At 39.6% G+C, this 66,829-nt stretch overlaps 1 protein-coding gene across 1 annotated transcript; it reads left to right on the top strand.

The window, feature by feature from the left end:
- The first annotated feature begins 6,296 nt into the window (after positions 1 to 6,296).
- DIRAS2 (DIRAS family GTPase 2) lies at positions 6,297 to 37,047 on the top strand. Its single transcript, XM_024731946.1, has 2 exons — positions 6,297 to 6,443; positions 34,909 to 37,047. The coding sequence occupies exon 2, from the start codon at positions 34,945 to 34,947 to the stop codon at positions 35,542 to 35,544; it is 600 nt and encodes a 199-aa protein (XP_024587714.1). The 5' UTR covers positions 6,297 to 6,443; positions 34,909 to 34,944; the 3' UTR covers positions 35,545 to 37,047.
- Positions 37,048 to 66,829: the final 29,782 nt, after the last annotated feature.

The raw sequence follows: 66,829 nt of genomic DNA, 5'->3' as shown, positions 1-66,829 counted from the left end.
TTTTCTCAATTTTTTTTTTTTTTTTTTTTTTTTTTTTTGCGGTACACAGGCCTCTCACTGTTGTGGCCTCTCCCGTTGCGGAGTACAGGCTCCGGATGTGCAGGCTCAGCGGCCATGGCTCACGGGCCCAGCCGCTCCGTGGCATGTGGGATCCTCCCGGACCGGGGCACGAACCCGCGTCCCCTGCATCGGCAGGCAGACTCTCAACCACTGCGCCACCAGGGAAGCCCTTGCTCAAGTTTTTTGACCCCTGTATATTCTTAATTGATTTAGATCTTGGGTGGGGAGTGCATGGTGTTTATGTACTTCACCCTCAAATTTCTTCAACCCAACATACTGAGACAGTGATGAATGAGGCATTCATGGTGTCCACATTCATTTAGCTTACAGTCAAAAGGGGAAGACAAAATAAATAAGTATAAACAGCTAATAAATAAACAAATAGAAGATGTAAATTAATCACGATCTAGACTCTAAAGGAAGCAGAATCTAGGGACTGAGTGATGGGTGGTATATTAGTTTGCTGGGGTTGCTGCAACAAAGTACCACATACTGAGAGACTTAAAGAAACAGAAATTTGTTGTCTCACAGTTCTGGAGGCTGGAAGACTGGAAGCTACAGTTTACAGTTCAAGAGGCTTCAAGTTGTTCTCAGGGCCAGATTCCCTCTGAAACACAGGGAGAATCTTTCCTTGCCTCTTCTAGCATCTGGTGTTTTCTGGTAATCCTTGGCTTTCCTTGACTTGTAGATACATCACTCCAATCTCTGCCTCCATCATCAGATAGCTGCCTTTTCCCTGTGTATCTCTTCTCCTCTTCTTAGAAGGATGCCAACCATATTAAAGTAAGGGCCACTGTACACTAGCATGACCTCATTTTAACTTAACCAGTTACTGTGGCCACAAACCTATTTCCAAATAAAGTCACGTATTGAGTTACTAGTAATTAGAACTTCACATATTTTTTTTTGGGGGGTGGCACAATTCAGCCCACAGCAGGAGGTGATGCAAGTTTAAACAGGGCAGTCAAGGAAGGTCTCTCTCCAGGCAATGCATTTAGGAATAGATTTGAGGCAAAGAATGTAGTGGAATGACCATGGCAAAATATGCTCACAGAGCTGAGATGCAGAGCATGTGCAACAGCCTTGATGGGAGGAAAGCCTTGGTGCATTTGGGGAATTGAAAGAAGGCCAGTTGGGCTGGCACTTGAGAGCAGCAGGACGTAGGGCATGAAATGAAATTGGAGAAGCAGCAAGCCACTGGATCATGAGAGCCTTGGGAGCCAACATAAATGTTGGGCTTGATTTTAAAAACTCTGGGATTCTCCTCCAGGCTTCACTCCTCCTCACTGCTTGGGGAGCAGACAGGAGATCCCAAGCATAGATGAGGGGAGAGAGCTTAGAAGCTCAGACTCATCCGATGATACCGTCAGTCTTTTTGGTTCTTCAAAGGGGACAAGAGTGAGAGGGACAGAAGACTTGTTTCTGCTACATATTTTACAGATAGAAAAGGGAGAAATGATGATGTGGAAGAGACAAATGCTTAGAATGAAGGTAATCCTGAGCACAGTGGAGAAACTGTCCTGCTAAGGAGGAGGAGTGGCTGTGTGAGTGGCTAGAAAGGGGGATGCTTGAAACCAATGTTCCATTGTCCTGTAATGTTTACATAATGATGCCAGGGAGCAGGATGTGGCCATCAGTGGTGATGGCTGGGGTATGGTGGGGGAAAAAGTCACTGGAAACAAGGAGATAATGGAAAGAAGAGAGCAGAGCGTGGGATGAATCTGTTAGGTGGTACTGGATCCAGGTAGAGAGAAAGACCACCAGACCCAAAGCATGGCAAGATGAATGGAAGAAGTTGTCACAGTGTAAAAGCAGGCAGTATTTTGCAGCCAGACAGGGAGATATGGCTCAGAAGATACAATGAATTGAGACCAAGGAGGTAATGGAGCAGAGAGAAAATACAATCTCTATTTGAGATGCTACAGGAAAAGTGGGGACTGGAGAACAATCAGCTTTTTTTTTTTTTTTAAACATCTTTATTGGGGTATAATTGCTTTACAATGGTGTGTTAGTTTCTGCTTTATAACAAAGTGAATCAGTTATACATATACATATGTTCCCATATGTCTTCCCTCTTGCGTCTCCCTCCCTTCCACTCTCCCTATCCCACCCCTCCAGGCAATCAGCTTTTAATTAGGGCAAAGGGGTGGCAGACTCTCCCACAAAGCAGTGTAGGATTTAGAGGAACTTGATGAATAAGGCACAAGTGTTCCATTGGCTAGAATGGAAGGTTAGGGGAAAAGGGAAGGCAAGGGGTTTGATGGGCTGGATCTGGGGATGTGCAGAGCAGTGCACAGGGTTGCATTTTATGGATAGAATCATCTGTATGTATTCACAAATATTTTAGTAGACCAAGAGAACTAGGTCAACCTTAGATAAGGCAGGGATGAGAAACTCTCTGAGATTACAGAAAACAGATGTCAGCTTTAGTATCTGTGTAGCTCGGGTAAGCTGAAAAGATTAATAACAGATAGCAAGCATGGTGCTTTGTCCTTCTTGGGCTGAATATAGTATGGAGGGAGGCAAGGAAGGAGAGACGCAAAACCACCTTAGACTTAAAAGCATCTGGTACATTTGTACAGAGCCCGAAAGGATGATTAAAAATACAGAAGCAGAATGAAAACTAATGGAATAATATAGAACTTTTATTCTCTGTAAAAAGATCTGCCTCTGAAATTCTTTATTCATAACAAATTGATGCTATTTTCTACAAGTCACCCTTGGCTTCTAAAGAGGGTGCTGCCACCCACCACCACCATCACCCCTCAGGACTGAAGCCTCATTGCCCCAGTAGCTGGAGTGTTGCTGTTGAAGGCTGTCAGCTGATTTCCTTCCTGGGACTTGCCCTCAAAAGGGCCTAGAGGGAGAATAGCATACATACAATGACTAATCCAGGGGTGGTTCTCAATGTGGGACATCTTTGAAGGGCCAACCCAACTTCAGAGGTCTTGTTTTGGGGCCAGGGAACTTGTGGACAAAAATCAATGAAAATTTTATTTTCTTCTTCTCTTATGTTCATGGGCCTGGGTTTCTTTTCTCCACATAGATGTGAAAACCTTTTTGCATTTCAGGGCTGAGATCTTACTTTGGAGGATCTGGCCTATACAGGGGTTAGGCTGGAGTGACTCCATGGGGACGGAGATAGAGGTAGGAGTTTGAGCAGAAGAGAGCCACTCCCGGAGGTGGACATCCTGACTGCTCACAAGATTGCTGGGAAATGGGGTGGTCTTCTGGGCAGTGGAGTCCTGCACCCCACCCTTATGTGGTAGAAACTTAGAAGGGATGGCTGCACAGCCAGTGCTGGGGAAATCTGAAGGACAAGAAACATCTGGGAAGGGGGTGTATTTTTCCAGAGCACATTCAATCCAGATGATACCCTTTCAACAATTTGTAAGGAGATACGTTGACATAGCATTTGTTAAAAATATAATTAAAAAACAAACTTTAGTGCAATGTGTTTCAAACTCTACTCTGCATCATCGCAATTACCTGATCACCTGGATTGTTTGCTAAAATGCAGATGGCTGTGCACCACTTTCAGAGTGGGGCTAAAATGTCCATTTCTAAAAATTTCCCAGATGATGCTGATACTGCTGGTGCCCAGAACCACTGTTCTAGAGAAAACAGGATGAAAGTGAGACAACGAGACACATAAAGAACACAGCCCAAAGGTATATCTTTTCACTATGTGCTTGCTTGCTCAGCAGCAAACTAGAGCACATCGTGCCTTATCCCTCAGCTCGTGACCCCGTTGTTAGAATGTGGCTCTACCTCTCCCTGGATGGTGCCTGGCACTCTGTGGATCTGTAGACCCAGGTCCTCAATGGAACTGCCAGCCCTCACCTGGACTATGCTGCCCCGGAGGAGGAGCAGAGTTGATGTGTTTCGTTGTGCGGTTTGCATGATGTACAAAGGTGACCAGCTGAGGGCGAGAGGGGTGCTGGGGTTCAGCAGGTGCCCCACTCACCCAGCTGGGGACCTGGCGTGGGCTACACCTGCCCCAGGCAGGTTCTCTGCACAAAGGGTCCTCTGTCCCTTAAGCCATGTGCTGTCTTGGGGATGAGGTGAGGACAGATTGTGTGCACCTAGAGCAGGGTCCTTTTTCTAACATGCACAGAGGCTGTGTACCCATGTAGAGTCTTAAGTCGAAGGGCAAAGTGAGAATGCAGCTGGGGAACTTCTTTTTTACAAACACCCCTCAAAAGGTCCTGGGACACATGTATGAGTCTGGAGAAGCACGGGGCTTGCTCCGAACGGGGGACACTGGGTTGACTGAGCCAGTTTCAATGTGCTTTAGAAAATAGAGGAATGTTATGCTTCTCGTACCTGAGCACATTACCACTTGTTATCAGTGTCTTCATTACCTGGGTGGCTGAGCTCAGTGGGTCCCAGCTGCAAGCAGCCTCAGCGTGACCAGGGAACTTGTTACAATCACACATTTTGGGACCCGCCCCAGCTGTGCTGAATCAAAAAACCTGGGATGTGGCCCAGCTGGCTGTTTAGCAAGCTCCCTCCCCCCCAGGTGATTCTGATGCAAGTTAGAGTTTGAGAGACACTGGCATCCCACCTCCAACAAGCCTAGAAATCTGAGGATCTTATTACATCAGATCCTGAGACTGTAGCCTTGGGAGCAATCTGTTCCTTCTGGCTGATGAAAAGTCAGGGCTTGTGGAGAGTGACAAGAGACACTGGGGCCATCGTTTGAAGTATTTTGTTCCTTGTTTAAATGTGCCCTCTGGGACCCTTGCTTCATATTCTCAGAACAAAAAATGATTATATGTGGCAAAATGCAGAATTCCACTGCAGTGTGGAGTTTGCAGAATCAAACTGGCTTCCTTCACCACCTCCATATTCTTGCTCCCTACTAATTTGGTGCCAGAATTTGCTTTTTACCTTTAATATGTTTACCTCTTTAAATCTTTCACCCTTCTCTATTCAGTCCTCAACTTCCATTTTATCATTTAACCTGATAACATACGTTTTGGCATTGTCATGGGAAACACCTCGATTTGATGGTTCTTTCAGATTGAAGAAATGGAGGCAGACACCGAGGGTCTGTGTCTCTGAGACCTCCTTTGGGACAGCTTTCCTAATGGCCATCCACTCCTTTGTAATGAAGAGAAGACTGGGAAGAGAGTGATACCCTGTTTTCAGGCGTCATTAAAATAGTAGATTTGCTGATGGTAGCCTTAAATGACAAAAATGGTTTTTTATTCATATTCCAATGGCCATAGCTCCAAGGTCAGAATTAGGGTGAATGAGTGAGCAAAATAAATTTTCTTGATTACATACATACTAAAGTAAGATTAAAAACAACAACAACACATATTTCCTGTGAATAGCAGGGCAGAAATTTACTTTGGAAATGAACATCAAAGGACAATGCTAACTGAAATTGTAAATTGGAAACAGTCTTAGAACTGACAAATGCAATTCTTTAAGCAAAATCAAATTTAAAGAACAAAAAAAATTGCCCAATTCTTTTAGAAAATTTGGTATTAAAAAAAGAATGAGTTATAATAGGGAGAAGAAATCTTCCTCAAGTGTAGTTTGAATATGGATCAGTGTTATAGGAAAGCATTTTCTTTAAGTGTCGGCACAGAATTGTTAGCCATGAACCTAATTCTTGCTGATTTACCTGTTTTTGGTCAATGCTTCTTTGACAACATGTTTTATCAGTGTCAGAAAATATACCTGGTTATTTCCCTGAAATACTGATGTGAAACTACTCAGTGTAAAAGCAGTTTTAGCTCCAGATTGTTACAGGAGCCTATTAAATTAGAATGTATTAATCTGCAATGTGTGGTTGGCTGTTCATCATGGCCCGATTTCATCTGCCTTATAAATGAGGTTTTTAATTTAGTAGCTGGACACTGAAAGAGAGCCTTACGCGTTTAGTAGTAATTATAGCTGGTAATGTGAACAACTAAAACAAAAGAATCTGGTGCACTTTCAATGAAATTATTTTAACTCATTGAATTCGCTGAGAATTCCAGTCTTGACCATCTATTCCAGGAGCACGCAGTAGGTGGCACCTAAAAGCTCTTTGGAGGCGAGCAGACGCCATTTAAGCAGGAGCATCTGCCGCTGCAGCAGCTGGCACAGCTGAGAAGTCCGAGATTGAAGGGGGAAGAAGGAGGGGGAGCTGGAGGACTGTAGGGCGGCTGTGACCACCCCGGGCCCGCCCGGGCTGGGCGGCGCAGGTGCGCGGGGGCGCGGGGCGCACGGGCGGGCGAGCAGCTGACAGCATCGTCACGGCGGCGCGAGGGAGCGCGCGCCCCGCCTGCCTGCGGGAGGAGCCCTCATCCTCACAGCTTGCGCTGCCCTGTCCTATGCGAGGCGAGCTCGGAAGAATCCCTGAGCAGAGTTGTGTTCATCCTCAGGTAACCGATTTCTCTTCCTTTGCTGTGGCTTCGCTGCTTCTTCACTGGGGCACCGACGGCTTTGGCATCCTTGTTTGCCAGCCCCTGAGAAGGGACGCTATCTGGGAGGGCGAGTCAGCAATATAAGGGGAAAAAGCTGCATTTCTGTATCCTTGTCAGGGAGGGTGAGCATGTTGGTACACTTTTCTAAAACATGTCCTTAAAAATAAATCTGCATCTTACACATTAGTTGGGACTCCTTCCAAAGCAGGAGTTCGTGTTTTAGAAAATTCTACAATGCAGGTGTTTCTATTAATGTGGAAGTTGATTTAATGGATTTAGGAAAGTCCTGAAAAGATGTGGTCCAAAGTGAGTGAAATGCGAGGCACGTTAGGGGCTGCTGTTTTGTTTCAGCGTGTTTTCCTACTAGACCGGAGCCCTTCGCGGGCTTGGCTGAGACTTGGCTAAATATTTTAATTCTCCTTTTAAAGAATGTGTTTCATGACGTTACAAGTGTTTTTTTCCTGTTTCGTTGTTGTAAGAACAGAAGATGGGAAAGGCGCCGCATCCCATCTTTAGTTGTAAGATTGTGGTTCCCATTAAGATGACAATGACTGCTGACAGCTCCCGGGGTCGCCTGCAAAGCATTGCTGGCTTCTCACCATGTGGGAACCTGCCTCAGTCTTCCGTCCTGAAAAATGCTGTTTTCCTCCTTTAAAACTCGTATTCACGTTCTATGAGGGTTTGAGAGACTTTTAAAACTAGAAGCTCTGTGAATCATGTTACATTCATTGAATGGTGAAATACACCGTTGTGGTGGAATTGTTTCTTCCCACTGTGCAGTGACACAGCTTGCCTTCCTTAGGAATTTATTCTACATATTTGCCCACGTTGTTTTTTGAATGACCCCCTAACATGTGAGAAGCCAGTCTTAGCATAGGGGACCTTTTTTGCTTTGAACTAAAAACTTAAAATATATATATATTGTTTTTAAGGAAGATTTTCTAGGTAACAGTAAAAGGCTGGAGAATTTTACATTCCAAATCAGTCCAAATGCACTTCTTTTCCAGTGGCATTTGGATTCGAAGAGGTGGAGTGGGAGGGAGAGAAAAGAGGAGGATAAAATTAGAATAAATTTAACAAATTTGTGGGGGAATACTATTTTTTTAGTTGTTGCTTGAAATTGCAAATTGTCAAGAATTCTATCTCTGGAAATGCAGGAGATCCTATGGGCTGAGGTAAATGAAAATCCATAGTTCATTTTATAGAAACAGAAGACACAAAGCAGGGAAGCATTTTCATCCCATTTAACACATGGCATTTAGTTTGGTAATTGGGACCATGGTGCCTGGTGAACACAGGAAGGAAGGGGAGAGAGAGGTGATTGTCTCCACCATCGCACGGTATTCTCTGCAAGATGGCAAATATATGTGCACGGTTATTGCAGAAACCTCCAGAATCTTTTCTTGTTACATCTTTAATAGAGTTGTTCCAAAGAAGACTCAGAAAACACCTGAATTGAATTCCAAGTTGTGGAAGTCCCTTTTCAGCTTGTGTCTAGCAAGCTAGCATTCTCAGCAATCAGCAGTTCCATCTCACCATGAGAACAGAGAAGGCTTTATTCATTTTATGCTGTGCATCTCCTAGAAACCACACCAGACTTTATTAGAAATGTATTATTTCAGGAGTAAATACTGTCTCGAATCTAATACCTGCATATCTTATTGAAAAACTAAAACCTTTGAAAAATAACAGGGTTCTTTTTTTCAAAAGAGTGTAGCTGTGATATTAAACATATGTTCATTTTTCTAATTTTGTGGCCATAGTTGATATATATTAGTATATTGGAAAATAACATTAATTTAGACAAAATCATTATTTTCCCCCAAGATAAAGGGAGTCAATTTTTGCAGTAGAGAATTTCTTTGTTACAAAGAGGAACATTTGCCTGTCTGGGTGAGGAGGTTGCCTGCCAGCTGTTTTAAGTTAAAATGGGCTCAGTGCTGACCTGTAACATTCAGTTCAGATGACCATGGTGCCCCATTCCCGCTTATATGGTGAATTGAGTCTATCTGTCTGTCTTGTCTGTCTATCATCTGTTTATCATCCAGATATTAATCATTTATTTTTGTACTTGGTATGGATGTTTATAATGGACAGCTGTCTTTTTAAAGTCAGAGCTGATTTCTAGGACACTGGTTTTGGTTCTGATTTTTCTAGGAAAATAGCTGCTCTTAAAAGGGGAGGTGGTGATTGTCATGTTGTCACAATTGCTAACATTCTTTTACAAGTAAAATTGACACATGCATGCACATTTAAGGATTAGTGTAAAAATTATTTGATTTCAAATTATGTTTTAGTTTTTATTTTTATTATGTGGCTTGCAAGTCTGTCTTCCTTGACCAGGTAAGTACTTTTTAAAGTACTCGGAACAAATGCCGTCTCATCCTCTCCTCCTTTGCTCTTGTCACTAGCAAATTCAGGAAAGGAAGATTGCTGTAGCTCTCTCCTTAGTGCAGTTTTTTCCCATAAATCAGTACCGTCCAATAGAAATAAAGTGTTTGAGCCACATGCATAATTTAACGTGTCTTAGTAGTCACAATAGAAAAGTAAATATAAACAGGTGAAATTAATTTTAATAATATACTTTCTTTAACCCAGTATATAAAAAAATGACCATTTAAAGTTGTAGTCAATACAAAATACTAATATTTTACATTTTTTATGTTAAGTGTTACACTTACAGAGCATCTCAATTCCGATTAGCCATGTTTCCAGAGGTCAATAGCCCATGTTGCTAGAGGCTGTTTTATTGGCCAGCACAACTATAGAACGTTAACCTTTTGACAAAACAATTTAAAAGCTGAAATATTAAATTAAACTGGTTACACACTATCAAAAATAAATATATAAATGATCTCAAATTGCTATAAGACCTGTGTCCTACCCTGCCCTGCGATTAAGTAGTTGTGCAGTCTTGAACCTATTTTTACTACTTTATCAGTAAAACAAGAGGATTGGGTCAAATACTCCCCCTGGTTTTATAAAAAATAACCAGTAGATGTGAATTCAACCTGCAGGCAGCCTAGAGATCTACTGTAGCAGAAAAAAAGGGAACGGACTTAGTGGTGGGCATTTCCATTTTGCACCAAATTTGCTTTGATCCAGTCCCTGAGGTCCCATGCCTCATTGGAGATCATTCAATTTTCATATTTAAATTACTTTACTGGGCAAGTGGCAGCAAACCTACTGTAAAATCAATAGATAACTAGTGAGCTAGTATTTAGATCTTTTAATATTATCCTTCACTAGCATGCATATCTTTGTTCGTATCTATCTATTTCAACACCATTAAACAAAGTTTGGTGAAAGGTAATGCTTTATAATTGACTGATCCATGAGTACTGACTTCCTGAAACACAGAAATCAATACCTTAATGAAAAGATGTCAGTTTCTTCACCCAGTCTCTGGATAGCTTGTGTGATCAATGAGTGCTGGGTACCATTTCCATTGCATGGCTTTCTGCCCTGGAAATCATAACAGGACCTTTAAAGAGAGCTTTTTTTTCTGTATGAAAGGAGTTTATGCACTGTTTTTCTAAAACTAATTAATGTCTGGAAAGTGACATTTTTCTGAGGAAATAAGAGAACAGATGAGGAAATAAGAGAACAGAGGAACACTCCATTAGGCCTCCCTGTAGTAATTTGTGTCTTTCTCTGTGTGTCTCTGTCTGTCTCTCTGTGTGTCTTTCTCTCTCCCTCATCCCTCTTCCCCCCACACCCCTTAACTTCTGAAGCTGGGCTCCAGAAGAGTACAGATATTCATCAGCATTTAGACAGAGAAGGCTTTGCAGGGGTAACTTATGTCCTCTTTACATTCAGAGGTGTTTTATTGGAGCACCTCTGTGACTTCTGACTTTGGAGTTTATCTTCAGATGATGCTGAGCAAAGAGGAAAAATGATCAGTATCCAGGACTCTGCATCCAGAGCAAAGTCAGGAGTTCTCTCAGGTCTCTGTTACATTAAAAATCCAGCTCAAAGGCATTTTTCTTTTGGTATAAACTTGAACTTATCTCCCCAACACCACCACCCAGCTGCCACCCCTCCCCCCTCCACTTACATATACACCCATAAGAGCAACGGGTTATATCAATGCCTTCTTGAAATAGTCCCCTGAGATTTAAAGAAACGTGTTTGTGGAATAGTCCCCTACACTTAAAGAAGAATTGTGCTTCTCTTTTGAGGCCCCTTTGGTCTACATTGTGTTCTTGACCACAGAGTAGTGGGAGGGCATCACAAAATGTAAAACTGACCTTACTGTTTTTGTGAGGTGTATGTAAGTGTACATCTATGTAAGGTCTGTGTAAGTTCTATGCAAGGAAAAAAGAGCCTGGAAATGTTGAATGATAGAAATGACTGGGTGACCTAGATTTTGAAAAGAATCTAAATTTTCCAGGATATCATGACAACCACATGTTTATATATTTTTGATTATTCCAAGTAGATTTACAGATGGCACTCTGGGCACCTCTTCTTTGTTCTGCCCTTCTTTTAAAGGTTAATTTAAATTCCTCTAAATATACCATCAATTTCAAGATGCAGAAATAAATCAGATTGTTGGAGCAACTATTTAAACATAAAGAATGAAAATGTAGATATAGAGAATGTTTAATGATCTCAGAGTAGGGAAGAATTTTCTAAGGATGATACCAAACTGGGATTCTAAAGAGGAAAAGCTTGTTAAATTTGGCTTCTCAGAAATTTAAAATTTCTGTCCAGGAAAAAGAAACAATATCGAAGGACAAATGGCAGCTGGGAATAAACATTTTCAACTTATTTAAGATGAGGTCTAATTTCCTTAAGACAGTAGGTCTCAGATTTTGAGCATTCAAATCACCTGATGGGGTGGTTAAACCTGAGATTGCTGGGTTCAACCCAAGAGACTCTGATTCAGTGGGGCAATGGCAGTTGGAGCGTGGTCCCAGGTGAGGGGGACAATGCTGGTCTGCTGAACACAGCTTGAGAATGACCGCCTTGAAATAGGACAGATACGATCATTGCAAACTAATAGGAAACTGAGCAGAGCACAGGATCATGCAGGTCTCAAAGATACAAATTACTTTTAACATATGAAGAAATACTCAGTCTCACACAAATTAAATAAATGCAATTTAAACAGTCATGAGAAACAGCCTTCTTGTTACGTTGGGGAGGATCCAGGCCCACGGGGCTATGCCAGGTGTGAGGAACTAGCACTGTCACACACCATTAGGGGCAAATTGGTGGTAATTTTGGAGAGCAACTGGCAATCTCTACCACATTTAAAATGCACATACACTTTGATCCAGTAGTTCCATTTATAGGAGGTTAGTCTACATGTAGACTCAAAAACGTGATGAGATAATTATATGTTTGTTGAGCAAAGAAAGTAGTCAGTGAGAAACTGGTTGATAAATGATGGACCATCTCAGGAGTTCTATGCAGCTGGTAAAAAGCACAATATGGCTCCGTATGTACTAATATGGATCTGCATGAACACTGGGTACCACACTTGCATTTGTGTGTGCGTGCTTCTGTCACTAATGAGCTGTCAGTTGATATCTATCCCTCTTTGCCTAGATACCATTTTGTTAACACCTGATACCACTAAACTTGTAACACATACTAAATGTTTCAGTACAAACCCTCCTTTCCCATTTGATTTGTGCTCTTGACTATTTCTGGTGATTGAAACAGAGATCATGTTGTATAAGATGCCTCTGTGAGTTAATGTGAAAAAACGAGCCTGATCAAGTTAATGCATTGGAAATGGATATGACACACACACACACACACACACACACACACACACACACACACACATGTGGGCATTTCCATTTTGCACCAAATTTGCTTTGATCCAGTCCCTGAGGTCCCATGCCTCATTGGAGATCATTCAATTTTCATATTTAAATTACTTTACTGGGCAAGTGGCAGCAAACCTACTGTAAAATCAATAGATAACTAGTGAGCTAGTATTTAGATCTTTTAATATTATCCTTCACTAGCATGCATATCTTTGTTCGTATCTATCTATTTCAACACCATTAAACAAAGTTTGGTGAAAGGTAATGCTTTATAATTGACTGATCCATGAGTACTGACTTCCTGAAACACAGAAATCAATACCTTAATGAAAAGATGTCAGTTTCTTCACCCAGTCTCTGGATAGCTTGTGTGATCAATGAGTGCTGGGTACCATTTCCATTGCATGGCTTTCTGCCCTGGAAATCATAACAGGACCTTTAAAGAGAGCTTTTTTTTCTGTATGAAAGGAGTTTATGCACTGTTTTTCTAAAACTAATTAATGTCTGGAAAGTGACATTTTTCTGAGGAAATAAGAGAACAGATGAGGAAATAAGAGAACAGAGGAACACTCCATTAGGCCTCCCTGTAGTAATTTGTGTCTTTCTCTGTGTGTCTCTGTCTGTCTCTCTGTGTGTCTTTCTCTCTCCCTCATCCCTCTTCCCCCCACACCCCTTAACTTCTGAAGCTGGGCTCCAGAAGAGTACAGATATTCATCAGCATTTAGACAGAGAAGGCTTTGCAGGGGTAACTTATGTCCTCTTTACATTCAGAGGTGTTTTATTGGAGCACCTCTGTGACTTCTGACTTTGGAGTTTATCTTCAGATGATGCTGAGCAAAGAGGAAAAATGATCAGTATCCAGGACTCTGCATCCAGAGCAAAGTCAGGAGTTCTCTCAGGTCTCTGTTACATTAAAAATCCAGCTCAAAGGCATTTTTCTTTTGGTATAAACTTGAACTTATCTCCCCAACACCACCACCCAGCTGCCACCCCTCCCCCCTCCACTTACATATACACCCATAAGAGCAACGGGTTATATCAATGCCTTCTTGAAATAGTCCCCTGAGATTTAAAGAAACGTGTTTGTGGAATAGTCCCCTACACTTAAAGAAGAATTGTGCTTCTCTTTTGAGGCCCCTTTGGTCTACATTGTGTTCTTGACCACAGAGTAGTGGGAGGGCATCACAAAATGTAAAACTGACCTTACTGTTTTTGTGAGGTGTATGTAAGTGTACATCTATGTAAGGTCTGTGTAAGTTCTATGCAAGGAAAAAAGAGCCTGGAAATGTTGAATGATAGAAATGACTGGGTGACCTAGATTTTGAAAAGAATCTAAATTTTCCAGGATATCATGACAACCACATGTTTATATATTTTTGATTATTCCAAGTAGATTTACAGATGGCACTCTGGGCACCTCTTCTTTGTTCTGCCCTTCTTTTAAAGGTTAATTTAAATTCCTCTAAATATACCATCAATTTCAAGATGCAGAAATAAATCAGATTGTTGGAGCAACTATTTAAACATAAAGAATGAAAATGTAGATATAGAGAATGTTTAATGATCTCAGAGTAGGGAAGAATTTTCTAAGGATGATACCAAACTGGGATTCTAAAGAGGAAAAGCTTGTTAAATTTGGCTTCTCAGAAATTTAAAATTTCTGTCCAGGAAAAAGAAACAATATCGAAGGACAAATGGCAGCTGGGAATAAACATTTTCAACTTATTTAAGATGAGGTCTAATTTCCTTAAGACAGTAGGTCTCAGATTTTGAGCATTCAAATCACCTGATGGGGTGGTTAAACCTGAGATTGCTGGGTTCAACCCAAGAGACTCTGATTCAGTGGGGCAATGGCAGTTGGAGCGTGGTCCCAGGTGAGGGGGACAATGCTGGTCTGCTGAACACAGCTTGAGAATGACCGCCTTGAAATAGGACAGATACGATCATTGCAAACTAATAGGAAACTGAGCAGAGCACAGGATCATGCAGGTCTCAAAGATACAAATTACTTTTAACATATGAAGAAATACTCAGTCTCACACAAATTAAATAAATGCAATTTAAACAGTCATGAGAAACAGCCTTCTTGTTACGTTGGGGAGGATCCAGGCCCACGGGGCTATGCCAGGTGTGAGGAACTAGCACTGTCACACACCATTAGGGGCAAATTGGTGGTAATTTTGGAGAGCAACTGGCAATCTCTACCACATTTAAAATGCACATACACTTTGATCCAGTAGTTCCATTTATAGGAGGTTAGTCTACATGTAGACTCAAAAACGTGATGAGATAATTATATGTTTGTTGAGCAAAGAAAGTAGTCAGTGAGAAACTGGTTGATAAATGATGGACCATCTCAGGAGTTCTATGCAGCTGGTAAAAAGCACAATATGGCTCCGTATGTACTAATATGGATCTGCATGAACACTGGGTACCACACTTGCATTTGTGTGTGCGTGCTTCTGTCACTAATGAGCTGTCAGTTGATATCTATCCCTCTTTGCCTAGATACCATTTTGTTAACACCTGATACCACTAAACTTGTAACACATACTAAATGTTTCAGTACAAACCCTCCTTTCCCATTTGATTTGTGCTCTTGACTATTTCTGGTGATTGAAACAGAGATCATGTTGTATAAGATGCCTCTGTGAGTTAATGTGAAAAAACGAGCCTGATCAAGTTAATGCATTGGAAATGGATATGACACACACACACACACACACACACACACACACACACACACACACATATATATATAAAATCTCATTTCCAAACATGACATATTGGGTTTTTTTTACACTGATTATTATTTTATACCATTTTCATTCTTACATGGACATTCTGAGAATTTTCTCTCTGTCCTTTAGGACAATTCCAGGTTCCATTGAAGCTGTTCTGTTTCCATTATGGAAACACAAGCCAGGTTTGGGGCCCATCATATATATATAAAATCTCATTTCCAAACATGACATATTGGGTTTTTTTTACACTGATTATTATTTTATACCATTTTCATTCTTACATGGACATTCTGAGAATTTTCTCTCTGTCCTTTAGGACAATTCCAGGTTCCATTGAAGCTGTTCTGTTTCCATTATGGAAACACAAGCCAGGTTTGGGGCCCAGGGATCTTGGTCTACAACCCTGAGATGACCAGTGTGACCCAAACCTTAATTGCAGGGCTTGTACTAATTAGGAACTGTGAGTCTTTAACTCAGCATTGAAAGGCATGTGAGTCATAAACATTTTTGTATCATCTCATTGCCTTTTCCTAAGGCCTGTGAAGACCAGCAAAATCGGAATTCCTACTCTGACTACAGTCTCATGTGGCCTGGCCCTTCACTGGTCAGCCTTATCAGGACACTTTTGCTCCTGGCATTGGGACTATGCTAAAATACTGATTCAAATATCCATGACGTAAGTATAACCCATGTTTTCCTACAAGCGGGTGTTATATTAGCCACCTGGTATCATTGCTCAGAGTTCAGCTTTTGATGTGGACCTTTTATAAGGCATCTCTAACCTTTTTGATGAATCAGGAAACATCACAGTCATCCATTATTCCCTGCCTAACATCATTGTTACATTTTTAAAAATAAATACGAGATGTTCTGAAAATGGCTTGGCAATATTCCATGTTAGTGTAAAAAATCTTCCTCCAACATTTCATAATCCAGAGCTCCTTGTTCAGTTGTTTTCTAATTTGGATTGGCCTGAATGTCTTATTGGGTTTGCTAAACCTGAGTTGAATGCAGGTTCTGCCACTTACTAGCTGTGCATCAGTGCACTGTTACTTTAACCACCTAGGTTCTCACTTCCCTTACCTGTGAAATGGGGCTGCTGATACCCAAATCAGAGACATTTTAAAGATCAAGCTTGTCTGGGACCTCTCAACACTGGCTAGATGGTCAGGACTCCTGGGCTGTGTTGGTGGTTGCTATTACAACCTGGCATGAAGCCCATTGTCTCATAGCTGCACTTTACTTCTGGATGGAATTCTGGCCTTTAGTTTTAGCTTTTCCTAATTTACCTAGTATGTACACTCTCCAATTCATCTAAAAATATTGACTTTTTTCTTTACATCTTTGTCTTTAAGCCAGACTTACAGGACTCCCTATTTTGTATCTGGTTAAATCCATGTTCCCTCCTTCAGGAGCACTCTTTTCCTCTGGTCTTTGACTGAGCTCATCTCCCCTCAGGCAGTCCTGACTCTGTAACTGAACTCACAGTTCTGAGTATGCAAGAATATCCCTGCTTGATAGTTTTGTCATTCTGGTCTTGAGCTATTTATCTATGTAATGACTTCAGGGGTCCTGGCCTTGAAGCCTGCTAAGGACTGGTGGTGCTAAGGGCTGGTGGTTCTACGGCCTGTGTTATGCTGTCTGTCATTGGATTCTAGACACATCAGGAGCTATAGCCTTTTACAGTGAATTTTGCTGACCTGCCTAGTAACCAGAGAACAGACACAAGTATGTATTCACTGATTAATGGTTCCCAATTCCCGACTGTATGCCCTTGCCTTTTCTCATTCCATCAGCTTTGGAACTCCTGGATATTCTACACTCACCAAGGGCATTGCCCTCTGGTTTAGTCTTCTCACTCACCTTATGTTCAAATGTCATCCAAGTGACTTCAGTATTTTCCCTCCACCCCTCTTAAGCTCCACACCCACAGTCACAGGGGATCTCATCAGTGCTGGAGGCTCTCCCACTTCCAGAGAGAATCTTCTCTCTGACCACAGCAATCTGATTCTGCAGCATCCTTGCTCAACTTCTCCTTGAGCCTCTCCCAGAACTTACACTTTATCTTGCTAATATATTGTTACCTTCCCATTAACATTTAAACATGTTCATGTCTCTATATTTAATCAAAACTGGGTACCACTCAGCCACCAATTCACAACCAGTCTCAGGAAATATTTCCAAGCTGCCTGTATCAATGTCTGCATCTCATGATCACTCCTCAACCTATGGCAATCTAGCTTCCGCCCAGGGTGCTTTCGGAGCATCTCTTGCTAGTGTCACCAGTGACCTTCATTGCTTCTCAACCAGCAGGTGCTTTTGTGTTCTCACTGTACTTTACGTCTTCCTACCAGTTTACATGGTCGAGCCCTCTTCTTTTTTGAAGTCCTCCCTTTCATTGGCTTCCACAAAATGCCCTTCAGTGCAGTTGCTTTTGTTTCTACTATTTGTTCACTCCTTCTCTTAATTCTTTGCAGATCCACTGCCTTTTCAAACAGTACAGTTTGGAGTCTCCTGAGGCTGTCTCTAAGTCCTGTTGTTTTTTTCTCTGTTCCTACAAGCCATGTGATCCATAGACTTGGCATCAATCCCTACCTCGGCACAGATGACTCCCACCTGTGTATTCCAACCCCTGATGCTAGAGTTGCCCTGAATGCATTTCCACTTGCCCACTTGATGTGAGCCCTTGACTGTCCCAAAGACACTTGGTGCTCTGTCTGCTGAAAACCAAGCTCATGATTTTCCCCTAAAACCTGGCCTTTGATCTTATCCCAGCTCTCCAGTTCCACCAGTTGGAATCCTTAGGAGTTTTCCTTGACACTTCATTCTCTCTTACTCCACGTCTTAACTCTTTCCCCCACCAGCCATCACTCATTGCTGTTGATGTCACTTTAACTGTTTTCTGTCTTTCCTGCTAGTTTAAACTGTCTGTTTTGGGCCCTTTTTATTTTATTTTATTTTATTCATCCACTTTAAAAAAATTTATTGGAGTATAGTTGATTTACAATGTTGTGTTAGTTTCAGGTGTACAGCAAAGTGAATCAGTTATACGGATACATATATCCACTCTTTTTTTTTTTAGATTCTTTTCCCATATAGGCCATTACAGAGTACTGAGTAGAGTTCCCTGTGCTATACAGCAGGTTCTTATTAATCATCTATTTAATGTATAGTAGTGTGTGTATGTCAATCCCAATGGGCCCAATTTATTATAATAGACTTCTTGTCCTCTTTATATGGTAAAGCCAGACCCCTTCAATGGCTGTGGGTTGCCCCCTGAAAGCCCATATGATCTTGGCCATGCCTCCCTTCTACTAGCTTCACCTCATATCACTTTCCTCTTGCTGACAGTGATGTTCATGCCACCCTCCTTAGAATGTTTGGAGGGCTCTGTCCCCACAGGGCCCTCACATGGTCTTTGTCCAGCTTTGTTAATACACTCCTGTAGCAGAGGGCCGTGGACGAGACCTCTCCAGTGGCAGAACTGCCCTGCCATTGATATAGTGGTAGGGTCCACACTAGTCGTCTGTCATTGTAGCCTGGAAGCCACGTCTGAGATCCCGTCCAGCCTGCCACCAAAGCAGGGGTAACTACCGCAGGTGCATGCCAGGTAGAGATGAAGCCCAAGGCCTCTGCTCACGTTGCTCTCGCCTGAGGCGCGTGGCCTGGCCTTCCCAGTTTGTTCACTAGGAGTAAAGCGCAGATCCATTCACACACTGAACGTATTCTTATTGTGCACTTTTTATGGGCCAGGCGGTGTTCAAGCACTGGGGCGACCGCAGTGAATGAGACAGATAAAACCCCTCATGGAGCGTATAATGTAGTGGAAATAAACACAGTTTTAAAAAGGCAAATTGCAAAGCGTGTCAGAAAGGGATATGTGCTATGGAAAAAAAATAAAGCAGGAAGAGGCTAAAGACTGCCAGGGTTGAGGCTAGAACTGTAAATTCAGATGAGGTGGTCAGGGAAGTTCTCACTGAGAAAGCGACATGTGAACATAGGTGTGTGGGAGGTAATGGGGGAAGAGTGCTCCAGGTAGAGAGAACAAGTGCAAAGGCCCTGAGGCAGGAGCATGGCAGGCATGTCCAAGTAGCAATGAGGAGACAAATGTGGCTGGAATGAAGTGAGCTGGGGAGGCAAAATAGTAGGAAGTGAGAATACGGGTGGGGGCAGAGCCCTTCACCTGTTACTCTCAGGGAGACAGGGCAGCCAGTGGGTTTTAATCACAGGAACGATGTAATCTGGTGTCTGGGTGGGGAGCTGATTGAAGTGGCTCAAGGCCTGAAGCAATGACCACTTAGGAGGCTGCGGCAGTGATCCAAGTAAGAGGTGACGGTTGCTTCGAGAGTGTGAGGGCAGTGGGGAAGATGATTTGTGGCTAAGTCTGGGCATGTTTTGAAGATACTGCTGACACACTTTGCTGATGGGATGGACATGACGTACAAGAGAACAAGAGGGGTTCAGGAGGGCTCCAAGGGTTTTGGCCTGGACAGCTGGAGAGAGAATGTGGGTACTGATTGAGATGAAGAAAATTGTAAGCAGTTTAGGGTGATATAGGGGTTTCAGTTCTGCACATATTATATTTGGGATGTCCCCAAGGCAACAAAGTAGAGATGTTTGGGAGGGAGAGAGACATATGACTCTGCAGTTTAAGAGAGAAGCCTGCCCATGGGTATGCAGTTGGACATTGTTGGCATGTGGATGACAGCTAAAGACGTGAAACCCGATGACACCTATGAGAGGGTGATCATGGTGGGGAGTGGGGGGAGGTAGCAAGGATGGAGGTGTGAGGTAGTCTTACTGGCTTGTTAAATAGGAGTGATGACACTGACCCACCTCCCCTGCCACCACCCTCGCCCCGGCTGGACCTCCTGACTGTCTCCTGCCCCTCAGAGTCCTCAAGGAAGTCTTGGCACAGCGTGAGTCAGACCTATCACTTCTCTGCTCAAAACCCTCCATGGCCTCCTGTCCTTCTCACAGTAAAAGCTGCCTCTACGCCACCCCCCATCCCCTGCCCATTACCTTGCTGGTCTCATCTACCTTCCTCCCTCCCTCCATACTAGAATCCTCCCTGTTCCTAGAACATGTCACGCTAGCATCTGTGTTTACACCTGCTGTTCTTTCCCCTCCCAGGTATTCAGAATTCATACCATCACGGATCTCAAATCTTTGCTCTAATAGCAGCTTGCCAGGGAGCCCTTCTCTGGCTTCTGGCCACCTCTGATGGCCACTGTACCTCCTCAAAATGTAACTGAAAGATACTGCGTTGATGTATTTTGATCAAATGCACTCACACCCATGGAAACCCTTCATTCGAAAGACTTTTAAGATGATAAAATAATGATTTTCAAGTTTTTAATTGTGCAGATAAGAGAGCTTTTAAGGGAAACATTTGCATTGCTTTCGGCAAAATCATGTATAAAAATGCCTCCACCATTACATCTCTTTTCAAAATGCTCTCTCCATAGGACAGTTGTTTTTCCAAAGCAGGTACTGATCCCTCCCTTATGTTTTGAAATGTCATCTTTCTATTACAGGGATGGAGAAGGGTGCTTATTTTTGGAAAATACCTGCTGTGTGGCATACTACTAACAGCCACCTGCCACCCAGAAAATGGTTATGAATGTAGAACAATTGCTTTTTGTGTAATAGAAAAACACGACCTGCCTTTTAGTTCTGCAACACTTATATTTTCTTTGCGGCAAGATGACTAGTGAACCATCATGTAGTAGAAAATATTTTCATGGTGGTTCCTCATCTTCTTATAAAGTATTGTAAGGAATCTACTACATCGTAAAGGTCTTATTTCTATATATTAAAAAATAAAATATCCAAATGCATGATATCCAGAAGCTCCTGCCTACTTTTGGCTTCAGCTTCTTTGCTGCAAGAACTGACTGATGAACAATGCAATAAATTCATTTACCTCTGGTTCTGTCTATATAATGTCACCACAGATCCTCGTGTAATTTTTTATTTCACTTGACATTGCCAACCTATGAGCGGTTACTCTTACGTAGATTTTTCAAAACTTGATTTTGTTACTTTAAAGAGTTCTTTTCTGGTACAATTTTCCTTGGTCAGCTCACAAAAATGTATTTCAACAGCAGATAATCAACATGCGCTAAAGTGTTTCTGATGTGTCCGGCTTGGATTGGATAAAATAATGTGCTGGTGGGTGAATTCCATGGGGTCCCTGCCTTAATGGCACTGATATTGGAGGGAGAGGGAGAGAGAAAACACAAATAAATAAATACCAAGAGAGAAAAATCAAATAAATAGATACCGAGAGAAGAATAAGTATCGTATTATTGAAAGAGAATCATTCCAACAAATAATAGATGTGCTAAAGTGTGTTTGAAATATTTCTGCTTTGCTCTGTTTAGTAAATATCTCCCCTGTGAAACTTCTAATATTGGTTCTTTACACCTTCAGCATTGTTTTCTAATTATTTTCATACAGGACTCTGAGAAAGGCATGCATTTTAGTTTGTCATCATGCATTTCGGTGTATTATTTTATATATTTTATTATGGCAGAAAAATAACTTTTTCCATTGACTTGTGGCATTTTGCCTTTCAATATTAATAAGAAGAAGATTCTAAGCATTTAAAAAAATCAAGTTTAGGGCTTCCCTGGTGGCGCAGTGGGTGAGAGTCCGCCTGCCAATGCAGGGGACGCGGGTTCGTGCCCCGGTCCGGGAAGATCCCACATGCTGTGGAGCGGCTGGGCCCGTGAGCCATGGTCGCTGGGCCTGCGCATCCGGAGCCTGTGCTCCGCAACGGGAGAGGCCACAGCAGGGAGAGGCCCCCGTACCGCAAAAAAAAAAAAAAAAAAAAATCAAGTTTAGTTAAATTTTGTAACATACCGGATTAAGTATAATGTGTTAAACTTTGCTAAAAAAAGTGTAGAGATTTGTTCTACAGTGGTGCAACCCAATAGATAAACAATGTGAGCCACATATGTAATTGTGTATTTTCTAGTAATCACATCTAAAAAAATACACAACTGAAGTTAATTTAAATCATATGTTTTATTTTACCCAATATATATGAAATATCATTTCAACCTGTAATCCATATCAAACTTATGAATGAAATATTTAATATTCTTTTTTATACTAAGTGTTCAAAATCCAGTGCGGGACATCTAAATTCAGTCTAGCTGAGTTTCAGGTGGCTACAGTACTGGACAATGCAGTCCTGTGGGCTTAGTTTTAAACACAGTGGCTAAGAGTGATGTGTCACAGTACCATTGATCAGTATAAAATTAGGGCCTGGAATTAGGTGCAAAATTTAATTGGTCTTCTCAAGAAATTAGACTTTTTTAGCCTGGTCGGATTGGATTAGATCCTTATTGCTATTATGTGTAATGTGGATGACACAGGAGAAGGACTGTCTGCTCTGCCAGTGCTGCTCATTGTGCTCACGTTATGAGCGTGGTTTTTAATTCATAGTTTTGTTTTTGCTAAAAATATTTCATTTATGGCCATGTATTTTTATCGTAGTAAAATATACATACATAAAGTTTACCATTTCAATTGTATGATTCATGGGCATCGAGTGCATTCACATTGTCGTACCACCATCCATCTCCAGAACTTTTCATCTTGCAAAACTGAAACTCTGCACCCATTAAACAATTAATCCCCATTCTCCCCTCCCCCCAGCCCCTGGTAAACCACCATTCTACTTTCAGTCTCTATGACCTTGACTATTCTAGGGGTATTTCATGTAAGTGGAATCATATGTTATTTGTTCTTCTGTGACTGGCTTATTTCACTTAGCATAATGTTCTCATGGTTCATCCATGTCGTAGCATGTGCCAGAATTTTCTTCCCTTTTAGGCTGAATAATATTCATTTGTGTGTATATACTATATTTTGTTTATTCATCTGTTGATGGACGTTTAGGTTGCTTTGGCTGTTGTGAATAATGCTGCCAGGAGCATGGGTATGTAAATATCTCTTCACTTGTTTCAGTTGTATATCTATATAGCAATTATATATCTGTTTTAACTATTTTGAGTATATACCCACAAGGGGATTGCTGGATCATATGGTAATTCTTTGTTGAAGTTTTCCCACAGTGGATGCACTGGTTTAGATTCCTAGTCGAATTGCACAAGGATTCTAATTTCTCCTCATCTTCCCTAACATTGTTATTTTCTGTTTGTGTTTTGTTTTGATTTTTGATAGTAGCCATTCTGGTGGGTGTGAGGTGATATCTAATTGTGGTTTTGATCTGCTTTTCCCTGATACCTAGTGATGCTAAGCATCTTTTCATGTGCTTATTGGCCATTTGTATATTTTCTTTGGAGAATATTCAAGTTCTTTATCCATTTTTTAATTGGTTTTTCTTTTTACTATTCAGTTGTAAGTGTTCTCTATATATTCTGGATATGAGATTCTTATCAGGTACATGATATACTTTCTCCCATTATGCAGGTTCTCTTTTAACTTTCCTGACACTGTCCTTTGTTGCACAAAAGTTTCTAATTTTGATCAAGTCCAATTTATCAATTCATAACAAATCGCAAGGGCCGTCAAATAGCCAAAACAATCTTAAAAAGAACAAAGCTCAGGCTTCATACTTACAGATTTCAAAACTTATAAAGAGGGCTTCCCTGGTGGCGCAGTGGTTGAGAGTCCCCCTGCCGATGCAGGGGACACGGGTTCGTGCCCCAGTCCGGGAAGATCCCACAGGCCGCGGAGCGGCTGGGCCCGTGAGCCATGGCCGCTGAGCCTGAGTGTCCGGAGCCTGTGCTCTGCAACGGGAGAGGCCACAACAGTGAGAGGCCCGTTTACCGCAAAAAAAAAAAAAAAAAAAAAAAAAAAAAAAAAAACTTATAAAGATACTGTAGACAAAATTGTGTGGTACTGGCATAGGAATAGACATAGAGACCAATGGAATAAATTTAAGAGTCCAGAAATAAGCCTAATTTACATTTACGGTTAATTGAGTTTTGATAAGGGGATCAAGACCATTCAATGGAGAAAGAATTGTCTCTTTAACAAATAGTGCTGGAACACTGGATGTTCACAGGTAAATGAATGAAGTTGGATACCCTCACACCATATTCAAAAATTAACTCAAAATGGATCAATGGCCTAAATATAAAAACTAAAACCATAAAACTCTTAGAAGAAAATGTAGAGGTACATCTTCATGATGGCAATGGATTCTTAGATATAATGCCAAAAGCATGAGTAACGAACTAGTTCACGATTGCATGAAGGAATCTTTTTTATCCACTTGCCAATTTTGTAAACTTTCATTTGGCTAAAACTAGAAATCTACCTAACCAAGTACACGTATAGAATCATGTTCCGATAGGGTGACAGTGAAGGAAGGGCCCCAGGTTGCACACAGCAGCACCTTAAGCCATCACCCCGGGCTTTGAACAATTTCTTCTCCTTGCTGGCAGAGTTTGCATCCTCCAGTTGTCTTCATCTTTTGGTGTTTATTTCCCCCCATGGTTATCGTGCTGCATTGGGCATTCAGGGTCAAACTCAGTAACTGACCCTTTGACTAGGACAATACTCTTTTTAATCCACATAGTTTACCTTTTTACTTCTCTTACCCACATAGAAAAGAAATAAGCAAAAAATGGCCCAAACATAGGCTCTTGGCAGTCTGAAAAATGTCACTAAGTGCATTTAATTTGGCTGTTTGGGCTTCTTGGCCGTCATATTTTCCCCAAGTGGAATAGTTTTAGACAAACATCAGTGAACTGTATTTCTGTGCCTAAGGTGTGAGCTTATTTGCCTCTCAGTAATGAAACTCTTAAAGAAAAATTTATTCTACCCCCTTCCATTCTAAGAAATGTTACAAGTTCTCTATTTCATTGTTGCAGATATTAGGAGTCTTGTGATGAGTGCCTAAGGATTTCCCCCATGTGTGGGATGGGGGCTCCATTATCTGGGTGCAGATGTGTCACCTGCTTAGCACCTGCACTAATATTGCTAGGGTGGGTGTCTCCATAACACTATGAAACAAGATTCCTGAAACAAGGATTCTGCTTCTCTGGAGAAGGATGAGCCATGGATATTTAACTCTTCTTTATGATCAGGCAGGCATTTCTCACTAATAAATCTCTCATTTTTTATGTTCAGCTAAGAAGGTACGTGAAATGGATCCTTAATTAAATTAAGATTCTAAAAATATGTCAAAGTACGCTCTCTTACCTAGAGAATGTAAGTTCTGTTAAAAATTGTTAATTTCTTTTTGTTATACTTATTTATGCTGTAGTATCAGCAGTAGTCCTTATTTTTACTGAAATGACCCATTTGCCTTTTATTAGTAGTAGTTTTAAATAGAGGCTCTCAAGTAACAACTTTAAGTATGGAATTTGCTTAAAGGTAATAAAGTTTAAATGTTGTAATGAAGACAAATCTACTTGAGGAGAAATCATTGTGGAAAACCAAGGCAAAAACTGAGCAGTTATAGCCTGTATAAACTTCAGGAAATGAAGGTGCCCTTGATCTCAGACAGTTGATGGGACTTTTTGGCAGGATAGTATACTAAATTGTCCGGCTTTTCCAAAGGCTGACAGCTGAATTCTTGTAATCTATGATTTTTCTCTGGTTTCAACTGTTTGGTTTTTTTTTCCTGCATTTGTCATTGATTTTTTTTAATTGAAGTATATAGCTGATTTACAATGCTGTGCCAATCTCTGCTGTACAGCAAAGTGACTCAGTTATACACATATATTCTTTTTTTTACTATTCTTTTCCATTATGATTTATCCCAGGAGATTGGATATAAGACCCTGTGCTATACAGTAGCACCTTGTTGTTTCAATTATTTGTTTTTTGAAGCAGGCTTAATTCAGGGTATAATGCAGATAAAGATGGTGGTTTTACTGCTGCTGCTTCTTTGTTCTTCTTTTTTTATTTTTAATCTCATGCACGTGAATTTAATGTGTCTTCCAAAGGATACTTGAATAGGCAACTTTTGTGACTCAGGAAATCAAGGTCCATTTTCCCTACAATCCTAGGTGGGCCTAGGATAAGCCTCTGATAATTCTGCACCCAATTACAATGTGGAGGAGGTTTCCCCACACATCCAACGATTCTTCAGACACCAGCTGGATGTCCTTCCATTTGACTGAATTCTGACACTATCACCCAGATATAGAATCAGCCTCCAAAGGTTGAGGGCTCACCTACAAGACTGTTCCCTGCTTCAGATGCCACTTGCCAAGTCTAGGTTGTTACCAACTAGCTGTAAATCAGAGGTTCCTGCTAGCCCCTCCTTAGGTTTGATTAATCTCCTAAAGTGGCTCACAGAACTCAGGAAAACACTTTACTGACTAGATTACTGGTTTATGATAAAAGGATACAACTCAGGAACAGCCAGATGAAAGAGGTGTATAGGGAAGGTATGGGGAAAGGGCACAGAGCTTCCATGCCCTCTCTAGGTGCACCATTCTCCCCATGGCTCCATGTGTTCACCAACCTGGAAGCTCCCCTAATCCTGTCCTTTTGAGTTTTTGTGGAGGCTTCATTACACAGGTATGATTGATTAAATCATTGGCCATTGGCTACTGATTCAACCTCCAGGCTCTCTCCTCCCCTTCTCCTCCCAGGAGGTGGGAGGTGGGGCTGAAAGTTGGTTAGTTATCCTGGCAACCAAACCCTAGTCTTAAGTACTTTCCCAAAGTCACCTTATTAACCTCAACCCAGGTGATGGAAAGGGGCTTGTTATGAATAACAAAACACTCATATTACACCTTTATGGTTCTGAAGTGTTTTTAGGAGCTAAGGACAAGAGGCCAAATATTTTAACAAAAGATGCTCCCACTGCTCTTACCACTCATGAAATTCGAAGAGTTTTGGGAGCTGTGAGCCAGGAACCATAGACAAAGACCAAATATATATATGAGAAATACATTTTGGTCGTCTGAATGACCAAATATATACTTCTTATAAATCAAAATATTGCATCTCTACCTGATTTTCAGTATTTAAAATGTCTCATTTTGAATCTTTATTATAAGACACACATTTTTATATTTTATGATATTTTGGGATGGATAGTTTACTGCCTTTCCTTGATGCTTTCCTTCATTTGTCTGTTTATGTATATGCTTTTTAGAAGTGTAAGGGACTGTAGAGACAGTTTAGTCCAAACAAGTTCAAGAAAAGGAAAGTAGCAGGGTATATGTAAAGTCATTCTAGACAACCTTCCTATATAGGGACTAGGCTGTTGGTGAACAGATCTGCGCATCAAGAGAATGCACTCTAGCTGCCTTTCCCAGCCAATATGATTCTTCTTTAAATCAGTGGGCTACAGGAGACCAAGAGACATATGGTGAAGCCAACCATATGAAAGAGAAGGAACACAATGAAGAAATGGAACTAGAGGTATCTCAGATAAGAATAGCAGCAACAAATCTCAATTAGCATTCTTTTTTTTTTGTGGTACGCGGGCCTCTCACTGTTGTGGCTTCTCCCGTTGCGGAGCAACAGGCTCCGGACGCGCAGGCTCAGCGGCCATGGCTCACGGGCCCAGCCGCTCCGCGGCATGTGGGATCTTCCTGGACCGGGGCACGAACCCGTGTCCCCTGCATCGGCAGGCGGACTCTCAACCACTGCGCCACCAGGGAAGCCCTCAATTAGCATTCTTATTGAAATTCTGCATCGTATCACCTTTCCTGAGATAACAAAGTGCTTCTCTAAAAAAGAAAAATATCAGAGTACAAGAAAGTTTATTGACAACATAAGGAAAAGATTTTGAGAAATCAAGAGCAGGTATACTTGGTCCATCCTGTAATACAAGTTTCAGAAAGAGGAAAAAGATATAGGGATTGGGATGATGTAATTTTAAAAAGAAAAAGAAAAATTTCCCAAGCTGCAGAAAGGGTTATGTTTTTAACCATCTACTTCACCCCCCTGCCCCCACAAAAAACCCACCATAGTTAAAAAGCAGTTCTAGATATATCCTAGTGAAATGTCATGACTCCTAGAATAAAGAGAATATCCTAACCCTGCCAAAGAGAAGGGAAAAATACAACTTTGCTACAAAGGAAAGAATATCGTACTGGCTTTGGATTTCATGTCAGTAACCATGGATGATAAAATTAAATAATTTTTTAAATCTGAAGAAAAAAGAATTTGACCTTAGTTTGACTGCAGAATTCTATCAATCAAGTGAGGGCATGAGCTCAGAAATTTTAACATCATCTAAAATAAGTTATCAGTAATGTTTATACTAAAGCGTAAAATGAGTCCAAGGAAGGTGATAAATTGAAATACAAAAGTTGTATTACTTAAGCAAAAAACAAACAAAAAAGCTAGAAAAAGTAAGACTCCAGTGTTGCTGACACAGAAAATTATGCAAACAGCAAAGTTTAATGAAAATAACCTTTCCCTCTCAGTGGGTCCAGTCCTGTCTACTTCTGCAATGAAAAATCTTTACAAAGTCCTTTTAATGCTGTTTATTGATAGGGTTTAGAAACAACCTGTAGAAGAACCACAGAAGACAATTTAAATTTTGAAACTAATTGCAAATATTATATCTGGAAAACACAAATACTGGTATGTACTTTAAAAACAGAGTATACCTAACAAAATTAGGCAATGGAGGAAGGTAATAGTGCTAATTTCATAGAGAGAGATGTTCCAAAGTCAGTAAGTCAAGACATTAAGATCTATTATTCAAGCAATGAGTGCATTATTTAAAATTTAACCGTGAACACCAGGAAACAACTGAGTTTCCATTCTTTTTAACAGTGGATATCTCTGGAAAGAGAGACTAGGGCTGCCGAAGGAAGGGGTCTGGGTGTGGATAAAAGAGTATTTTACAATTTTGTTTATTCTTTTTTTAACCAAGTACATGCATTATATCATTATTTTTAAATTTATTTGTTTTTAAAGTTTTTAAGCTGAACAACAGGGTTGGTCTGGGAAGGTTTAATTGGGACTTCCTCTGCCATCACCTGCCCTTCCTTCTCTCCCTGAAGACCAACCTTCTGTGTGGGCATCCTGAATCCCAGGGGCTCCTGTTTTTTTCCACATTTGCTCCATCAGATATCTATCAGCAGACCCATACAGATACTCTTTCCCACCTGTCTAACCCTTACCTTAACCTTTGCCAATTGTCCCTTCTCCTTTCCTTAATCTCCAAATTTCCTTAAAGAGAAATCTACACTTCTTGTCTTTGTAGCCGTCTCATCTCGTCATTCTCATACCCAATGCAGAATGACTTGTACTCCCCAACACCACTTAACTGAAACTTTGCCAATCTTCCTTTACTTATGTGCAGCTGAGCCACACTCACTCCATTTTCTCAGCTCCATCTTAGTTCTGTAATCCTACCCCTTCTCTTCTCTGCATGACTGAGCTTTTGCTCACAAAGAATACATCCAAGCCAGATAAATTTCCTATCAACTTCTACCCTTGCTTTCATCTGATATGAAAACTGGAAGAGTGCCTTTGCTGGCACAGATGTTCATGAGACCCCCGCTGGGGAGGAAAAATTCCCGGTTCCTGACAGGTACAGACGTGCTTCTCACTTGGTAGTCAGATTCTATATTTCACTTTGGCCCCTTTAAATTCCCCTGTACCCCTCTCAGCAGGGTGGAGTGCAGCTGTGAATGCTTCTGGATTGCTGTCTGCCTGATCCAACCTGTATGTAAGTTCACTTCAATAAACTTCATAATTCTACTTTATGGAGTTGCCTGCTTCATTTTTCAGTCTCGAAGTTCCTTCTCAGTTTGGGGAATGTTATTCAATATCCCTATCTTTGAACAACTTCCTAGTCTCCAAAATCAAAGCCTTACTTTCTAGGTCTATCATACTTGAACTCTAACAATAGTATTCCTTTAACTGGGGTCTGAGAATGAATCCTATTAGATTTCCCAGTTTTTAAAAAAAATTGTGATTTTATTTCCATGATAATTTTAAAAGAATAAAATCATTCAGAATAATCTGTATAACCACCTTATAACAGTGTAGTGTTAACACCTTTGTAACCACCACCCATGTGAAAATATGCACATTTCTAGCACCCAGCAGGCTGCCTAGCACATCTCAACTGTCAGATTCAACCAGATTGTTGCATGAATTATTCTTTGTATTGTTCTTTGTGTTGCTTTTTCTTATGGTATGAATAAGTTAATTCAGTGTATTTCTTTTTATAGTATGAATATTCCATTCTTTGCTTATCATTTCTAATGTGAAGATGTGTGTTGTTTCCATCATCTGGCTATTAGGAATAAAGCCGAGCCTGTTAATGTTTAGCACATTATTTCTCCCACTGAATCAGTTTCAGAATCAGTAGACAATGTTATCACATACAGTGGAATGCTGCCCTATACAATGTCTTTTGTAAAACTACAGCTTTATTGAGATATAATTCACCCAATTAAAGTATACGCTTTAGTAGTTTTTGGTATATTCACAGGGTCATGCAGTCATTACCACAGTCAGTTTTAGAATGTTTCATCACTCAAAAGGAAACTCTGTCCAGTCACTTCCCATTTCTCCCCAATGCTCATGTCACCCCAACCCTAGGCGATCACAAATATCCTTTCTCTGTCTATAAATCTGCAATTCTGCATGTCTCATATGAATGGAATCATACAATATGTGTGGTCTTTTGTTACTGGCTTCTTTCATTTAGCATCATATTTTCAAGGCTCAACCATGCTGTAGCATGTATCAGTACTTCATATCTATTTATTCTTGAATAATATTTCATTGTATGGATCTACCACATTTTACTTATCCCTTCGTTAGTTGGTGAACATTTGGGTTTTTTCCACTTTTTGGCTATTATGAATAATGTTGCTATGAATATTCACATACAATTTTTTGTGTGGCTATGTTTTCATTTCCCATGGGTATAGAATTATGGAAAACACTGTGCCTTATGGTAATTCTGTTTAAGCTTTTGAGGAAGTGATAGAATGTTTTCCAAAGCAGCTATACCACTTTACATTGAAACCAGCAATGCACAGGGGTTCCAATTTCTCTACAACATTGCTAACATTTGTTATTTTCTGTTTTTGTTTTTTTTAATTTGTGATTTTGTTAAAGTTTTCCAAGTGGCAGTGAAGTGGTATTTCATTGTGGTTTGGTTTGCATTTCCCTAATAATTAGTAACAGTAATGTTGAGTATCTTTTCAAGTGCTTATTGTCCATTGGTATAGCTTCTTTAGAGAAATGTCTATTCAAGTGCCTTGTTCATTTTTAGTTTTGGGGTTTTCCTTGCTGTTATTGAATGACAGGAGTTTATTATATGTTCTGGAATTAACCACTTGTCAGATATATGATTTGTAGAAATTTTCTCCCTTTCTCTGGGTTGCCTATTACTTTCTTGAAATCAAATTTACCTATTTTTAATCTTGTTCATGCTTTTGATAGCACATCTAAGAAACCATTGCCAAATCAAAGATCACAAATTTATGCCTATATTTTCTTTTAAGAGTTTTATAGTTTTTGGTCTTACATTTAGGTCTTTGATCCATTTTGAGTTAATTTTTGTATATGGTATAAGGGAGGGATCCAATTTCATTCCTTTGTATGTGAATATCAGTTGTCCAGCATCATTTGTTGAAAAGACTATTCTTTCTCTATTGAATTTTCTGACATCCTTCTCAAAAATAAGTTGACTGTAAAAGTCAGAGTTTATTTCTCGACTCTGAAGTTTTTCATTCATATATTTGTCTATCCTGTGCCAATATCACACTGTCTTGATTATTGTAGCTTTGTAGTGAGTTTGAAATCAGGAAGTATGTGTTCTCCAACTTTGTTCTTTCTTTCTTTCAGTCAACATTGGTTTGACTATTCTGGGTCTCGAATTTTCCTGTGAATATTGGGATCAGCTTGTCAATTTCTGTAAAGTAGTCAGTTAGGATTTTCTTAGGGATTGCATTGAATGTGTAGGTGATTCAGGGACTATTACTATCTTAACAAAATTAAGTCCTCTTATACATAAACATGGGTGTCTTTCCACTAATGTAGGTCTTCAGTTTCTTTCAACAATATTTTGTAACTTTCAGAATATATATTTTGTACTTCTTTGTTAAGGTTATTCCTAAGTATCTTATTCTTTTTCATGATATTGTAAATGGAATTAGTTTCTTAATTTTAGATTGTTCATTTCAAGTGTGTAGAAATACAATTAATTTTTAAATGGGTATTATATTCTGAAAACTTGTTGAACTATTTTATTAGTTCTAATAGTTTTTAGTGGAGTCCCTAGGATATTCTATCTACAAAGTCATGCCACCTGCAATATAGTTTTGTTTCATTCTTTTCCAATCTGGATGGTTTTATTTCATTTTCTTGCCTAATTCTCCTGGTTAAAACCTCCAGTAAAATGTTGAATAGAAGCTGTAAGAGTGGAAACTCTTTTTCCTGATCCTAGGGAGAAAGCATTCAATCTTTTACCATTAAGTATTGTGTTAGTTTGGTATTTTTTATTATATGCCCATTATCTGGTTGAGGAAGTTCCCTTTCATTTCTGGCTTAAGTGTTTTTGTTTTAACATAATGGAGTGCTGAATTTTGTCAATTTTTTGTATCTACTGAGGTATCATGGTTTTTGTCTTTTATTGATATGGTGTGTTACGTTATATACATGTTTTATATATATATATATATATATATATGTATATATATGAAACCAACTTTGCATTGCTGGCATAAATTCTACTTGGTTATGATGTATAATCTTTCTGTATATTGATGGATTCAATTTGCTAGTATTTTGTTGATTTTTATATCTATATTCATAAGAGAAACGGGTCTGTAGTTTTCTCATGACATCTTTGTCTGGTATTGGTATCAGGGTAATATTGGATTCAGAAAGATTAAGAAGTGTTTCCTCCTATTAAGTTTTTTGGAAGACTGTGAAGAATTGGTATTAATTCTTCTTTAAATGTTTGCTGGAGTTCACTGGTGAAGCCATCTGGACCTGGGCATTTTCTTTTTAGATAGTTTTTTGATTACTATCCAATTAAAGTTCTATTCATATTTTTGATTTCTTCTTGTGTCTACTTGAGTAGTTTCCATCTGTTTCATCTGAGGAATCTAACTTGTTGGCTTACAGTTGGTCATGCCCTTGTAATCTTCATTTCTGCAAGATCAGTAATGTTTCCTCTTTCATTTCTGATTTTAATAATTTGAGTCTTTTCACTGTTTTGTTTGTTCAGTCTAGTGCAAAAATTAATTTTGTTGATATTTTCAAAAAAACAGATTTTGGTTCTATTAATTTTTTCTGTTGGTTTTCTATTCTTTATTACTTTCCACTGTAATCTAATCTTTCATTTTTCTTCCTTTGGGTTCAGTTTGTTCTTTTTTTAAAAAAATTGTAACCATTTAAAACATCAAAGTATAGTTAATTTACAATGTTGTGTTAGTTTCAGGTGTCCAGCAAAGAGAATCAGTTATACATACATACATATATATGTATGTATGTATATACATATAGATGCTTCTTTGGTTTTTTGCAAGGTTAGGGATACCAAGTGCGCACAGAACAGCTGAGTATTTAATTGAGCAGATTTGCAGGCAGATGTACATGGTGAACTCAGAAAAAAAATCAGGAGATGAGATGCCACAGTCCTGGGCTTTGATCTGATCTGTCTGCCAGTAGACATTAGCTGCACATACCCATTTCCTTCCATGGCTAATTATATTTAATTTTTACCGGTCTCTGAGAATGACTTTGAGCAATGCCTTTTATTACTGTCCCTTGGTTACTCTAAGATTAGAAAAGTGAAAGTCAGCACAATGTTGCCTGGAGAAAATGGGTTCCATGCTTCACATTACCGTATTGCGTGTCTACTTTGTTTTAAAAATGTTGGCTGTTTCTTGACTGTCTACTTTTTTGCATGTCATATGTCCTTTCTTACCAAAGAAGGAACGGGATGAAAGATGTTTGATAATCTGTATGTCAGGAAACGGGTGATGTTTGTGATAAAGGGAAACCCCATTCTACTCCATTTTAATGACCATTAATAGTGGTTTATATCACTGTCTTAGTAACACTTGACTTCTTATAATTCTTAAAAATAGAGCACCCATAATCATTTTAAATTTGATTAATAAAAGGACCCTCCAAGCTTCTTAGTTAACTGTCAACTTCTACTGCTAAATGAGAGTCCACACCATGGCCTGAGTAGTGCCCAGGCCCCTGTGACCAGCTGTCTGTCCAGCAACCTGTGGGACAGCAGCCTGTGGGACAGAGATACTGCAGTTTGCATCCCTGCCTCACCTCTCACTGTCTGTGTGAAGTCGGGGACATTACATTCCCCTATTCCTTCTGTGTTTCCTCATTTCACAACAGGGATAATGACACCAGTTCTGCAGGCTGGTGAGGATTTCATGAGTTAATATAAATACTGAGTAAAAATTGCATTCTCCTCGCCTTTAACCCCCTCCTTGTACTTTTAAAAAATTACATATTATGACCAGTGTATTGGGTGTTCACAGTACTTCAGGTTAAATAGTAAAGATCTGCTGTGATTGTGATTATGTGTGTGTGTGTGTGTGTGTGTGTGTATGTTGAGGCTTGGTTAATTTCCATCTCCCCATTACCTTTCCTGGATTCTGCTTCCCTTGGGCTGACTTGGCATCTTTTCCCTGAGCACAGGGTGATGTGAGAGCAAAGCTGCTCAGAACCATGGTCCGATAATAAGGAATAGACTGGCTCCAGTTAGCCACTCAGTAGATCAATAGCCCTGTTGAAAACTGGGGATTAGCTATAATTATTGGATTTAGAATTACAGAATTAAAAAATGAAATTTGAATTGTTCTTGTGTTGGGAAAGTGAAAGCAAACTGTACCATTTCAATTTTGTTTTAAGCTATCAAGAGAGGGTAAAGCAACCTTTTCCTAGATTTCTCTTTTACTAATTCTCTCAAACAACATCTGGTTCCTTTGCTAGGTGCTTCCTAGTTGATCGTTGGAGCCCTCAAGCAACATGCCAGAGCAGAGTAACGATTACCGGGTGGCCGTGTTCGGCGCAGGTGGTGTTGGCAAGAGCTCTCTGGTCTTGCGGTTTGTGAAAGGTACATTCCGGGAGAGCTACATCCCCACTGTGGAAGACACCTACCGGCAGGTCATCAGCTGTGACAAGAGCATCTGCACCCTGCAGATCACGGACACCACAGGCAGCCACCAGTTCCCTGCCATGCAGCGGCTGTCCATCTCCAAAGGGCATGCCTTCATTCTGGTCTACTCTATCACCAGCCGGCAGTCCTTGGAGGAGCTCAAACCCATCTATGAACAAATCTGTGAGATCAAAGGGGATGTGGAGAGCATCCCCATCATGCTTGTGGGCAACAAGTGTGATGAGAGCCCGAACCGCGAGGTGGAGAGCAGCGAGGCCGAGGTGCTGGCCCGCAAGTGGAAGTGCGCCTTCATGGAGACCTCGGCTAAGCTCAACCACAATGTGAAGGAGCTCTTCCAGGAGCTGCTCAACCTGGAGAAGCGCAGGACCGTGAGCCTCCAGATCGATGGGAAAAAGAGCAAGCAGCAGAAGAGGAAAGAAAAGCTCAAGGGCAAGTGCGTGATCATGTGAACTCCCTCCCGTGGGAGCAGCAATTGTGTGTCTCCCTCTCCTCCCCTCCCCCTCCACGTGAAACCCACAGTCGTCAGGGTAGCATGTCAGATGCCCACGTGTTAAATATTGCATTTTGACCGAGATGTGCGCTGTTGTCCTCAGAGGGCATTTTACACTACCACCAATAAGCACCCCCTCTCCAGAATCAGGGAATCTGACAAATGCTTAAAATGAAAACTAACATGCTCAACATCGCAGGGAACCGAATCGGGTGCCAGACATTTCTGGAGGCATCGTTCGCCATCAGGAGGCATGAGAGCTTGTGCCCTCGGAAGCAGCGTGTACTGATAGGGGGAAATACTATCTGCATACATATGAGAGCATGTTAACCCAGAGCTGCAAGCACCACCCCAGACCAGGCATCCCCTCTGCTCAGAAGCCAGTGACAACCCTTGGGGAGGGGAGGGGTGGGAAGAGGTGAGAAGACCAGGCCAAAGTTGTTCGGTTCCATGGTTCTTCTACTGAATTAAAAATAACACAGCCTCTCTACCCGCCAGAGGATGTTCACTGTCAGTTCCCAGCTGACCTGTGAGCCTTGCCACTCTGAGGGGAGGTCCTCACCTCACTAAGTCAGGTTATTAGCAGGTATCGTTTTAGCCTTTTAGGGTATTTCTTTCCACATACAATGATGAATTCACTAAGAGTGTGCTGCTCTGTCAGAAATTCTTCAATTTCCATTTAAAATGTTTGCGTAAGGATATTGTGGACAATAGTAAAACATTGCAATAACGCTCCTGTGTGTTATATTGTGAGAGTTTTAGAAATGTGAAGTTTCCTTCCTTTGACCCATGAGGGGTATAACTCTTCCAGCCCTCAGATTTTAAATAAAAGCAATTAAAGTAGCTATTTTTTAGACATTTTTTTCCCCAACATGATTTTCTTCTTTTCAATAACTCGATCTGTATCCAACTGGGTAACAGCCAACAAAGGCCATCCGAAGACCAAAAGCCACATCCATTTTCTAACAGACACGGACATGTCTGTGCCATACTTTGCATCTTAATAAAATACGTTGAAACAAAGGTTGTTCACTGTGTTTTTGATGATTATCTATAATGAGTATATTCCTGGGAAATGCATTCAAGTAATAGATTATCGTGCATGTTCCATTTGAAATGTCTTCTAAGAGCTGTTCAATGCAGGGTTCACTCTGGAAATGATTATCTTTTCCTCCTAATGATCTCATGTGCATCCTCAATCCTTCAAACCAAATTACGGCCACTGCTGGTTCCTGCATGCTAGGTGGAAATGGGTCCGGCAGGCTCTGTCACAGGCTGGGCATAGCCCACTCAGCTTATTCTTCTGCCGTCCTCAAGGCTGCTTTGGCTCTGCTTCCTGAAAATTCCCACTGACAGAGCCTGTAAATTCTCCTGTTTGTTCCAGTCTGCATCCCACTCGGGCCTCCTCTGGAATTTTCCCTTTCAGCACACCTTCCTGTTGCCTGCCTGGCAGGCAGAGAGAGTGATGCCCTCAGGATCATGTAAGGGGAGCTTCTCAGCTTCTGGGCAGGAGCACCCAGCTGAGGCAGGATGGTCAAGTTCGGACGTTTGCACATACCCTTCTCTCCTGCACTTGCTGTGTCTTTCCTGTGCCTCCTGCTACAGCAACTATTGGGCAGTTCTGTGCTCTCAACAGATCCTAAATTAACCTTTTTCTGGTTAAATTTTCTTGCCTTCATCTCATCCCCTCTCCTCTGCTAATAACTCATACTTGTGATGTATTTAGTGTGTGGGAGGTACTTTGAGAACCATTGGCTCCATGGTCAGCCCACCTCTCTGGCCTCCTAGAACAGAACTTGGACAGGGAGGGTAGAGAAGTGGCCTGGGTGCCACCAAATCCCTCTCCAAGTCCCAATGGACACACCTTCTGATGGGCTTCTTCTGTTCCAAGTGGCTGTTCCACAGCCTTCACAGTGAGATCTCATTGGTGTGTTTTCTAGAACATTTGCTTTCCAACTTGTCCCTACCTTTTTTTTTTCTATTTCTATTCTCAGAGAGATGTCATCCATTTGTAGTCTGGATATGGGTTAAGTGGAAGAAGAAACAGGACTTCATGGCCAAAATGAACTTTAGAGATCTTGGGTGGGTTAAACTAATGGTAAAATGTGATGTCTGCCACAGGCTGTAATGTCCGTAAGGCTCCCAGTGTGTGGGCTCCCTGTCACTGCCCCATTCTTCCTAATCCAAGTTAGAAATTCATTTAGCCCTCTCAAGGCAGTGTCTACATTTTTAAGTGTTTACAGCTTGATCAATATGAGAAGCTTGTAATTATTGAAAATCTGATCTCATTCAGGACACATTTTCTTCCTTTGTATTTTGCCTGTGAGTTTATTGGAAGGCCATTGATGCTTCAATCATGGGTCTTTATTCTGAGATCATTTTTTATGAACTGCACTGAGGATATAGATGATTATCTCAAAATAATATTTTCGGAGCTCCCCAATGGACATTCAGGAGGAGTTAGTCCCACTGAACCAGATGTTTTTAGCATTTATGTGGGCCAGTCCCCGAATAAGTAGTTGTGGTTCTTGAGGACACGTCCTGCATTGCATATGGACACAGAAGATTTTGACCTTGCCACAGTAAGTTACAAAACTCAAAATATTGGTTTGAAGATGGCACTCCGGGAATAAGCTTGGGGCTCCATGGGTCCCGTTCTGTCCCTGCCAATCCCTCTTCCATCTGGTGACAAGCCATGGGCGTGCCCTGGGCATGCATGCAATACAGCAAGACCAACACAAGAGCAATATTGAATTGTTCATTAGATCTAAAATTATATATATATAAAATATATATAATTTATCTTCCTGCATTTTGAAGTATAAAGTACATTGTACATATCTGTAAGCTAGTATATTTGTTTCACCATTTGTAATATTTAAGAAATGCTCTCTTTATAGAACAGAAGTATTAAATATCGCCCAGAAATGCTCTGTGATACTTAATTTTTTTTTCAAAATTTGTAATGTGTTGCTCCTACATAAGCTCTCTGGAAATGTCCATAACTAATGGGACACATGTAAACCCTCAAAGATCCATCCTGGAATTCAGTGCCCCACAAAGACAGTGTGTGGACATAACATTTACAGAGCATGACTTTTATACATGTGGGATAGCAATGTGTATATTTATATTTAAGGTGTATTTACTGTTACAATTCCATTATCTATTTTATTTACAGTTGTAAAAATCATTCTTGCATACAAGTTTCTAGTTGCCAGTGATATTCTGAAAATAAGAATATTAAAATAAAGCTTCGGTTCTGACACACGGCTGGAAGGTGGTGGTATTTCTTACTCTTCAGGGCATAGTGGGTCTGTGATGGTCTCGCCCTAGTTCTTCTACAACTGCTTTCTTGCACCTGTTGACCACATAGGAGATTGTCAAGCCCTGCAGGTCTGGAGTCGGCAACCGCAGCTGCCCTGCGGTGTTCTAAGGAAATTTCCTCATTGTTTGTCACTGGGCTGACATGATGCTCCGGGCAGAGTGAGGTGAGAGGGAAGGAGTAGGGTCAGGGCCCCTCCTTGGCTTAGAATAGGAGTAGTGAAGTGGAGAAAAACTCCTCTTTAATCCTATTTCCCCCAAATCTCCTGGCCTCCTCAGGAAAGCCAGGCTGTTAAGTGGAGTTGATGTACAAAGCCCCAGCACTGTTCCCGGGCACAATTTCCGTTTGACACCCTTGGTCCTTACTCCTTCTTCTCAACACCAACTATAAGATAAACCTGACTTTTGATTTTGAAAGACAACAACTATCAACACAACAAAACCATCATTCAGCCACTGAATAGCTAGATGACCGTGGGCAGGTTCTTAACCTCCCTGTGCTTCTGCAAAATGGGAATCATTAGCAGCATGAGTGGCCATGAGAATTAAATTAACCATAAGCACAAAGCAGTTGGAGCGATCTTGTCACATTTTGAGCCTTCAATGGAAATAAAACCCCTCGGACTATGTAAGACTCTTTCGAAGGTCTGTGGCAGTGTGAAAATTAATCTATGCAGATACAGCAATCAGCCAGAACCTTTCAGTTTCTTTAAGCCCCTTTAACAGCTTTCTCCAGTCTGGCTCTCGGCACACTCCACCCCTCCTCCCCCTCCCAAGATCATTAATACTACATTATTCAGGGATTTCTCCATTTACAGAAATAATTAACAACCAGCAATCCCCATTAGGCCCCATTAAAGGGCATCCCATCCAGTGCTTATCAAGCTTTAACGTGCAAATAAAGCACTTGAGACCTGTGCTTCAGCAGAGTCTGAGTCAGCAGGATGGGGTGGGGCCTAAGAATCTGCACTTCTAACAGGTTCCTAGGTTCTGTGGATGCTCCTGGCCCACTGACCACGGTTTGAGTAGCAAGATTGTAATCTACTTATACTCCAATTTTGTTGCACATTGGAATCATGTGGAGTTTTGAAACTTATTGATACTGTTGGGGAGGAAAAATTTTCCTCTACCCTTCTAGGTTCTTCTGGCTGGCCTATAACAGGGAAGAGCCAATTCTGACTCCTTGTTGGATATGTTTCTTTTACTTTAACCTTTGCTTTTCTTTGCTTTTGTTATTATAATCACTGTCTATAGCTGTAAGCATACATAATGGCCTGCCACAGGGAACCATGCCCGTCTGCCTGACTGTTAAACTAAAAGGCCTTTGTTCAGCCCACAGAGAGACATTCTGACCCTGCCCACCTGTGAATGGCTGCAGAAAAGAAGAAATTAACACATCCCCTCCGATTTTGCAAGATAAATGGCCTTTTTACTTTACTCCCTCACCTCCTCCCCGTCTCGGTTCTATAAAAAAAAACTGGCATCCAGGCCCCAATAAGATGGTTTTTTGGGGACCCTAGTCTGCCATCTTCATGGTCTGCTGGATTTCCAAATAAGTCACTATTCCTTGCCCCAACTCTTCGTCTCCCTATTTATTGGCCTGTCGTGTGGTGAGCAGAGCGAGCTTGGACTCAGTAACAGTCCTAATAATTACATTGACATGAGAGTAACAGGAAAAAAACAAAATTTAATTATGTACAAAACCAGTTAGAACCAACTAGGCCCAAGAACCAACTAGGTAGAAGGTTGGATCTCCAATAGACCTTGAGCCTCATTATATGCTCACTGTAACACATTTGCATGCTAAGTGATACACCCACAGGTGCCATGAGAGTTCTGAGGCTGACCATAAAAGGCCAAAAACTGGGAGGTGGCCCAATTCCTGGGAATCCCCACCCCATCTTCTAAATTGTTAGAATGTTCCTCCCCCTCATTAGCATATGTAATTACCCAGCCCATAAAAGCTAACCACCTCCACACCCCAGGGCCACTCTCACTTGAGATAGCCTGCATTCACTTTCTGCCTATAGAATGTGTATCTCTCTAAGTAAACTCGCTTCCACTTTACTATGGCTCACTCTTGAATTCTTTCCTCATTTGGCAACCCGCCCCAGGAACTCTTCCAACTCGCAGGAGAGATGGGACATGACCATTCTCCCGCACCCCCTTCTCCAGCAACAGAATCTAATATCCACAAAAGAATATTACTGAGACAATTTTTCTCTCTCAACATCACCCTCATTTTTACCAAAGAGAAACAAATTAAGATTAACTTATTTGAAAAATGAGTCTAGTTTCATTACACTTGGCCTGGCTATTTACATAAGTACAGCAAGAATAGTGATTGACCACATAGACTCTTTTATTCTGCTTTGCTGGAATTTTTCATAAGGAATCCCAGATTGAACTTTTAAATGCTTCACAAGACTAGGAGGCAAAGCTAAGGACTTGTTTGTCATCAGATTTCCCCTGCAATATCTAAAGGTTTGGGTTAATTCCTTTGATTTTGAGGTCCACAACATGTTCAGAGGTTCCTGCACTTGCCAAGAAGTGACCTTTTTTACCCGGTTAGGCTGTCGGGAACCCTGTAAGCAAGGTACCAGACTTTTTTCAAGGGACTTTATTGGCGCCATTAAGTCAACCTTAGCTCCTTAAACCTGTTTAGTCATATCTGAGTTTATGCATGTTTCTCTCAAAGGCATGACATCCCAGTCAAAGCCTTGGTAATATAGCCAGTGCTTCCAATTATGTCCTGTTATAAAGAGAACAGATTCTTAGTGAACTTATGCAAATAACTATATTGCCATAAAGAATACTCATTGAATTTTCAAATTCTGGAGGAATCAGGTAGGGAGAAAAAGGTAAATGTCTGCTTCAAAGGAATAATTTACCAAACTTCTGTAAGTCATAGTTTAAGAGGAAAGTTTTCCTTATATCTGGAAAACAAAACATTAACAAAAATTAACAATGTTTCAAACAAGAAAGTCATAAAATTTATAATCATCCTATTCATTCAGTCCCATGTAATTAATTCTTGTTGATCTTGATCTTTAGTTAGTAGTTTTATGAAGCCATCTGTTTCTCTATTAGTGTTTTGTAACTTCTTACCTAGTTTAGTGGTACAGTCTGAAAGTTAACAGAGACAGTATTTTAGAATATGTTAAGAGTCCTTTCCATGAATTTCTCTGAAGATGAAACATACTTGAAAAAGCAAAAAGACTTAAAAATGACCATAATTATCAAATGAGAATTCATTAATGTAATTGACAAGGAAATGTGGTTATTTTTGTGACACACATTTTAAAATAGTAATTAGAATTACAAACAATAACATTATACTAGGACATATCAGATTTTTAGGAATTTTATATATGTTCTAGAACACTTACATTAATAACATTTACCCATACAATATAACCTCAGAAGGTTTATTATCACTTATTTGATAATGTTTCCCATGTAATTTAACATATCAAATACACCTATTAGTTTAATCTCTCTCCTTTTGTAAGTAGAGAGAATATATCCTTTGGGATGCTCCAGGTGTCCTCTAGAAATTCTCAAAGTTAGTTTTTGGTCAAAAAGACTTCATTTAGAATTTGATTTTGGGGGAAGTTTGTCAAAAATATCAGAGATTTTAGAACACTTGGCCAAATAGGATCGTAATTTATTGTGAAACAATACTTATTCATTTAACCATGACAACAAAGACTTCACAGGCAAATACAGAAGGTTAAATAGTTGTACAAAGCTTTAGCATTTTAATATAGAAAAGATACAATTTTTTTAAATGATCAAAAAGCCAATAAAGGCAAAACATAGAATCTTTGTTTTTCTAGGCAGATTACATTAAATATATAAAAAAAAAAAAACTAAAAAAAACTTTCACAAGAGCAGACCAATAGTCCAATAAACCTTTTTCTTTTAGCAGATGAAGGAAAATTAAGGCTTAGTTTTACCTAAGTACATTATTGATATTAAAGCTTATTTTTAAAAACTTTATAACAAATTAATTGATCACACATAAACTTTCTTTCTTAGATTCCTTTTTCATACACCTTCTACAACTTTCTATGTCCATTTTAGTTCATCCCTTGTTGTATTTTTTTACCATTCAGCTTTATTTTAGGAAAAAATTATTTTATTTTCCCTCAACAAAAATGCATCTTCATATCTCATACCTTTTCTAACCAAAAATACATCCTACTTTCCTTGCATATAAAGTTGTTTCCCTTATTATTTTCAGTAGCTTTAATCATATATGTTAATTAGCATTCTTAACACTTAGAAACTTTAGTTTCTAGTGAAAACTATGAAGTAAGCAATTGTGAACTATTACACCAGCAGTCTTTAGACTGGCAAATTTATGAATACATTCCATAATTTCTAGAAACATACATTTCCTCATAGCACAAATTTTCAATGTGGCATATGTCATGTTTATGAATAGACTAAAATATCTTTAGACTCTGTAATAAGAAGTCAAAATTAGATAGACTTGTTCAGCAATTAATGTCTCAGTATTTTATCTTATCTGGAAATTATCAGACATTTAATAAATCCCCATCATTTCAATTAGTAAAATTCTAAGGGTGGAAGTTAAAGAGATTTGGGAAACTAAATGGATATATTGTAAAGCAATTAACTTAACTTAAAAAGTTCACCTAAACATTCTTATCTTATTTACATCGATTTAATTCATTTTTAAAAAATAATCATACTTAGATTACTCCTGAAGATTGAAGATTTAACAATACATTCAAGCTATTAACCATCACCTTATTTTTCTTGATGACAAATTTTATGACAGAGATAAGATAAACTTATTTGAGTTTTAGTAAACCTAGGTAGAAAAAAAGTGTTATACTTAATGTTGATAACTCTAAAGACATACCTGTATTAATTAAACCAGCAAACTTAAACTAGATTTTATTTACCAAAAATTATCATAGATCACATAAATTTGAAAAACATATGGGTTAGTTTCTGTTATATTTATGAGATTTAAATATACTTAATTGATAAGTGCTTAATTTTAAGCCAATTAAATAGAGCTCTTTTACAAATTAAATTTGGCAATTGTACCTGAAGGTAGAAAAATACCATATCTATAATACACATACATAGACATACAAACACAAACAGAGATCTTATAGCTTTCATTTTAAAATTTCAGTCATGAATTACATATAACAATATAAAACTCACTAGTTTATAAATAACAGTTGGAATAAGTTAAGTTTACATGTGCAGATGGCTAAAGCTTTGTACTCTTTATGGGGAAGACTTTTAAGCTTTGTATTTGTCTTCGACAAGTAATCTTAAGAAGGCCAAGCACCAGATTTTGGACAAGACAGTCTTTCCAACCATATGTATTTTAAAAAGGCAACTCCCCCCCACCACCTCACTTTTTTTCTTCAATCTGGGCAGATTTTTAATTACCTTCCAGGATGTTTACATAGACATGGTAAAATTTACAACTTCAGAAGACAGAAATAATGCAAGTTTTCTCTTAGGAGTTTGGGGTGTATTTGACTATTATAGAAGTCTAGCGTAATTACTATTTAAACTTTATCTTCTTTTTGTTAAGTACAGACCAATTGTACATCCAGTATCCTGATTTTTGTAATATCTGCAAATGTCTGGGGGTAAATAGGAAAATGTCTGAGTGGATTCTGAGATATTTCAGAATTATGCTTTTGTTTTTCTAAAGACTCAAGTAGTAAATTGAATATTGTTGATTTTACACTTTTTTGCATTTCTGTAAGCTGTCTTCAAAGAATCAGGTAGGCTTTTTCACTATGTTTAAACGAGGTTGATTTGCTCACTCAATCACACTATTTTGAATTTGCCTTTTTATATCAGGGAGAAAACTTCCAGCTAAGATGGAAATCAAAATATTTTTATGTTTTTTATGTTCTGCTGTCTAGAGGACATTAATTATTTGGGATGGGGGTCTAGGATATATCTGCAAAGGACGTTGCGTAGGAAGACCTGAAGCTGGAAAGCCTGATTATAGGGCTCAGCAAAATGGAGGACAGGAGGACAAAACCTTATTGTCCATCCTGGGTGCTGCTGCTTAATTTATTTCCTGGTTAGAGCACTAATATGAGTAACCTCTAGACTTTGGTTCTAGAAATTAGGCTGGAGCTCTCTCTGGAAAATTTGTAGAGAAAGGGAAGTTAAAATAAGCAGCTGGGTATTTAAGGCTTTTCCGTGAAAGGTGAAGGAGTTTTGGGAGTTAAGGGAATTTGTTGAGGAAATGGGGCTATATTTTAAGAAGGGAAATTTATATTGGATGAGAACTTCAATTTTGTTCTAAGTTTAATTTCTGTTCTTTCATCTTGTTAGGGAGTCTGTAAGGTTAGCTGTTATATTTCTTTGTATCCACTTTTTAATTTGGTCTGTTCACAGACACCAATAAGACAATTGTAAAAAATATCAATTTAGACTTTCAATTTAAAGGGTTATCATCTGGCTATTGGCATGCTGGATCTTAATAGTGACCCAAGCCAATAATAAGCCTTTTTATGGCTTAACCAAGGATGCAGGAGGCATCTCACAAAAGAGTTCAGCCCTCACAAGATTCAGCAAGTTCATTCTCAAAGATAACCTGAGAAAGCAAAAACCTTAATTGCACATGTGGTAAGTAAGGATGGTGCAGTGAAAATTGTGTCTCAGGTCTCACAGGGAAACCATGAGATGTGTCCAGTTACAAATCTAATAATCTATGACACCAAGCAGGTGCTAATGGAACGGTATTTTCCAGCACTAACAAAACAACGATAGTTGAGACAACAAAGGCCCCTGATGGACTGTAACCCTTTGTGACAAACTCCCCTGAAATCTGGCACAGCCAGATAAAGAGAGTGCTGCTTCTGACTTTGTGTCTATTCCACAAAGAACTCCAGTCTATTCATTCATCTAGCCACCAGATGCACCCCAGTAAGCTGCACCTCCTAAATGGCAGAGGCCAGAAAATATATTCTCACTGGTCACAAAGCCAAAGTCTCAGAACATAAGGTAAAAATAAAAGGAAAAACCTCATCTAGTTTTTACCTAGGAGACCCCCAGCAAAATTTATCTAAACAGATGTGGGTCTGATGAGATCCCTGAACATACCAGAGGTCGGCTTGAACAGTAGCCTTATGGGGCCCATGCCAGCGTTCTGCCCTATTTTTTTTCCTCCTTATGATGAACAACACAACAGAGAAAAGGGAAAGCAGTGACCATCTCTAGGGAAAAAAAGGGATGAATAAGTGTACTCATTACCAAATTTTCACCAGAGTTGTTAAATCCAAGGAACAAACTCCACAAATACTTTCTGCTAATCTAAATTTAGAAAAAGAAAAGGGTAGGGTGGGAGAAATTGGGAGATTGAGATTGACACATATACACTATTGATAGTGTGTATAAAATAGACAACTGAGAGGAACATGCTGTATAGCACAGGGAACTACTTAATACACTGTGGTGTCTTAAATAGGAGGAAAATCCAAAAGGGAGGGGATATATATATATATATATATATATATATATATATATATATATATATATATATATATAGATATATAGATAGATTCATTTTCCTGTGCAGTAGAAGCTAACGCAACATTGTAAAGCAACTATACTCCAATAAAGATTACAAGTAAATAAATACATTTAGAAAAAGAGACAAAGGACTCTCACCACTTTTACTTCCACCAGACCTTGCAAACAGAGATTCAGGAGACTCATGCGATAAGAATTCTTACATTCTGTGGCGTTTTGTCAGAGTTCCCAGAATCTCTGTATCTGCACCAGTCCTGAAAGAAAGCAGTTTCCAGCCAGTGAAGATCCTACCAACTAAACCAATTGTTGGGAAGGAGAAACTTTCCTCTACATTTCTAGGTTCTTCTGGCTTGTCTGATAATTAAGTTGACACGAGGCAGACTAACAGGAGGAAAAGCAAATTTAATTATGTACTTATAGGGGCTCCATAGGAATATGAGGCCCAGAGAAGTGACCAAAGCGGACAGCTTTTTTACCTTTTAGACAAAGAAACTACATTTTTTGAGAACTGACATGACAAAGAAACTTAGATTTGGGTACTAATTAGTGAAGAATCCAAGCAGAGCTTGCTTACACACTGGGCCCTGAATTCCCTATTTCTGGTGATAAAGGTCTCTCTGTACTTCCTGGTGCAGGGAAGCATACCTTTTACATTGGAGATTTATTTCCTGCTTTCAGGGGGACAAATGAGGGTCAGAGTGTCCTTCTTGCACTGGCTTTTTGCTAAGGAACCTTAATTCAAAATAATCAATATGCCACTTTGACATATTTTGCCACGGCCTGCCCTGAGCCCCATCAATATCCATGCCCTACCCCAGAAATCATGATTTAGTAGGTCTGGCATGTGGCTTTGGCTTTGGAATGTGGGATAAAGATTAAGAACCACTACTGTTAGCCAGGTTTAATTGGGAAGGCCTGTCAGCTTCATAAATTTCCTGGGGTGGGGGAGATGCTTATTAAATTAAGTTCCCCTTCAATGAGTATTTTCCAGGAATCAAACTGGTGAAATTGGTGTGAGGGTCATAACCTCCTCTATGTGTAGCATCTCCCAAGATTGGCATTGAGAGGAAATTATAATCCAGGTAGAGAGTGCCCATCCACCGCACCACCTAGAGCAGTTTGGTCAGCTCTAACTGTGAGGTGATCTCACTGGCCTTGGGTCTGAACTCCAGCAGCAGTCTGGAGTGTCCCATCCTTACCTAGCCCAATCCCAGTATGCCATGCGCTCCATTCTTGACAACTCCTCATGTTTCTTCAGTGCCTGCAAATACCAATGTCCCATTCTTACCTAGCCCAATCCCAGCATGCCATGCACTCCATTCTTGACAACTCCTCATGTTTCTTCAGTGCCCGCAAATACCAAAGTCCCATGGCCCCCTTATCAATCATGCCTTAGCTCTGCTGATTTGCTATTGCCCTGATTCCGATAATATGAATGTGATCAGTGCTCAGTGCTTCTTACATTCAACACTCAGTGGCTACCTCATTCCTTTGACCTGAGGCAATGGCTCTGCCCCACAGCTGTCCTGCTGCAGACGGGATATGACCTTGCATGCTTTCCTATTTTCACATTTCTGTATTTCTCTCATTTGCTTTCCCATTCCATTACTTTTTCCTAAGTGTAGATAGAGCCACTCATAATGAATTTACAATGAAATTTCTGCAGTTTCTTAATTAGGGGCAACAAGGGATATAAAGTAGATGTGAAATGGTTATTTCCCTCCTGTCAAAATTCAAGATTATGTTCTTTGTGGTTCATCTAATAATAAAGACACATAGTTTCAGGAAGTACCTCTCCAAGTGCTCAATAGCCCCCAGTCAACCATAGTAATAAAACAGCCTTCAGAGTTAGATACTATTGATATAAGTATCCCCAATACTCCAATAAGACAACCATAAGGTAAGTATCAGGCACTCCATGGAGGGTGAGGAAATGAACTTTAAGATATCATTGTCACTGTAAAACTGACAACATACAATTATAAAGTGGGTGTGTCAAAATTCATTACTTTCACCATGCTGTTTTTTCTGCTCAGAAATCCCTTCTTTCTGTCTCCTGGTCCCATCCTTGCATATTAAAATCTTTTCCTATATTAAGGCTGCTATCCAAAATTTCCTCTGTGAAGACTTCCCCAGTCATTTAAATCAAAAAAGAATTCTCTCCCTATTCAGAATTCCTCTTGATTCATTTTTTCCTGTCTTTTCTGGCTTTTATGACATATTTTGTTACTCTGAATTGATTTTTGAGTCTGTCCTGATTTGTTCCATACTATTTAACCTGAAATCATTGCTGAACTCTCTTGGCAACCTGAACTGTACTTTGGACCAGGAATGCCCTGTAAACACTTGTTAGAAGGAGCAGCCAACCCCACCTAATCACTCATGGTGGGATTCTGTGCAGTTCTCCAAACATTTCCATCCTCCCACTCTGGATAAGGGTAGGATTGCACTTCCTGGTGCTCTTATCATCAGGTTGGATCTGACCATTTCTGGCCAAGGCGTATGCATGGAAGAAATACCTGTCATTTCTAGGCTGGAGCATTTAATCCTCAATAAGGGGCCCTTCTGAGCTCTGCTTCACTTCTCGCACAAGAGTGGCGATGTTCCAGACAGGAGTTGGTCCATTGGCCTGCATCTCAGAGTGAGGACAAGGGTGAGATGGGAGCAAAACCCCCTGCTAACCTGAAGTGTATACATACCCCAAGGGAGAAATAGACCTTTGTTATTTTGTGTTATTGGATTCTGGGTGTTGTTTGTTACAGAAGTGTAACCCACTCTGTCTTGACTAATACATTATTCCTGGTTTATGATCTCAAAGATTAGCATTTCCTTCTCATCAAACAGTTCCTCTTAAAATAGCAAGTGAATAAATAAAACCTATACAATACAAATAAATATAGTACTATAAAGGATGAAATTCTTAGAACATGCCAGAGTCACCCTCTCCCGTTGTAGAGCACAGGCTCCGGACGCGCAGTCTCAGCGGCCATGGCTCACGGGCCCAGCCGCTCCGCGGCATGTGGGATCTTCCCGGACTGGGACACCAACCCATGTCCCCTGCATCGGCAGGCAGACTCTCAACCACTGTGCTACCAGTGAAGCCCTAAAGTTTTTCTTTTTGTTTTGTTTTTTGTTTTTTTTTATTCTCCTTTGATAGGTTATTTAAAAAAATTCTCAAATTTAGGCTGACTAATGTCAACTAAAGATGAATTAGTTTACATAAATTATGCAAAAAAGTTGGTGCATCGGAGGCCTCTTCAGGCATTCCAGGATGTCTTGCTTTTGCCCCATAAGCCAGTATGATTCAAAATGTGGTCAATTGAGTAGTCTGTAGGGATTTTCATAGTTTTCAAGGCAAAGACAGTGAAACAGTTTTTGTTTAATTCTATACAATTTACGTATATGAACTATAAAACAAATTGACTTTCACAGAAATCCCATTGAGATCCTAATAGTTGTGTTCTCAGCAGCTGTTCCAGAGGCAATGGGATTTGCCATGTTTTCTGGGCTGGTATTAGGCACTTCACCTTTGCTAGTGTGTTTTCATACTTGTTGCATGGACTTTCTCAGTTTGTTAAATTGCATTCTTTAATGTCTAACTCATGATTCAATGAAGCATAATGGCAAGATGAAAGAATAGCAAAACACTAAACATATAATGTCATAAAGCACTGGGAGTCTCTCTATGAATATAGTGAATCTGTCAATCTGTGAGCATGATCATTTTCTAAGACAGGAATCTCCTCCCTCACCCTTTAAACAAAGGTATTTAAGAAATAAGAGGACAATATCTGACAATTTGATATTATGTGTCTGGACTCATCAGGTCAATGAGTTGTCCTTTCAGAAAGTTAATCAATTCATCAAAATTTTACCATCATGAGTAAAGCAGTCATGATCTATTTTTTTACAGAACAAATACAAAATAATATTTTTAAGTGTGAAATTAATGAATTGTTGATAAAGAAAATGAATAAGCCAAAAATTGTATTTTTGTCATAGAAAGAGACACAAGTCATATCATCACAGAGAGGCCTCTAAGACCAGACTCTACGTTTATTACAGATGTTCTCAGAGAGAAAGCACAACTGGTTTTTTGTTAAAATTCCTTTATTTATTGTTAGATATTGTGTAATACTAATGGCCTACCCTGTAGAAGGACAGTGACCAATGTGTTAGTGTGTTTGCTGATTCTGTTCCATACTTGAGTCAGTTCATAGTGTACTAGTGGGACACATGTGGGGTCAACAGAGAATTCATGCTATAGAAGAAGATGTTCTGTTGTTGTCATTTGTTTAATTTGTGATTATTTTGTAGAAGGAAATATGTTTTGCAGAAGGTACACTGTGGTCAGAACTGGTAGGGAAAGGTTTCACCTGAGTGCCAAATCACGCACTGCTTTATTCTCCAAAGCAATTGGTGGTTAATGATTTGCCTCTCATTCCTTATTTATGGTTCAAAGAAGAAGTGAAAATTGGGAATATGATCAAATCACAGCCACCAGCACCTTGGCAGTCTTCTAAGTTTAGAAAAAGTGGAGAGGCCAGGACATATAGCATGTTGCTTTTCAGCACTGAGTATGTTGACAGCTGAAAGAAAATGCATTTACCAAGTTTTTGACATTAAAGATGAGTTAAACTATTTTCTTTTTGATACTGATAATGTCAGTAGCATGATCAAGTGATATATTTTGGGGACACATTGAGTACTTTGACAGGCTTGAACTCTTACTTCAGGTCAAGATATTATGATATTTTTACATTAAGGAGAATGTATTATATGTACTTATTTGGCTGAATGTAACAGCAAAATCTCAAATGATAGTTATTGAAACAAAAAATATATATATTTTTCCTTCTCACTGAAAGGAGTCCAATGGCTTCATGAAATCATGAGGGATCTAGATTCATTAGATGATTCAGCTTCCCCTTCTCTGGGGTGTGGAACACATACTAATGACCCATTATGGCTCCTGGAGCTCCAGGCATCAAACTCTCTGCAGGCTGACAGTAAGAGGATGGACACAAAGGTAAGTATGCATAATCCACAGCACTTCTGTCCCCTCGCTGAGTAGAACTTATTCATATAACCACTGCTAGTGGCCAGGAACACTCCAGAAAGACTGTCTTTCTATCTGGGAGGCAGTGTGCTTTTCTAGAAGTTGGGGATCTGTTATTAAGAGGGGGGAAATGGGTATTGAGAGGCAACTGGCTATTTTAAAACATAGGTTTTATTTTTCAGGTATGGTTAGACCAACAGATCAGGAAACAATTGTCATTGAAAAGATAGTTTGTCATACTCATAGATCTTAAGAAGAGGGGCATGACATGCCATGCTGTGGGGTGGGGGAGCATAGAGGGAAGTACCAGGAGGCAGAGGGAGAAGGGAAAATGTGGACAAGAGCCTTTATAGTGGTTTCTGTGGGAAGGAATGAGCTGAGCAAGACAGGGTGAACAAGTTCAGGACTGGCTAGTTTGAATAATTTCAGCAGACTCTGGGGCAAAAGGGCTGTCTTTGGTTGTCTGTTATCTGGCTTTGGGGTGATTAGGGAAGGGCCTGAGTGTGAAAGCCCCAGAAAGTAGGTGGTTGGGATGTGGGCTCTGCATCAGTTGACTTGCATAAAAAAGGTGTGCTCATAGGTGAGTTGTTTATTATCTCTGGGAATTGGCTAACCCTGGGAGGGACAGTCCTTCCAGGGTCAATAAAGCCCCAGATGTCAAAGCATCAGAAATACACAAAATACAAGACATGATAAATACACTGGCAATCTCTGTCATGGATAAGATATCAAGATTTCATGAGATGGCTCAATCATCAACATTTTCCCAATATCTTATGTTTTTCTAATTTTGTTAGAGAAATAAAGCAACAAATATTTTAAAACCATATCCAAATGCTAGAAAACAAACAAACAATGAAGAAGCTCTTTCTAAAGCCAAATGAAATAAGTGACTACATTAAGGATCCATTTGCTATGATCTCTCCATTGAAACTTTTAACTTCTGGCTTTTGAGTGTTACTTGCTCCCTAGCCAAAATCGTCATTAGGTTGTTAAGTTTTTCTAATTTGGTAGAAATAGGTGAGCAATAAGAGATACTGACTATGGGGACTTCATTAGCGGTCCAGCAGTTAAGACTGCAGGGAGCCTGGGTTCGATCCCTTGTCAGGGAACTAGATTCCACATGCTACAACTAAAGATCCCACACGCAGCAATGAAGATCCCACATGCCACAACTAAGACAGCCAAATAAATAAATAAATGTTTTTAAAAAGAGAGAGAGAGATACTGACTAAGCTATGAAGTCTCATGCATGATTCAAGGCATCCCTTGTCTGGTCAGATTGAAAAAGACCTCATGAAAAGATTAGGGGACATGATGGTTCCTAGAGGACACCTCTTCTCAAGCATAGGAAATTTCATGTGGGGTTCAGCTGTGCCATGGTCAAGGGATATGAGTTTTTCTTGACCACACAGAGCATCCAGCCCCCAGCTCTCTGTGTAGAGCTCCCTGTAAGTGTCCAGAACTGTTGGATGGCAAGTCTCACAGGGCACAGTGTGGAGGATGTGGTGATACATCCACACCCCAGGATCCTCATCCTTACTACCCCTTCCAATAGTCCCCTTGGTCCCTGTAGTCAGTGGTGTGCTGGTGCCAGCTCCTACTGCATCACAACAGTCAACTGGGCCCATTTTTTCCTAACTCTGAGTTAAGTGAGTTGAGATCAGCCACAACAGAAACATGTACATCCTAACAATCTCTGCAGATTAGGGCTTTCCTTTCCTTCCCTCCCCTCCTTTCTCCTTCCCTCCCCTTCCTCTCCTGAAGAGCTGGTTGTTAAACATTTATCAGGACACTGTTGCTTGCAATGTATGAAAGTGTTTTACTTCTTTTCGCCTCTGAGACTTTGTTCTCTGAGTGTTTTCTTCCCCTCCTGCTTGCTACCCATCTTCATCCTACTTTGACTAGAGTCTTCTTCACTGGGGTCCCAGCTCATCAGTTACCAGTTTATTGTTATATTTATCACAAACAATTACATTCTAAGTTTTTTTAAAATTACAATACTGAGGGCTGGCAACACTGTGGTGAAAACTGGTTCAGCATTTTGGAAACATTTTTGGAAGCATTAAAAAAAACCTCTGAAATATGTTATAACCCAGTGACCTAACATTTCACTTTAGGCACATCTGAAACTAATTTGAAATATAGAAGAAATAATCTTCTGCTCAGAGATGTCCTTTTCAGCCTTAATTAGTAGAAGATTGGAGAAAAACCTAAAAATGTCTATACAACACCAAGCTGTCTGTGTGCTATTGGATGGTGAGAACAGTCAGCCCGAGGCACTGTCAGTGACTTAATTATAGAAGAAAATTTAAATCAGGTTTACTAAGTCAGGAAAGTGTGTCTTGTATACTTTGGAAAAACATTTGGAAAAGTTTTTCTGGTTAGTGCTCAATTAAGCCAGGAAATTAAATTTCCTGGAACACTCTATTAATTGAAGACTCTCTTAACTGAGACTTTTGCAATCACATTTAAAACAAGAAGCTTTGCAGAGTCTTTAGAGTTGGGCTGTTTCTGCTGTAGTTAGTGTAGATAGAAAATAACAATGTAGCTTAATATCAAAGAACAAACAACCCAATCCAAAAATGGGCAGAAGATCTAAATAGACATTTCTCCAAAGAAGACATACAGATGGCCAAGAAGCACATGAAAAGGAGCTCAACATCACTAATTATCAGAGAAACGCTAATCAAAACTACAATGAGGGGCTTCCCTGGTGGTGCAGTGGTTGAGAGTCCACCTGCCAATTCAGGGGACAGGGGTTCGTTTCCCGGTCCAGGAAGATCCCACATGCCGCGGAGCGGCTAGGCCCGTGAGCCATGGCCGCTGAGCCTGCGTGTCCGGAGCCTGTGCTCCGCAACGGGAGAGGCCACAACAGTGAGAGGCCCGCGTACTGCAAAAAAAAAACCTGCAATGAGGCATCACCAACACCAGTCAAAACGGGCATCATCAAAAAATCTACAAACAATAAATGCTAGAAAGGATGTGGAGAAAAGGGAACACTCTTACACTGTTGGTGGGAATGTAATTTGGTACAGCCACTATGGAGAACAGTATGGAGGTTCCTTACAAACCTAAAAATAGAGCTACCATATGATCCAGCAATCCCACTCTTGGGCATATATCCAGAAAAAAACATAATTTGAAAATATACCTGCACCCCAATATTCATTGCAGCACTATTTACAATAGCCAGGACATGGAAGCAACCTAAATGTCCATCAACAGAGGAATGGATAAAGAAGGTGTGGTACATATATACAATGGAATATTACTCAGCCATAAATAATGCCATTTGCAGCAGCATGGATGGACCTAGAGATTGTCATACTGAATGAAGTAAATCACATAAAGACAAATATCACATAATATCGCTTGTATGTGGAATCTAAAAAAAAAGGTACAAATGTACTTAGTTACAAAACAGAAGTAGAGTCACAGATGTAGAAAATAAACTTATGGTTACCAGGGGATGGGGGGGAATAAATTGGGAGATTGGGACTGACACATACACACTACTATATATAAAACAGATAACTAATAAGGACCTACTGTATAGCACAGGGAGCTCTACTCAGTACTCTCTAATGGCCTATATGGGAAAAGAAACTAAAAAAGGGTAGATATATGTAAGTGGATATAGGTATATGTATAACAGATTCACTTTGCTGTACACCTGAAACTAACACAACATTGTAAATCAACTATACTCCAATAAAATTTTTTTTTAAAAAAAGAAAGAAAATGATAGGGTTAAGGTTTGTACATTTAATTTTGTTTTATGAGATTTGGCAGTTTACGACCTCCAAAAATATGTATATTCATACTCCAACATCAAGGTATAAATGCATTTTACCAGCAATTTCACCAATCCTATGTATTATAATAATAATAAAAATAGTCAATTTGATATGCAAAAATTAGGTCTGACTTTAATTTGCAAGAAATGCTGATACATTTTCAAAATTTTTTTGACCATTCATATTACTTTGGAGAACTGCCTGATACCACCCTCTAACCATTTTTTCTCTGTGTGGTCAACTGTTTTCCTAATGATTATAAGAACCCTAATAATATTTTAAAAATCAACCTTTCTTAAATAATTGACAGAAACTCTTTCTACTTTTTGAATTTCAGGGGTTGAGGACAGAAGACGAGAGAGGAAATATGGTTTGGGGTAAGACTCTTTCTCCAATTCAGAAATTAAACAGTTTTTTGCTGCTAATTATTGAATAATTCACATTTTAATAATGTTCCTAATATCTAAACATACATACATTAGCATGTGTCCCTGTTTTTTTTAGCTCATTCCGTAGTATGAAGTCTACTAGACTTATCACAATACACACTCATTATACTTATTTTTTAATCTTTCATTGACATGTTGTACTTGTTTTTTCACCTGAGTTAGCTTTACAACAGTTTTTGAAATTTTTAAAATAAAACTTGATAAAAAGAAAATAACAATGCCAAAGCGTAGCTCTGGAGGGCTGGGTAAGCTCTGCTCTGTCCTGTGATTGGGGGCAAAAGGATACCCTCATTTCCTCAGCTGTAACTGGGAACAATATCTTTTAGGATATCTTTTAGGATTGAATAAAACCCCAGAGGCAAAAGATTTGGCACAATGTCATCACATAGTAAACACTCAAAATGTCACAGCAATGATTGCCTCAATCAGGGAGAGCTGTTCCCAGGCAGGGTACATGAGATAGTATCTCACTCCTTATCTTGAATCCTACATTCAATCTTGAATACTACTTTCCTTTGTCTTCCTCTTTCTTTTTATAATTGTAAGACCATGTTTTCCATGAATCAACTAGAATCGAAACAAAATATGTGGCGCCCTGAATTACTTTTCTTCTGGGTTAAATTTACACTGCTTCCTTCCACACTATCTCTCTCTCCTCTTTTAAAATCCTCTGTTGCTTTCATTCATACACAACTCAAAATAGCTGCTTTCAGGAAGTGCTAAATATAGGTAATCTGAAAGAGCCAGTTTTATCCTTCCCTTCAAGATCCTGTTCCCTTTGAGTTCTTTGAGAAGAAGTTTTGCTCGGGGGAGTGTTTCACTTCCTTTTCCTGATGTAAACTCCAGTGGCCCCTCATGTTGTCTTGGGACCTCCTCCTCCAGCTGCCAGGACAACTGACGCCAGTGGCCACCTTACTGAAGGTCAGGGTCTCTGTGATAGGTTGCTACCCTCCCCACACAGTATCAGCAGAGGGCTGTGATGGGCTGGAGTGTCCTTCTTCTGAAGGCCTGTGCTCAGTTGTATATACAGAAAACTCCAGTGACAATGGCTTGAACAAGATCTTCCTCTTGGTAATCAGCAAGCTTGAAGGGATGCATCGCAGGGGTCCTCCGATTTCTCCAGGCACCTCCATCTTGGTTACTTGAAAGATAGCTGCTTCAGCACCAGTAACTGTGCAACATTTCATGCAGCAAGCAAGAGGAAAGGCAAAGGGGAAGCGAGCATGCAGAGGCAGGCCCCATTTAAAGGAGCTTTCTGGAATCCCTACCTCACAGACTGTGCTTGTATTTCATTGCCAGCATTATCTTCCATGGCCACCCCTCCACAAAGGAAGTGAGAGTGCCACTGGTAGACCAGGCTACCTACAGTGAAGTTGGTATTTTGGTAGGAAAGGAGAGAGGGCATACCTGCCTGGTCCCTTTGTTATTTACACTGTCACCCTACACAACTGTATTTGTTTGTCAGAAACCTTGAACAGTTGGGGTAACTAAAGGCGACTGAATCATAAAAAACAACCTCATTCTTAGCTTGACTTTGTTGCTGTCCTTGTCAAAATGTCTTTTCCAAAAAATTCAGGACACACCCCCAACTCCCACCCAACACACACACACAAACACACACACACACACACACACACACACACACACACACACAAAAGGGTCTCTGCACTTCACCACATTATGCTCTTATCCTCAGCAGTTACCCAAAGTCTCAATTATTCACTGCAAAACAGCGCTCCTCCAACTTGAATAATGAATGGATAACTTTGAAAAGAAAGAGGTTGGTGAACCTCTGGGTAGTGATCTACACTATTTGTATTTTAATTGTTACTTAATATGTAAAATACAGAACTTGGTTGAACTTCTTAAGCTTTTGGCTTTTATGCATCTTTAAACAAAAACAAAATTTCCGAGCAATTTCAAACAAAACTATCCATTTTTGCAATCACTTAAAATCAAATTAGCATAATTGATTTAATGGGGAACAGGTTTTATCCTCAGTGGCGGCTCTCAGATGCGTGAGGCACCCATGGCTCTAATTCTGCCGTGCGGATGCCTGCGGCAGAGTGTGCTAAGTGCTGGCTCAGGTCTCATCATGTTTCTCAAGTCACTGCAGAAATGATTATTTCATAGTGCCCCAGATGCCATTTGGCCTCCATTTCTTTCCCACCAATGATAAATAAAGTTAATTTCCCTTGGTATTGAGGGTATCATAGATAAAAGTGGGGTTTCAAGGCAGGATGTCATCTCAGGTGATCCTCCTATTGTTGCCTGTGTGGCAACAATTAACTCCTTCTATTTCCCTTTCTGCAGTTCCCATCAAATTTTGCCTCTAGGTAATTCCTGAAATAAGAAACTTCCTAAGAATATGAAAACCAGAAAAAGCAAAACTTCTGCTTATAAAGGTTTGATTAGACTCTCAAGGAAGTCCTATTATCTACTAAGAATGGGGGTGAAGTGGGTGAAGGGGAAAATTGGGTTCTTTCAGCATATAAATGTCTCATATTTTTAAGAGAATAAAACAGCTTAATTAGGTGTCTCCATGCTTTTGGCCTTGTATGAAATCTGTTCAGAGCCTTGCAGTAAGTGGGTTGGGGAAAGGAAAAGTCAGTTCTCTCATCAACAGCAAGGACTAGCGAGAGTTTGGCACACTGGAAAACCTAGAGCTGAGTGAGGCAGAGATGAGTTTACCAGTCTCTTGATAGAAGAACATTTTTATGATTTTGCTATATAATTTAACATCAGAAATTTTTGATGCAGTTTCTTAAGAAATTAATGACCACACACTATCCCAGCATTCTATCTTGGTTGGGAGTGTCCACTAAAAACAGTGGAGGAAGGCAGGGGAAATGCAGTGGGTGGTATTTTGGAATGACTTGCATTTTCTTTTTCTTTCTTTCTTTCCTTTTTATTTTTTTTCTGTCAAATTGCATCCTTCCCTCTCTGATCCTGATAGGACATTCCCCCTTATCCCCCAGGAAGTGCTTCTAATGGAGGGTTACCAGATCCATGAGTGCCCCTAGGCCCTAAGACATTGTTGTTCTAGGCCCTGACTAGTCCACCTCCTTTACTTACAATTTAGAATTGCTCTCATTGTTGAATGTGACTTGGATGAATTTCCTCTTCTAGTCCCTCCTCTGCTTGTTTAACTAAATCATCTCATTGCCTAGTATCCACAAATAACTCTGGAAATAAGTTTGAAATTAGTTGTGAAAAACTGAACTTCCCAACTGTATTAGTTAGGATAGGCTCTGTTGCATGGTGATAACAAATAGTCCCAGAATCTCAGTGCCTTAAAGCAACAAAGGTTTATTTCTTTTCTTTTCCCCATTTTTAAAAAAATTTTAACAAAGGTTTATTTCTTATCCTGCTATATGTCTTCTTTTCCTTAGCTTGGACATTTCTTCTGACAGGATCTAGGATGTTAATGCAGCATAAGTTAAATGCTGTGAATTCTGTGGCACAAGGAAAGAGAACTCTGGAGGGTTTGAGACAGGCAATCAGGAGCTCTGGAATAAAAGTGACACACATTATTTCTGCTCACAATTTATTGACCAGAGTTAGTCATCTGTTTCGACCCAACCTTAAGGGAACTAAGAAATATGGCTTTTTCATATTCTGAGAGGGAAGAAGCCAATGAGGAAGGAAATGGCTGGCAAATAGCACTAATGATTGCCCCCTAATCCAGCATTCTGGCTGGGTTGAGGGTTTCCTCTAAAAAGCAGTGAAACTACATTGAGTGACTAGCATTGATCCTTCTGTTGGTAGATTTACAGCTTTTATTGAGAGTATGCACTTACGAAGGAGGATACAACCATCTATACTGATGGTTGGAAATGAGATCATGTGCCATGTGGGAAGGATAGTGTCTGCCTAGCCAATCTCAGCTACCATTTTGGTCTATACTGACTAGTTATTTTGTTTAATTTTGTGCATTTAGAAAAAGGTAACAGTCTCATCAGAGAAGCTTGCTGAAGGCTGTCCTGCTGAGCAAGATTTTGGAGGCAGGAATACCCCTATGAGGATTGAGGAAAGGTACTTTAATTCCCTGTAAATAAAAGTACCAGCTAAGGTGGGAAAGGTGAGGTAGGTGGTTTTAATGAGGCTCTAGGGAGCAGCCAATGCTGGAGTAGCATCCAAGGACTCTTACTACCAGTTGAGAGTGAATTCTAGATATTGGAAGTTGTTTCCATGACAATTAGTTGGAGGAAGGTGGGATCATTTTTCAAAAGAGGGATTCTAGAGCATTTGAAGGAAAAGAGACATACTTAGCCTCCAAGTTGTCTAATTCTGCACGGAAACATAATTTTAGATGGCATTTGAAATTATTTACATAATACATACTTTATTATGCACTATCAAGAGAAAAACATGAATGTCATTGGCAGCCATGGAAACCTTGGCAAAATCTGACAATACTTGTATTTCTGCCTCTTCTTCTCCCCACAACAAAAAAGCAAAAAATGGAAACTGGAAACTGATCAGTTATAAACTACAGGGAAATGGAAATTTTTATTTAAAAGAGAGAATTGTACTGTTGACACATTACATTTGTATATAGTGTTTTTCTCTATAAGCCCCCAAGGCACATTGAACCATGGTAATCATGCTCACATGCTTCATATACTTAAGTTCTACCTACACTGAAAGGACAAATAAATAGATACACCAAAGTACCAAAATAATCTGCCCACCTTAGAAAACAACAGAATGAACTGATATCACCATCAGCTTCTGATAAAAATTCTATATTCATTATATTGGGTTGGCCAAAAAGTTCGTTCGGGTTTTTCCATCAAATGTCACAGAAAACCTGAACGAACATTTTGGCCAACCCAATAGTTCCTGTGGAATGTCGTTGACATTGTCTGCAATAGAAATTGATTAGTTCCTTGAGAAATGATGAAACCATGGGTAATTAGTCAAATCCAATTCACCTTTCTTCAAGGTCATTTTAAGACTTGCATGTCCTCTGAGCTGCATGTAATCTAAAGGATATGGTGTTTGCTTGAGTTGTTTCCAGCTGTGTCTAGTTTGAGCTGAGCTGGTTGAGGCTGGTAGGAACACTGACCCTTCAACTGGGCATGCGCGACTGTCTGCTAGCTCAGTGACCCTTTTGAATATGCAGAGGCCTGTAGCTTAGTTACACCTGTGCAGAACGATAGTTATTTGCACCTTTTTCCAATAACCATTCCCCATGCTCTCCATGCCTCAGGCCACCTTGCTTTTTTATTCATTATCCCATAAATACCCTGAGCCCCTTGTGTCAGGGGAGGCAGTTTTGAGACTTGTTCTCCTGTCTCCTCGCTTGGATACCTTGCAAGTAAACCTTCTCTTTGCTGCAAACCTAGGCATCTCAGCGTTTTGGCTTGCTTCCCATCAGGCAAAGTGAACTTGGTTTGGTAATGATGTGATACATGCAATAAAAACAAATGGTCATAAATTTGGATTGTAATCTGTAGTGCATGGCTGCAAAGCTGAAAATAAAACTCAAGCTTTAGTAGTTAGGAAGTTTCAGTGGCAAGTGAAAATCACCTTTTGGCTTTACAGGAAGTAGACTTTTCCTTTACATCACTCAGCATGAACGTCTATGTCTGAAAAGTTCGCAGTAAATTAAAAAAAGAGGAACAGCAACATGCTGGAAAAATAGGAACCTCAAGAAAATGAAGAGGGGTTGTTTGTGAGCCTTGAATCTTCACCAAATTCTATGGATCTATCTAAAAAACAGACAGCCAATCACTTCTGTCCCATTCTATACCCAGTTTGGGTAGAGAAACCCAAGGGTTAGTGTAGATGATGTAAGCATTACAAAGGGAAAAAAGAGGTGTTGGTCTGGGCTCCTGTGATTGGAGAGGACAGTTGGAGGTTGTGTGGGGAAGGTGACTGTGGCCCTGAGGCCTACACAGGGACAGGAGACTGAAAAGAGCCCTGCAGGTCTGGACAACATCACTTGCAAACACAGTTCCCTCATGAGCCCTGATGAGGACCAGCTTAAAAAGGTGGATACCATATAAGATTTTTAAAAATTTATTTTTGTTCTTTTATATTTTAAATCCTTGTTGTTTTTTTCATATATAGCAGTGTGTATCTGTTAATCCCATACTCCTAATTTATGCACCTCCCACTTTCCCCTTTGGTAACCATAAGTATGTTTTCTATGTCTGAGTCTGTTTCTGTTTTGTAAATAAATTCATTTGTATTATATTTTTAGATTCCACATATAAATGATATCATATATTTGTCTATCTCTGATTTACTTAGTATGATAATCTCTAGGTCCATCCATGCTGCTGCACATGACATTATTCCATTCTTTTTTATGGCTGAGTAGTATTCCATTGTATGTATATATACATGTATGTATACATACATATATGTATATATATATATATATATACCACATCTTTTTTTTTAGATTCTACAATTTACATTTTATTGAACTTGCTTTATAACATACTTTCCCATCTAGCCACCCTATTTATACATTCATCATCTGTTGTATTTATTGTTTTGAGACCAAAGTAAGTTGAAGACTTTGTTACACTTCTGCCTAAACATTTCAGCATGCATGTCATTAGCTAGAGTTCAGTGATTTTCTAAGGTTCTTTTTTCTTTTAATGTAAAATTTACACATAACAAAAAGTATGAATCTTAAGTGATATATTGGCTGAGTTTTGACATATACATACAAGTGTGTAATCCAAACTTCTATACAGATACAGAACAGGATCACCAGAAATCTCCCTCATGCCCCTTCCCAGTCATTCCCTGCCTTCAACGCCCGTCAGAGGTAACCAGTGTTATATTTTTATGCTGTCACTTAGGTCTGCCTCTCCTAGAATTTCATATAATGGAATCACAAAGTATGTACTCTTCATAGAAGGCTTCTTTCACTCTGCATGTACCATGTCTTCTTTATCCATTCATCTGTGATGGACATTTAGGTTGTTTCCATGTGTTAACAATTATAAGTAGTGCTTCTATGAACACTGAGGTGCATGTATCTTTTCATATTAGAGTATTCTCTGGATATATGCCCTGGAGTGGGATTGCAGGATCATATGGTAACTCTATTTTTAGTTTTTTAAGGAATCTCCATACTGTTCTCTATAGTGACTGTACCAGTTTACATTCCCACTAACAGTGTAGGAGGGTTCCTTTTTCTCCACACCCTCTCCAGCATTTATTATTTGTAGAATTTTTGATGATAGCCATTCTGACCAGTGTTAGGTGATACCTTATTACAGCTTTGATTTGCATTTCTCTAATAATTAGCAATGTGGAGCAGCTTTTCATGTGCCTGTTGGCCATCTGTGTGTCTTCTTTGGAGAAATGTCTATTTAGGTCTTTTGCCAATTTGGGTTGTAAGCATTTTTAATAGGAAAAGAAGTTCATTATTTTTCATTTTCCAAGAGCAGGCCCTCTCCCCACCTCCTCATTCCCCACCCCCAGATTGGTCCTGTTCTTGGAGCCAGGATCCCCTTGAGTAGCAGGGCCTCTGCAGGCATATGGTCACCTGCAGGAGAAAAGGCTAGCCAGGCACACAAAATCCAAGGAAATTTTATTCATGCCAAGCTGCACAGGTCCAATGGGCTCTTAAGCCTTGTTTCTGAAAGGGCATTCACAATACTCCTTATTTCAGAAGGAGGAAAGTCTTTTCTCTCTTTGCATTCTTTCCAATCTCCCCTTAAATAAGAGATCTTGTTAGAAGTGAGGCAAGAACCCTCTCAGGAGAGACTGTGGGCACAGGTGATAACCCCTGTCTTTCAAGCACAGGTGCCAACTTGCATGCTAAACCAAAACATCTTTGTTCACATCTCTTTGCGTTTATATGACTATACAGAGGTTAATTTGTGAAGAGTTGGTTCCAGCACTTTATAAAGAGCATGTTTTTTAACATAGAAAACAAAATGAAATGAATTTGCCCAGTGAACCAGCAATTGCACTCTTGGGCATTTCTCCCAGAGAGAAGAAAATTTATTTTTATGCAGAAATTTGTACAGGAAGGTTCGTAGCAGCTTTATCTGTAATAGCTCAAAACAGGAATTTATCCAAATGTCCTTCAATGGGTGAGTGGCTTAACAAACTCTGGTCCATCTATGCTAGGACATACTCCTCATCAATCAGATTAGACGATTATTGATGTACTCAACAGCTTGGGTAGGTCTCAAGGAAATTATACTGAGTGAAGAAAGCCAAGAGAGCCAAGCTCAAAAGATACATACTGGGTAACTCCTTTTTTATAACATTCATGAAATAATCTAATAGAGATGGAGAACAGATTGGTGTTTGTCAGATGTTAGAAATAAGGGAGAGTTGGGATGGCTACAAAGGGGTAGCATAAGGGAGTCTTGTGCTGATGGTTCAGTTGAGTATCTTGATTGTGGTGATGGCCACATGAATCTACACATGTGATAACACTGCATAGAGCTACACACACAAGTGCATGCGTAACTCATGAAATATGAATAAGTTCTATGGATGGTACCAATGTCAATATCCTGGTTTTGATATGTACTATAGCTGTGAGATATGGGGAAGGCTTATGAAAGGTGTGCAGGGCATCCCAAACATTGTTTTTTCAACTTCCTACAAATTTATAATGATTTAAAAATAAGTTAAAGCAAAAGAAATGTGTAACTAAATAACTCAATTACTGCCACTAATTTGGTGTTGTATTCAACAGCCTTTTAAACTGTAAAAAGGCTAATTTTTAGAACACGCACATCATCTGTATACAACATTACAAACTTAAGATAGAAAATTTAGTAGGTATCTAATGCCAACCAATCACTGTTCATGGATCTCTTGGGGTTCCACTAACTCCAATAGACTCAGGTTCAATACAGAGTGAAAACAGCTCCTGCCAGTGCTAAGTGTACTTTAAAATAAGTACACCTATGATTCAAATAATTATGAAAATTCAAGAGGTTAAGTGATCTGTTGTTGATCTGTTTCTTTTCTAATGTAAGTATTTAATGATATAAATTTTCTTCTAAGCACTGCTCTTGCTGTATCCCACACATTTTGATAAGTTGTACTGTGATTTTTATTCTGTTCAAAATATTTTCTTTAAAAAATTTTTCACAAGAGTTGGAAAACTCACTTTCCAACTATGGTGGGCTGAATAATGTTCCCCTCAATGTCCACATCCTAATCCCCAGAACCTGTGACTATGATACTTAACACTGTAAAAGGGAATTTGCAGATGTGATAGTTAAGGATCTTGAGCTAGGAGATGATCCTGGATTATTCAGTTGAGCCCAGTGAAATCACAAGGTCCTTATAAGAGAGTGACAGGAGGGCCACAAGCAGAATGGAGATGTGGTGATGTTAGCAGAGGCTGCAGTAACGCACTTTGAAGATGGAGGAAAGAGCCAAGAGTGAAGAAATGCAGGAGGTTATGGAAGGCATGGACCAGATTCTCCTCTGAAGCCTCCAGAAGGAACCAGACTTGCCAATGCCTTGATTTTAGCCCATAATACCCATCTCAAACTTCTGACCTCTAGATAATAAATGTGTGCTGCCTTAAACCACTAAGTTTGTGGTAATTTCTTATAGCACTCATAGGAAATTAATACACCAATATTTATTTTGAAAATTTTAAAGTTCTGATTAGTTGCAAGAATAGTATGAGGCACAACCATATGTCCTTCACCTGGATTAACATCTGCCATGTTTAATTTCCTTCTATATGTGCATGTGTTTGGCTGACTCATTTGAACATGAGTTGTAGACATCATGTCACGTTTCCCTGGAACATTTCAACATGAAGTGAAGAACAAGGACATTCTTTTATGTAAACAGTAGAATTGTCACAGTCAGCTTCTTTAATATTGATGTAATACCTTTATCTAAAAGAGTTCATACTTGAATTTCTCCAGTTATACCAATAATATCACTTATTATTGTGATTTTTTTTCTCCTAATGCAAGACCCAATCAAGGGTTCCACATCACATCTAGTTGTCATCTCTCTGTATTTACTCTTTTAAATCTGACAGGTTTCCAGGCTTTTTGTTTTTCCCTCTCATGATATTGATAATCTTGCAGAATCTGGGCCAATTGTTTGTAGAATGTCTCTCAATTTGGAACAATGGATTGTTTTCTCATGGCCAGATTGAGGATAAACATTTCAGAAGGAGTTCTACATAGTGATGTTATGAATTTCTCAGGGTCTCACATCAGTAAGCATATATACATATATGACTTTAAATTTTATTTTTTAAAGTATCATACAGTAAAAGAGACTCACTTTTTGATATACAGTTCTATGAATTTGAAGACATGCATAGATTCATGTAATTCCTGTAAGAATTAAGACGCATGAAATAGGTCCATTCCCACAAAAAAAACTCCTGGAACTTACCCCAGTCCTACTGAATCAGAATCAGCATTTTAACAAGACCTTCAGGAACATTAAAATTTGAGAAACACTGGTTTAGAGAACTTAAATAATATTTGGAAGTTTCTTGGCCTGTAGAAGACCATCAATAAATGATGTCATCTTAAATCTGTCTCTCCTTCATTATTAGAAGGTTTTCCAAGTGCATATATTTCTATTGAATTATGTGAGAAAGAGCCACTGACTTATAGTTTCAGTAAAGCAAATTACATACTGGTCCAAGAAAGACATGTTCTTGCTGTAATCACCATTACTGTATCATTTCAGTGATTATTAAACCATCATTTCTCTAATTTGGTAACTTCAGGAAACTTTCATGAGCTGAGATTATTGACACCTGCCCCCTGTGTGTGTAGTTTCACAGAAACCCATGCACACTTGCAAACACTCATACTTTAATTGACTACTAGAAATAGTTTTTTGTTTATCCTTAGTGAAGATGCTGCTATAAGAACTAATTCCCTGATTGAGCCTTCTACTAAGGAGAGCATTCTGCTAATACTGAGGAAGCTGAGTGGTTTTTTGGGTTTCCTGCATATCATCACCTATCCTATAGCTGATATGAGGAAGACAGTGCAAAGGACCTGCAAAGGGGAAGTTGGGCTGGGGTAGGCAGTTCATGGTCAGTCTTTAAGTGTTCATCTAGAGACCAGTGTA

This window comes from Neophocaena asiaeorientalis, unplaced genomic scaffold, assembly GCF_003031525.2.
Source record: "Neophocaena asiaeorientalis asiaeorientalis breed wild unplaced genomic scaffold, Neophocaena_asiaeorientalis_V1.1 scaffold160, whole genome shotgun sequence".
Classification (NCBI taxonomy): Eukaryota; Metazoa; Chordata; class Mammalia; order Artiodactyla; family Phocoenidae; genus Neophocaena; species Neophocaena asiaeorientalis.
This window is presented reverse-complemented; position numbering and strand designations above follow the sequence as displayed.

Bases quoted from the DNA above. Each gene is read 5' to 3' on its own strand.
- DIRAS2 (XM_024731946.1), top strand. From the start codon at position 34,945: ATGCCAGAGCAGAGTAACGATTACCGGGTGGCCGTGTTCGGCGCAGGT.